This window comes from Vidua chalybeata, chromosome 6 (genome assembly GCF_026979565.1).
Source record: "Vidua chalybeata isolate OUT-0048 chromosome 6, bVidCha1 merged haplotype, whole genome shotgun sequence".
NCBI lineage: Eukaryota > Metazoa > Chordata > Aves > Passeriformes > Viduidae > Vidua > Vidua chalybeata.
In genome coordinates, this window is record NC_071535.1 from 40,578,263 (window position 1) to 40,650,036 (window position 71,774).

The 71,774-nt window shown below is 45.4% G+C and overlaps 1 protein-coding gene across 4 annotated transcripts; it reads right to left on the reverse strand.

Moving 5' to 3' along the window:
- Window positions 1-7,176: 7,176 nt before the first annotated feature.
- CD82 (CD82 molecule) lies at window positions 7,177-46,404 on the reverse strand. 4 transcript variants are annotated; one of them, XM_053946746.1, is made up of 9 exons: window positions 46,362-46,404; window positions 26,635-26,716; window positions 21,430-21,502; window positions 17,995-18,119; window positions 16,773-16,847; window positions 12,065-12,172; window positions 10,201-10,392; window positions 9,811-9,894; window positions 7,177-9,309 (listed from the first exon to the last, which is right to left on the reverse strand). In XM_053946746.1, exons 2-9 carry the CDS (start codon window positions 26,695-26,697, stop codon window positions 9,232-9,234), a joined length of 798 nt encoding a protein of 265 aa, XP_053802721.1. In that variant the 5' UTR covers window positions 26,698-26,716; window positions 46,362-46,404; the 3' UTR covers window positions 7,177-9,231. The 4 variants fall into 4 exon arrangements, with proteins under 4 accessions (XP_053802721.1, XP_053802720.1, XP_053802718.1 ...); XM_053946745.1 differs by lacking the exon at window positions 46,362-46,404 and adding an exon at window positions 46,072-46,112; XM_053946743.1 differs by lacking the exon at window positions 46,362-46,404 and adding an exon at window positions 45,787-45,870.
- Between the last annotated feature and the right edge of the window lie 25,370 nt (window positions 46,405-71,774).

Below are 71,774 nucleotides of genomic sequence, written 5' to 3' on the forward strand. Positions count from 1 at the left end.
AATAGAACTGGGGTAATGGCTTTAAAATTAATGAGGGCAGATTCAGATCACATACAAGGAAGAAATGTTTTTACAATTCTAGTGTTGAAACACTGGAACAGGTTGGCCAGCGGGGTGGTAGATATACCTTTACTAGAAACATTCAAGGCCAGGTTGGATGGGGCTCTGAGCAACTTGATCTTTTTGAAGATGTCCCTGCTCATTGAAGGGGGTTGGAGGTAGTGGACCACCAATCTAAACTACTCTATGATGATTCTATCTCCTCCTAACCCCCTAACCAGACTATCAAGACATTTTCTGCTTCTGTTACCAACCCATCTGCTATAAACCAGTGAGCTTTACAGTTTTAATAAACTTTAATTTGTCCTTGCAAGGATCCTAACCATAGTCTTCCACTGTCAGTGAGGCAGGCTTTTTTTTTATTGATAGAATCTGACAGCAGCTGTAAGCACTACAAGGCTTCCAGTATACTGAATTATGCCATACTCTCAACCTTCTGATGCTCAGCTTTTATCCTTACAGGAAACATCTCTGCATATTATAAAACAATTACATGGCCTCTGCAGTCCTCTTCCTGCAAACAACTGTTAGCAAAGCTCTTATAAGGTCCTGCTGTCAGTAACAGAAGGATATGACAGAAGTTCTCTTAGTCTGGGAGAAAAAAGGGTTGAGCATGAAACAGTTGCTCAGGAGATTCCATCATTATGTCAGAAGCTAGCACACTAATCTTTCCCACCAAGCTGATTTCAGGGTAGAGACAAGGAGACTGCTTTCTCCTCTGCATCTGCTTTACCCTCCCCTTTGCTACCATAGCACCGGAGTCCTCAGCATGGCTTGTGAGGAATTCAAGAGGAGAGGAGAAGATCTCATTACCATTTTGCTGCCTATTAAAGAGTGAGACAATCGAGCAGCGGTAAAAAGTAAAAGCTGTATGCAATTATGAGAATCGCCAGACATCTCATTTCATGTCAGGCAAGACTATTGCCTAATAGGAAGACAATATAATCCTGCTGTTGCCTTGCTCAGATGAGAGAGACTTGAGCTAATTAGCTTCCACTATAGCCAGGCATGAAATTGCCAACTTTATTTTATGATAGCCATCTGAACTGTCATGTGCTCTCTGCATCTTCTCATCATATAAAAGCTCATGTAACCAGCTTCACTACTGTAACAAAGTGCAAGCTCCTCACTAATGACCACAGGGATACTGAGGGAAATCTAAGAGAAAACAAGGGAAGGTTCCCAAATTCCAGACATACCTCTGTTCTGGAGCCTTGGTCCCTGGAAGAACATCTTCCCACTTCTGCTCACAGCTCACCAGTGTGAGGAGATTCCTTACAGCCAAGAGCCTGGACCCCACAGCATTCTGGAGCCAAACCTTCTCATCAAGTTTTGGTATTCATTAGCCAAAGCAGGAACTGCTGGGGACTCCAGCAAGAGCCAGCAAGCGTGAGAACCAATGTTCAATCTCGGTGTTACAGGAGGCAGGAGGTTGTTTTCATAACATCTGTGATGAGAGTGTATAAAGCAATAGACAGACTGCCAATACTTGGAACTACTCAAAAGGCAACTCTGGCAACCTCACAGATTGTTTTATAAACAATTGGTTTCAAACTGATCCTGAAGTTAATGGGAAAGGCAACAGAGTCACTTAAGGATAAAGGTGCTGTGGTTTCTGCATTCCCTGCTGACTACTTCCACAACAGCAGCCCTACACTGCAGTGCTCACACTCAGGCGCAGAGGTTCTGTTCATCCATCTCTCACTGCTGGCAAGAACTAGCATGGCAAACTTCACTGTCAAGTGGTTTTGACACCTGACAGCAGGTGAAATACAGCCTGTCTTGTAAGTCCCAGTCTCCTGAGAAAAACTCTTTCAGAGAAATTATCTTCCTACATCCCCCCCATGGCTGCTTGCAACTCATCCTGCTACCCTTCATGGCCAGACCACAGCTTGGCATTTGCTCAGCAAACCAACCTACCTGGCCATGCTGGCTGGCTCCTCAGGGCAGGACGCTGCTCTGTCAATGTCTTATCAGGCCAAACCCCACACCACCACTCTCTGTCCCAGACACCTCCCTCCCATGTGCCAAGGCCTCCTCCTTAGGCAGTTCCTTCCTATGAGTACACCTCACCTTCCAGAGGCTCCCACACTGCCCCAGCCCACCTTCCACACCACCTCACTTCTACAGGTTCATACTGACCTGGTACTCGTGCATTTCCACATAAAAACCAAGCAAGAACAAAGCCCTTCAAAAACACCCACCAAACCACACACAACAGTAGTAGTGGCTGCATCATTTCAGTTTCTCCATCATCTCCCCCCAGCCTCACAGCACACAAGGAGACATTAGCTCCCACCAAGCACCAATGTGACACCAGTGACACACCTGCTGCCATGTAGGCGCTGAAGTCAAATCCTGTGCAAAATTGTACTCAGTTCCCAGGTGACTGGGAATGCACTGGTCTTGAGGAAAGGCATCCACTGCTTTCTCCAGGCAGCTTCCCTTATACACCACATGGAGCCCACCTCACTTCTGCTCTGCCCTACTTTATTCTGCAGCTCTGAAGAATTGCCCACAGCAGTCTAGAAAAGCCTCTCCAAAATACAAATTGCTCAGGTGTCAGGGTCTTTGCCCAAGTAAAAAGTGGCAGGATGAGAGGAAACAGCCTCAAGTGGCACCAGAGAGTGGGGAAGAAGGGAGATTAGATTGAATACTAGAAAAAATTCTTCACTGAAAGGGTTGGCAAACATTCCTCAGTCTATCCCACCTCAGAAGACCAATACACCCTGGTTTTAGGTCACAAGTTGGAATATAGCTTTATAATCCTATTTTGTTCAATCCCAAGTCTTTTACATAATTTTTGCTATGAGGTAACCACTGAGAAAGCAGAAGAAATCCCTCAATCAGAAGTTATTCAACTATTTTCAGTCTGTTTATGCAGAAGGAAAAAAAAAAAAAAACCAAAACCACACTTTGTTTTATAGGAACTTACATCCTCTAGGGAAAAAAATGGTTTTGCCAAAAAAAAAAAAAATCCCAATCAGTGCTTACCAGAGTTAATTACAACATCATATTAAAAGAACAACTTCTTTTTGAATACTTGAGAGTATTATGAAAAAAACCTCTGCCAAAATTAAAGGTCTGCACTGTACTGGGTTATTGTTCCAGGCTGTCTGCAGACATCACTGCATGAGTTATACTATTCTGACATCATTTTGCAAGTTCAGTGCACAAAGCACATGCCTATAGTATAACATGACAGGACCTCACATTTCCACCCTAGTAAACCCCAAATAGTTTCCAGAAGTGCTATGCAGAAAATACCCAGGAAACATTCTGGGTAAGCCATTCAGATGATCACATGCTCTGGGATTCTTGCTGTCTCTGAAGAACTTCCATATGTCCAGTATATAACTCTAAGGAGGGCAAAAAGAAGGAAAAACTTAGTCTGGTGCACAATGCTCTGATCTCCTATACTGTCACAGCTGTTACTGTGGAGCTGGTTACCTGAGGGCGGCAGACAGATTCCAGAAGAACTGCAGACTGACAGCCTCCAGAAAAATTGTTTGGGCAAGAAGAGACAAGATGGAGAAGATTTAAGCTTATGAACCTTATGAACAGTAGCTAACGCTGCCCAGAGACACATGATGGAAAAGGTCTGGCATTCTGGTGACACAGTGAGGATCTGGGGTCCTGTATGGGAGGCCTAGGTCTGATGTCAGTATAGTTCCTAACCTGGTGAACACTCAAAGAATGAAGAGCAATATCAGGATAATCCCTGAGCTGCTGCCATTGTTCAAAGAAACATTGTGAAGGAATGGGAATTACTAACATCTGGACCCTATAGGTGGGAAGGAAAATGCTCTCTTGCTTCCTTTTGTAGTTACAGAAGTAGGTTTCCATACTTTCTGCTAAACTCTCCATTGTTGAGGGCAGAGGAATTACTCCATGATGCCATTCATCAGTGAGAGAATTATAGGAAAGAAGATACCAGAGAGACATTTAATTGAAGTGTATGAAAATGCCATACACTAAAGCAGGATTTTCCCTCTCAGATTCCATACCTCACAGAGCATTTATGTACTACTTAGAGCATTACCCTTCTCTTAAGACCCTATTTTAAATGGAAGTAATATTTTTGCCCAGAGAGCTGAGAGTAATTTTTCTCCTGGTACACAGCATCCAATATTCCCCTAATCCCTCCCCACAAAAGCCAAAGAGCACACAAACCCCAGTCAATTGCATTACTAGGAGCTTGGAGGAGAGAAACCAGACAATTTATACCTCTGAGAAGAAAGAATTCATGGCCAGGGCTACAGAATTTACTTAGGAGAAGGTAATTTCCCATGTTTGGCAGAGAAGATTCCCGCCACAAGGCAAAAAAATTGCATGAACTCTGCCAGCACACACCTGCTAGAAATTGTTTATAATGGCTAAAGCACACCTAGTAGCTTTACTAGCAACATTTTACTAATAGCTTTGGTTCACTAATTGCTTATTTTTTGCTAAGGGCCTTTTGTCAGTTTACAAGTGTTTGAAGACTTCCATGCTAGTAGATTTTTACACTGACAAGCTTTTAGTATCAACCTGGTTTAAGATGTCATTCAGAAATCCTGGCTGCTAACTGAGGTTTATATATAATAAAAGGCCAAGGCTAGAGCAGGGTCTCAGAGGCTAATGGGGTAGAGCCAGCCCATGAATAATTGAGGGTATGTTCTCCATTTATGGCATTGAATGGTAGCATTTGTGGGAATCCCAGGGTGCTTTGGCTTTTCAGCAGTGAGCCCCTGTGGCTGCCCATTCCTCACTTTCCTCAACAGTGTCACAGAGTCTGACACCACCACTTGCAGTCTGTCCTTTGGCAGTCAGAAACCAAGCTTTTCTGAAGTCCACCACATTCAGCCTAAATCCTGAACAAAGCTGGCAGGGACCAGCCACACTACCACACATGGGAGAAATACAAGGAAAAGAACAGCTGCTACATGTTAAATTTGAGTATGTTCCATACAGAAAACAAGATGCATTGTGACCTACAGACTTACCCTTAGCCACTCTAACTAATGCAATTCCTCTTCCCACTCCAGAAAAAAAAAAAAAAAAACACACCTCATGGAAAGAATTATAGCAGCTCGTGAGTGCTTCATGATCACACAGAACAAACATCACCAGTTCATTACTAGGGGCCTAGCTTCAGGCCACAGGGTGGTCACAACTCTGCTCTTGCAATATTAATTATTGGCCTGGGACAGCTACAGAGCAGCTTATTGGCTGTGCACAAAGTGCTTCCATGTGCTGAGCTTCTGCAGAGGCTGGTGCTGTGGACTTTGCTAGACAAACACTGCAGCTCCCAAGAAGTCTGAGTGCTAGGCTGATTTCTAGTTCCAGCAGCAAACCTTCACCTCTGGAGAGGAGCTGGGAGCCTGGCCCAAGGAGCAGCAGCAGATTTCTTAATCTCTGAAGGTCTGAGGACTTTCTTCCTGGAATCTTTTTTAGATCAAATTTATAAGCATTCAATGCCCTCTCCTTCCCCGTAGACTGACAACTCAAAGGAACTGAGTTGTAAGGAAACAGGAAAAAATGGGGACAAGAAGCATCATGGGAATTTCCTCATGCTGAACTTCCAGAGCTAGGCAGAGCAGAAACACAAGGAAACACTACTCTCACAGTAGTGGAAGACATGCAACAAAATATCCAACTGTGTGCTTCTCCAAGAAATGGAAGGGAAAATTACCCCTAAAAATGCCAAGCATATAGCACAAATAATTTACGAGGAGAATACATCTATAATTACAAGTTAATTTAGCTACCCTGCTGCCAGGAGTAACTGGGAGCAGAAGGAAATGATCAGCATCATCTTCTCATTCCCCTGGGACCAGCCCGGGCTGAATTTTCTTGGTGGAACACCTCCCTCCAGTGGCCAAAGGCAAGTGGTTTCCACAGAGGTCGGGTAGCTGGGGACAAGTAATTGTCCTCGAGTGCCCTACTTTCTCCTTCCAGCTCCACAACAGGTTGAATGGAAACCAGCAGCGCCCTTCCCCACCTAGGAGCCATCTGGTCAGGGTTGGCAGTTTTGCCAGGAAGTGTAGCCCTCTAAATCGTGGAGCCCTGGGAAAGCATTACCACCTGATTAAAGCAGGGTGCTCTGGGAAACCAACCAGAAAGGGGAGACTCCGTATGACCAAGAACCAAGCACTCCTCAAGCACAGCCCGGGAAAGCCTAAAGGAACAAGCTGTACTAACAGGTAGGACAGATCACTGCACCCTACTGTGGCTTCAGGATCCATTTAAGCCCCTCTTGCTCTGCACTCATCTGGTCAGGGCTCCTGAAATCTTGACTTAGACCAGTTGGCACCAGTGTTTGCTGGAAGCACCCCAGTACCTTCTCTGCGAACTTCACTCTGTTTCTTCAAACATGTACAAGGACTTGGGTCATGCTTGGTACTTCCTAAAGCAACAGCTGTAAAATTCATTAGCACACTACCTTCAGTCCTTCTAAGCCATTTCACATGTCCAGATGCATCAATATGGTGCAGGATCAAAAGGAATTTTGAGATCTAGCTTATATCCACTTTCTCTTAGCTGAGAAAAGCAAGAGGATTTATATAGCTGGTCTATCTACTGCTGAAGAGCTTTTCAGTCAAGGCCAGCATGTGGTGACATAAACTATGAAAAACGGCCATCTAGCTTTCTTCCTTCTCACAGTGGCAGGGCAGGGGCTGAGGAATCCTACTGAAAGTGAGTAGGAAAAAATGATATAGTTAAGCTTGCAAGAGCTGTATGCACTGTGGGCATAGCAGCAAGCTTCATCAGAATTAGTCCCCAAGGCTTATGACTTCAAACTGTGCAGACTGTGCAGATCTGAAGCAACACCTTCAAATATTTAGCTTAGGAGATAGCAGGTAATTCAAGGAACCATCACTCAGTCAGCTCACCCTAAGACAAATATACTTCATAAAACAAGACAAAGTTTACTTTAAAATACAGCCCAGGAAAACTGTCACCTCCCCCTGCTGGGCAGGATCTTTACAGTCCTTTACACTGATCTCACACATGCACATCAGACCTTTTGATACTTTGAACAAGCAAGATGTCAGTGATCTGCATGTAAGGCAGAAAGGGGTGGAGAGGAAGCAAGGGGAAAACACTTCCATACACAAGTCACAGGCAGAGATATATATTTTTTAGCAAAGTCTTTATTACAGAAATATTCACCCTCTAGACTTTTATATCTGTACATGCATTTCTTCCAGTAGGAAGATGTTGCTAAAAACAGACAAAAACAAAAAAGGAAATCCAGAATGGGCTCTTTTTTACTTGCTGCTCAGCACTGGCATCTGTAATTGAACAAGAATCTTACAAATAAGAACACATTAGAGAACAGACTTTGTGTTACAAAAGCTAGCAAGCTTTACTGCTAAGAGTGCCTTCTGCTATAGAAAAGATCAGCTTGAAGGATCTGTGCAGGAAGGGGCAGATACCTCAAAATTGCAAAGCCTTATCAGACCTCCATAAAAACCAGTTGCCAGTCATTCTCCCCAGTCATTGCTCTGTCCAAAGATGAGGACAGAGCAGGGACCCACTGCTGGGGCCCTGATCCCCTGCACCAGCCTTTCTTCCCAGAAGGAACGCCAAGTAGGTTTTACCAAGTAGGGTTATTACTACCTGCCCTACCCCTGACAGGAGACAGTCCTGGAACCACCTCTGTAGGGCAAAGGCTCACTCACCAAGTACCTTGTAACAGGTCCCTGGCAAGGACCATCCACTTATCTTCCATCCAGCTTCCTGATGTCACGGTCATTGTACCATGTGTAACAGCAGGAAATCTGCTGTGCCCAAGACACCTCTAAAAGTGAGGATTTGTACCCAGCTTTCTTATGTAAGCTGTTGGGGCAGTGCTTCTTGTGCATTTCCTACCTTCATCTGGTCTACACCACTCCTTGCTGCTGACCACTGGCTCAATAGAATAAACAGCCCAGCCATTAGCACAGAAACCTGCAGCCTGCACAACTGCAGAACCTGCTACTTATCTGCTGCAGTGCTGGCACTTGAGGCAGAACTCAGGATGCAGCCATGGCTCCAGACCACAGTGGAATAAGAAGAATGGACAACTGAAATAAAAACAACTTATCTTTGCATCCCAGCTACAGAACCTATACTGGGCACTGATACCAGTGATATTCCCAATACACAGCATCAGCAATCCAGTCAGATCCCTCCATATCCATATCTAAATCCACAGCTAACAAATTTTATGTTCATAAAGGAGCAGGGGAAGAAACAAATTAATTGTAATCTCTATAAAGTTGGCAACCCAAGAATGCAAACAGCAGAGACAGCCTGGGGCTGAGTCCACAGTATGCAGCAGTCTCTGAAGTAACCTCCAAGCTGACAGAAGCCAGCAAAGCAGAGTTAGCGGAAGAGGAAGACATAAAGAGGCAAATGGGAGAAACATGTAAGTGTCAAATCCAAAACCCAAGGGATCCATTCCAGAAGTAGCTGAGCACCACCACCACAATCTGCCAGGTCACACTAGGAATAAATAGGTAGGCTTGGCTCCCTCCCGGTGGCTTCTCATCATGCTCAAAGGGAAGAGCTCCACTGAAGGCAAGGCATAGCTGACTCCAGAAACAGGAGAAGCAGGTATGACAGCAGCACTCTGTGTTTCAGATGAGAACCTAGGCTGGAAGATGTATAGTAGGAGCAGAATCAGGTTAACTGCAAGGGATGAGAAGGCCTATAAAGCATGACTAGTTACCACCACAAGTCAGTGAAGCAAGTGAAGCTACCAAAGCACTGGAATCTCAACAGAATTCCTGGCTCATGGGACTTCAGAAGGGAGGTGAAAAGATGTGCAGAAGAGCAAGGGAGAGAAAAGTTATTGTATGTTAGGTCCAGTGGGTTGTAGAATGAAAATACAAATAGTACTGCTTAACATGGAGCAGGCAGCAAAAGCATTGTCCCCTCAGGTTAATCAGTGTCTCATGTGGCATGAGACAGTTTAAGTTCTGCTTCTTGAAGTAGAAATAATCCAGAGGCAGGATGCAGGTGGCCCAAGGGCCCTATTGCCAGACGATCAGGCTTTGTTGCAGCTCTAACAGTTCTTAGCAGAGTGGTATCAGAAATGGGATGTCACAGGAATAATGGTCAATGGTTGGACAGTCTGGGTATGAGGCAGGAATGTTCTGTTTACTCCTTTCTCTGTGGTGCCGTAGCTCTGCAGTCAGCCACTCAAGACTTGGGCACTTTGGTGTAGTCTTCACTGTGTATGTTCTTGCAAAGCGAAATGGACAGTATCATCCCCAGCAGCTGGAATAAGTATGAAGAATGGGAACAAAATCAGCAACCAGACAGATAAGGTGGAAAGAACGGGTGATACAGGGGAGCAGAATACAGTGAACATCTGTTAATGACACCATACAGGTGAAAAGAGTTAGTCTGCAATGCAAGGCACATGCAATAACTGAAGTGACAAAAAACTGGGCTTCATAAAGATGTGACTTCATCTGGAAACTATGTTATGGGCTTTTTAAAGCAACAAATGGGATTTCACTAAAATGGGATTTTGCTTGCCTCAGTATTCTGGTTACAGAATTGCCAGAAGTCAGATACAGCAGGCAGAACCACAAGTAGACAAGGCTTTGTTTGATTCTTAATCCAATCAACAAAAGCCACAGTTCAGGCAGACACAACCAAGAGTTAGAACTGCACTGCCATTAAACCAGGTGTCTATTAATTGAGAAAACAGCTTTGCCTTTTAAAAAGACTCCATGATGAGACATAATAGGTTCACGTCAGGAAATGACTTACCTCTATAACAGCAACACCAGTGCAAACCCCAAGAATGATACCAAGGTTGTCCTTCAGCCACTCCTCTACACCATCCATGCATCCCTATAGAGAAAACACAGCCACAAAGAAAAGAAGCATGGATCTAAATATCTCAAAACTGAAAATCCGTAACATATAATCCATAACATATTTTTGTACACAGGAATTATCCCAATTACATGCTACAACATGTTTTATGGAAACTTTTGCAAAAAAGGGCAGGATCCCTGTCACCCTGTCCCCCCTTGCCCCACGTTCCACAGGTACTTCAAGCAATAAGGATGTGAAAGAAGTGTTCTAAATTTTCAGGGGAACAAAGACAAGGCAGCCTCAGTGGAAGCTTCACAGGGCCCAGACATACCCACTCACCTGCTCATGAACAGGCCAGTCAGCAGAAGTTGCAGTGCCATTGAGAGGGTCTTCCAGATTACAGAAACCTCTTCCTTCCACTAAGTCCTTGGATCTATTGGAGCAGGAGCATGGATACTCAGTATTGCTTTTGTTTCTAATAATCTCATTATTTTCCCATTCCTTTGCTCCAGTCCAGCCACAGCAGGCAATCTAATTAAAAATGGGAGAGAGATGATTACAGTCTTACACTTTGCACTGGCAAGATAACTGCACATGAATATAAGCAGGTAGAAGCACTCAGGAGCTCTCAGTGCAACAACAGTCAGGCCACACAGTTTGCATGGATTAGCTGCACTAAACACCACCTTATTGGTTACTTATGTATAGAGCTGTCCAGAACACATTATTACCTACTAAAGAGCCACTCTACTAGCAGAAGAGTTCAAGGGCCCCGGGTCTCAGCTGTGGCCCCGGGGCAGCGGCAGCCACCACACGGTGGCGTCCCCATGCCGCCAAGCCCCAGCACACCACTGCGCACCAGTGTCCACCTGGGTGCAGTACGGACCAGCTGGAACATGGGATAGGGAAAATTTTCCATCCAAAGAAACATTTACATTCCTACAGAGCCAATTGATAAAACCGTATTTGCTGAAGGGAAAAGCACATCGGGAAGTCTAGCAAGGAGTAAGGTCCTAAGCATGGATTCCAGTGTTTGCTCAGTGGTACAGAGCAGAAAGGCTGTCTATGTCAAGGTAGAAGTTTAGGGAAAATCCTTCTCTGCTTGGAAAGGAAAAGTAATGTTTCTGCTGTAATAAACATAAGATACAAACAGCTGAACATCCACATCAGGACAAGCATTTGGTGTCCAAAAGAGTGCTGTGAAGACACAGCCTCCAGATGGAACTACACCTCCCTCACAAGAGGTTTGGACTTTTAACTCCAGAGACTCCTTTACAGAACCCCACCCTCTTTCAAATGCTGACTCCAGTATGTGAGACAAAGTAGACTCTTAACGCTCGCTCGACTTCCCCATCTCCGCAAAATCTTTTTCTTCTGCTCCTACATAAAAGAAGGGCTTCAAGCAGTAGCCTCTCTCCACAGTAGAATCAGGCTTCTCTTGAGTTCACTACCAAGGAGTTGCAACTACAGTGAAAAAATATACATACACCATTCTCTGAGGAGGAAAAATACTGCAGGACAATGTTTTGCAGACCAAAGAACAGATAGAAGACAAATGCTGGTACTTGTACTTACTACACATCAGTACCATGCTGGGTGTGTATTTAACTACAACAGCCAGCCAGCTCTCAAGCTTGTGGTTTGGCAGTAAACAGTTGTCAGGACTCCAGTGTGCTTGAAAACCCTCTATCTGCTCAAGTGCTGACCCTGATGCTAAAACAGAAACCATGGGCAGTTGGATGGCTCCCAAGCACGCTGATACTTGCAGAAGAACCATCACAATAAGCAAGCAACATGCACCAAGTAGTAAGGCAGGTGGTACAGCTGACTTGCCTGGCAATAAACTAGGGACTTCTTGCTACAAAACCATGTGCAAAATGTTTTTCACACGTTAGTATTCAGTAGGCCAAACAGAAAGAGAAGTGTTGGAGTGCCATTTGATAGGCTGGATACATTAGGCCACACAGCCAACACTAGCTAGCTCTAACACCCAGCATGCAGGAATTGTTCAGCATCTGACACAGAAGCAGCAAGCAAGACCATTTTCTAGTCTGCAGGCACCAAACCTCACAGGCCACTTTGAGGTTTGTAGATCAGCCAGATCAATGTGCAATAGTTGTTTCTCTGTCCTCAGCCTAGCTTTAAAGGTCAGCCTGCACTGACAAATAGCATCATCTACCCCTTGTTGTCCCCCAGGACTCACCTGTGTCTGCACATAGTCCCACGCATCTTGCAAGTTCCTCTTATCTTCATCCGAAGGATCGTAATTCTCAATCAGATCTACAACTATATCGGACAACTCAACTTTCAACTGGTGAGAAAAAAAGAGGCAAGAAAGTTAGATTTATCAATTCTTGTAGCCTTTACTTTGGTGTTTCAGATACATATATAAAGCTACAGTCACTCATAAAAGCTGACTGCAAATAGTTAACAAGTACAGATAAGGCTGTTGCTGCTGCAACAGCCAAAGCACCAGCAAGTCCTTGCCCGGTTTGTAGGGGAAAGCCAACAAACCAGATGAGCAGTAAGGAAACAGATCAGGTATGGTTATCCTGCTAAGACACAGGCTGAACAACTGTCTGCCCCAGACAAGACAGATATGCAAGGTAAGTGCAAGCTGAAGGACAACACTGCCTGAAGGACTCACAGGTCATGCGTTTCTAACTTCATACTGCAGGCGAGACCCTGGTCCAGGATCTCTGCCACTGCAGTTCATCTCCACTGCTCAGGGAAGGTGTAAGCCACTCTGCTCATGAATGCAGATGGGTTTTCTGATACACAACTGATGGAAACTTGCCTTTTTCACAAGGTGTTGATCTACCTCTCCCCAAACTCCCACAAGTGCTATTTCTGTATTAAGACAGGAAGTATTACAACTACCTAAACTGCTCATTAACAGTCTTATCACAAAGTTCAGGTGTATCAAACCATCCCTTCATCACCATTCCTTTTCCAGAGATATTTACAACACCCTTCAGTTTGATGAGAGAGGCAAGCTACCACCTGGCAGACTCTTTCACTTTCTTCCTCCCACCTCCTTCCAAAGCTCTTCTTAACCAGCCTATACATGAGGACTGCTAAGGACAGACCCAGATGCACAAGAGGTTGGAGAAAAGTGCCATTAGACTGCCTGAGGGATAGGATAGAGTTACATCAGCCTAAGCACCAGGATGTTCCTATCCCACATATGATGTTTTTGACTGTGGTGCTACAGCATATTTCAAATCAGTGGAAATGGGTTTTCTCTTCTACTATCAAGCATTTTCAATGACCATGGCAAATACCAGGACACTCAGCAAGAGGAAGCACTGCCTACTGTTGAGAGAAGCTTCTCTACATCAGCAACTCTTTTTCCTAGGAAAACTGCAGCTCAGCTATGTCAGGCCAGATGGATGGGAGCAGCATGAGCTTTCTTCTCATGATGTCTATCTCTTCCCCTTTTAATTACTTCACTTCCCCTTTTCCTTCACTTCAAATCAAGGCAACCTGACCTGGTTCTCACTAATGAGATTGGCCTTGGCTGCTGCCATAAGCCTTATCAGTTACTGAACCTCTGAGCTCCCACACTGACCCCTCCTGCACACTGCTGCTCCACATGCGGAGGGAGACAAGGAGAGCTGGGTTTGTTTTCCTACCCTGGGCCCATCTAGCCCCTTAGCTATTGGGTCAGATGGAGCCTAGTGCCACTTCTGCAAGAATCCCAGGACCCCACCACACTTGAACTTGATGTCCCCAACCACAGGTACATAGGGAAGCTGTAGGTCTGCTTTTACTCTTACAAAAGAACAGGAAAGAAGTCTTGCAAACAGCTCTTGTTTCAAATTAAAGAAAAAAAAAAAATCAGGCATTCCTAGGTGTTTTAGCAAGCAATCTGAGAGAGGGGGAATATTATGCAAACAATGACAGTTCTGGAGCCACACAGGCAGCTTGCTTGGGGGTTTAACCCATAGAGAAGGCCAAAGGGAAAACACAGGCATCTGCAGCTGTTCACCCTTAAGCACCTGGCAGAGGAAAACCGAAAGAGCAACAAGCTAGAAAGGCACCTGGAACACGCAGTCTTTCAACATCCTAACCATCTCCACCCATTTAAAGTTATCAGGACTTAGCACTGTGTGAGACATGAATGCTTCAGGAAATGGCTACCCTTGCTTTCAGGGCTTCTTGCCACTTCCCAGCTCTAGCAAGCCCAGTTTCAGAAGGCACAATCCCACCACCTCAAAAGCAGGGCACTTAGATCCTAGGCACCAAAGCCACAGCTCACTGCCAGAAAGCAGCAAGGCTATCAGTCTCCTACCACATGGGCTACTGAAGAGGGAGATGGGGAAAACTGAATGCCAGAGGCAAGACCAGGTCTTTGATCACACAATGGATTGTGCAGGCTTCTTCCACTATCAGACACTGTCAGTCATCTATCCTGTCCCTGTCAAATGCAAGCTAGATCCTTCCCTCAGCACTTATTAGCATCTAGCCTGCACACAAAAGCAGGCTCAAAAAACAGGAGGGAGCTCTCCTCTGCCTTGTCACTTCAGATTCTGAAACTCATGCATACTCCATAGCCCCAGACAAGTTGCTGCATGCAATCACACAGGCCTGTTTGCTGCAAACAATAGCTAGCAAGTAGGGCTATTCCCAAAACACCACCATTCTCCTTTACTCAAGGCACTTAGAGCCAAGCTGCACAGGGCTGTGTGAACTAGGCCAAGAGAGAACTTGTCCAGGCTCTCACACGCTTAGGGGCTTGTGATCCACTAGATGTAGGTAAGTAGCAACATTCAGTTCACAAAGCAAAATATAATTTGCAGCATTTGTGATGTTACTATGTGTTGTCCATAAAAAAACCCCACCCCACAGTTTCAGTCACCAACAAATGTTGGGAAACAAATCTTGCATCAACATCCTCCCAGAAGTACTGGGCAATTCCAGTCTGAAGGGGCATTCCTCTAACAATGCCCATGGGAGAGGCAAAGCAGTAGCCTTCCTATCAGAGGCTCAGCCTTTTACAGTTACACTAACTCTATTTCAGTATACTTTCATTTGTCGGGGGGGGGGGAGGGGGGGGAAGATTTTGACACCAAAAAGGAACAGATATGCCAACAATAACTTCAACTGAATCCATAGAAATAAATACTTCAGTTACAAGTGAAGGAGTGAGTATCACCTTGCTACATTCTGGATCCAAAATATTTTCCTTCTCTCTTGTTGCTCCTTTTTTTATATCTATTCAAGTTCCTGAAGTCAGAAAGAAATAAACACAAAGAACACAATAGATATCTAGGGACTGCCTGTTGAGCAGTTTCAGTGTGCCTCACTGCGCTCCAAGCTGTCCTGGGATGACGTACAGCCAGCAAAGCAGAGCGACTTGCACAGCAGCACTGAAGCACAGCCCCAAACCACTGTGCTGGAGGTTTCAGCCAAGACCTTCCTCAAACAGTTTTTCTTAGTGCTCTAGGCAGGTACTTTGGAGGATCCCTGAAAAGAGAATGGCTCTAGAAGAGCTTTTCCATTAATTTTATTCATTAGAGATTGAACTGGAGCATGTGTTCAAAGCCCAGCTTCCCTGACCATTCTCCCAGATCTCTAAAAGTGATGATGTCAGTCATGCCAGCTCCAACAAAAACCAGCAAAACAACCCCCAGCACTTTTAAACCCTCCCTGGTCTGATGAGGTTGAAATGAAGAGCTACAGCTTAAAGGCCAGAGTTTGCTAGAGGAGATTGGCAGCTGGAGGAGAAATGCTAACAGAGGTAAAGAATTTCCTGGTTTGAAGTCACATTTCCCCATTGCAGGGGAATGCCCATCCCCACACCTCCATATCTGCATTAGTCAGAGCTGTTTGTTGAGAATTATCTTTACACACCAGTTTTAGTCACTGTTTTAGTTTCTCCTTTAGCTTCTGCCAGCCCAAGAGCAAGCTACAGTCACACCACATTTGGCAAGGACCCCAGACACCACAGTGCAAAGCTTACATCAGTTATGCTGGTAGCAGGCACCCTTCCCCTGCCCCAGACTTCTCCACCAGGCCCCATTCATAACTTCCTCAACTGCTCTGCTTTCTGTAACCATCTAGTTAAAGAGTTGGCTTTGGAGAGGCAAGCACAGCCATATGAGTTACCCACAACTTGTACCAGAAGCCAGCCAGAACCCCACAGCTATAACTTGTTTCCACTGCATAAATGTGGCTCCCATTTTAGCTCTTAAGTAGCTGAAGGCCTGATCAGGCACTGCCTTGGTCAGGGAACCTATACCCATGATGGACTGTTGCAATGCACTTAGGTAGCTCAAAAACAGGTAGCGCCCTTTTACACTAGGAAGCATACTGGAGCTCTAGAACACACACTGTGAAACTTCCTGACAAAGGGATCCACTTCAAAACATTAAACCACTTGGCTTTAAACTCCAGCTGTAGAACAGGAATCATCAGATATTTGGGTTTGCTCCTGGGGAAAGAGGACAGCTCTTCCAAGAAGAGTTCTACCCACAGATGCAGAAAGGACAGAACAAGATGGCACAAGGAGGAAGACCAGTCAAAAAAGCGCTCAGGTTGGTAATTCCTCAAGGCACCAGGGATGGCAACATGGTAGTAACCACTGCTACTACATGCCCAAATAGCTGTCTACAGCAGGATCAAGAGAAGGTGTGGTCTAAAGCATTTTAGGACTTCTTTTTTTTTTTCACTGTTCCCACTAGCCAAAAATAAAGCCTGCATACCAAATAAAGCTTCATAATCCTTGAGAAAGCAGCACTATGGAGGCAGATATAGAAAAATCAAACAGCAAAGCTATTGAGCTGGGGTAGAGGAAAGAGAATCCTGTTATGCCTGCTAACAGGATAGCCCAGTTTGGAAGAATTTCTAGGTATCACCCTTCTCCCAAGCCAAGACCAAGGAAAAGATGCACAGTAACAAAGACTTACCTTTTCTTTCTGGAAGTAGATGACCAGTGCAGCAGCAATCTGAGCTAAGAGGATTATCATCAGGCAGGTGAAGTACTGGAAACAAAAAACAATAGGTGATCACTGTCAGTCTTTAGAAAGGTCTGCATATAGCAGTTAATAAAATTTCATATACAAAAGAATTCACAACATGAGCTAACATCTTTTTGCCCGCAGACAAACTCTGCTACCAACAATGCTTTCCCAGGAAAAGGCTGGGACCAATGTCAGACCAGTGCACTTCAGCACTTCTCCCATTAGGCCAACAGAAAGCCCTCAGGAAGGAAAGGGTTCACACGCCCTCTCTGCTTGTGTCATCTCAACTGGGACTCTCTCTCCCACATCCAACTCCATTCACAGACCATTCTGGCCTCAATCAATCAGCTGGACTCTGCCTACCTCAAGCCACAACAGAAAACAGAGTCAATTTCACAAACCTAATTTTTAATGTGTTTTTTTTTATTTTAATCAATTACCCTTTTAAAACATGCTATTTGATTTGTTTGAGGACCTAAATTTAAGATTCACCAGCAAACTGCTGAGGTTACCTTTAAATGGTGGCAGCTGCTATTGCTAGACAAGGAGATGCTGCTAATACCAGGATACACAGTGTGTACCGTACTTTGTTTCCAATACATATGTGCTCTGAATAAGATAGAGTCATGTAGCAGGCTGAGGTGTATGAAGCTGTTATCCTCTCATCTATCATGGATAGAAAGCTTCCTATAGATGAACTGCTTGAAGAGAGGTCCTGACATACAGGACATTCTTAGTTGGGTCTCTCTCAACTCTTGCACTTTCCATAGATGTGACATAACGGGACACTGTCACTCTTCCTCTTTTTTTTCACTGCCCTTGGAACTTGCTCTTCCACCACTGTAGAGCACAGAACCAACTGAGAAGTCAGGGTGAGGGGGACAGAGTACACTTCTCAACTGGTACTCCTCAACCCACTGTGTGCAGAAAGTGTCAGTGATATCCTCTCTCATTCACAGTTCTGAGTTCACTGTCAGTAATGTCTGAGGAGTTCTGCTGCAGTCTGCTGACTGCTGAAGAATTTAATGTGTGCAAATGAAGAACTAGATCTATGTTGACCTAGCAGAAATAACATCCCCAGGAGACCGAAGCCCCATCTACAATCCAACAGATATTTTGCAGGAGATGTATTAAAGGTTGGCTCTAAAACAGGCATGAATACTCTCACCAGACCCAAGAGACATCGGATTTCATTGACAGCTCCAAGACAGCCCAGGAACCCCATCAGCATGGTAAGTGCCCCAACACCGATGAGGATGTATGCACCAGTCTTCAGGGAAGGAGATGACATCTCTGTAGGAGCCAGGAGAGGGAACAACATTAGCTACTGACAAAAAATGTCTGCCATCACCAGTTATAGAACTGTCTCCATATCTACTATGATTGTCTTTGTCTGCTCCAAATGGACTGCATAGGTGTGTGCCTAACACAGTGACAGATAGATGCTTCTGGTTGTCTTTTGATGAAAGTAGACTTAAAAGCCATCCTGCAGGTCTCCAGAGTCTGGAAGACTCAAGGTCACTCCAAACAAATGAATTTTGTTTGGAGAAAGTTATCTCCTTACTGGAATTTTACTCCCTCATGAATGTACTTCAAGTAACAGTAATATAAAAGATGATCTACTCTATAACTACTGTCTATTTACTTCAATTCCCTTTGCTGTCTTCAGGGAAGCTTTCTTCCAAGTCCTAAACCCCCTTTTCGGATAGCCTTTTTACTTTGAAGCACTATTTCTTCTTGTAGCCATTCCGTTTTCACTTATCCACTTGCAGTCAACACTGGGACAAACTAACTCTGTGGAGTGAAACACGCAACAAGCTACAGCTAGTGTTGAGCACAGATGATGTGACAGGTTACTTAGCAAATCTGGGTTGAATGGCTTGTGGCCAGGCTCTTACCACAGGCTGTTGCAGCACCTGGGCACGACACCCTGCAAACAGATGCTATTCCAGGATTAAAACACATATAATACCCAAATTAGCTACTTTTACAAATCCTCCTAGATATCCCTTGCTATTGTTTCTAATGTCTGCACTTTTGAATGCTCAACAGTTTTTCAACCAAGTTTAGGTCAGATTATTTCAGACATGCTGTGATGTCAGCCCCCTCCCCTCAGTATTTAGTACTGCAAGCAACAGAAGAAAAACTCTTACATTTGAGTTGGTCAGCTGACAAGTTCTTGCATTACAGCACAAAAGTTGAAGAGATACTCTGTCTAGAAACAATAGAACTAGAAACCTCATTTATCACTAAGAGACATTCCTATAGCTGCAAGCTACAGAGTGTAGGGGAATTCTGGATGTCCAGTAATTAATGAAAATAACATTTTTAGAGCTCAGCATTTAGTTTCCTGAACTAAGGAAGTCTCAGGAGGCAAACTTCCTCTGAGCTCTTCCTGAAATATGTTAAAGGAGAATAATCAAGCCCAGACTGATACTCTACTCCCTAATATATACTTCCCCCTGCTTCTGATACTTGGCATAAGCCACCAGCTTCCAAACTTTTTTTCCCTAAAACATGCTGAACAGAAGAAAGTTCAGTTATCAAGAAGTGAAACAGATCCATTTGCCACACAGGTCACTTCAGCCAGCTCTCCCTGGCTGGACATATGCCACAAACCCCAGGATCCTGCTTCCTCACCAGTCCTGTGACTCTTGCGGTGCAGGTTACATGCTGATACTGCAAAGCATTTACTGAAGCAGCAGCCTTACAGGAGTGGCTTTCACAAATCTACCCTATTCCCTCCCTCAAAATCAGCTATGCTATCATGCAAGTCAGTGTTCAAGTGCCCAGGTTGCAGCACCTCCACTGTGCTAGAAAGCACTTGCTTCATTAAGTTCCCATTAGGAGAAGGTACTTCCAACTCAAAAGCCCCTTGGAGAATTGATAGTGTCAGGGGACAAGAGCCACACTTGCAGTTCTCATCTGCAATAGTCTTGTCTTGCAGGAGAAGGCTCTGAGGGCATTCAACTGCAGCTTGTTTGCCATCACTCCATGTTTTTCCCTGCACTGGGCAGGCAGCCAAGCAAGTACAACAGGCTCCTTTGGCAGCAGCTGGGTGCCCTCCCTGATGCCTAGGTTACTAAAGCAGAGGGAAAGAGGGACAAGGCATGGGAAAGGAAGTGAGGGGGCAGGGAGAGAGCTGATACTGGAAATCTCCAGGAAGGAAACTAAATTCTTAAATGCTCTGTTAGCAGAGATTCCAAATACTTGGGAAGAAACAGAGACAAGTTCAGAGACTTCTCCCTCCACAAGTGGCTGTAAAACCCATCAACCTGAGGGAATCAGCTGCTGACCCACTGGTACTAAGCACACCTCAGACTGTGAGGGGTACTGCAAACAGCCAGGCCATGATAGGCTCAATTTAGGCTGCATGTACTGCTTCTACTCAAGCCACCACTTTATTAACCAACACCCCTTGCTGTGCTTCTTGACCTTCTAGTACTGCCGTAGCAAGCCAGATGCCACAGCACAAAAGCAGAGTAAGGAGCAGCATCTGCATGTGTGGTATTAGCAGGGGTGTCTTCTCCATCTAGCACTTTTCAAACCAGGTCAGAGTGCTCAGCAGGACTTGGGAGATAAAGCCCTTTGCAGAATCAGTGTAGCTGAGAACAGGGCTTATGAATGCCTTTAGTGTTCATTCCCCACATGCAGGCAGCCCTCCTGTACTGTCTGAGGCTGGTGTCCAACTCAGCAATTCTGAAGGTAGTGAAAACAAGTAACCAGAGCCACGAAGCAGAAAAGTTTGAAATGTTTCTAGGAAAGAGCTCAAAGGACATAGAGACTGTGAAAGATAGAGCTGAGATACTCATTTATTGAAAGTCCACTTACAGTCCTCTGAAGCCCAGACTCTGCTAAGCCAGCTCAGTTTTGGTTTTTGCAGAAAGCAGACCCTCTGTTAAGACTCAAGTCAAAGTTTGTGGCTGACTTTATGGAAAGAAAGTTAAGCCCCTTGCACAAAACAGAACACTTCTGATGCCCAGGGTAAGTCTCATCAAGCATAATCAAGAGGATGTTTTAGTAGTCAAAGCACTTCACACACCCTCCCTCCTGCCCCCACCAAATCTGCATCCTCTACTTGCTTAGCAACAAACATACCATCTCCATTCAATGTACATGAAGCATCAATAAAACCAGGTACTTACTTTCTTTGGCATTTAAAACATTTAAATTGAAATAGATCATTACAGAAGGAAAGCAGCGAAGGACTCACACAGCAAAACTGCATTAAGGCATTGGGGGCATTTGCACATTATGGTAATAAGGAAATCATTGTGAAAACACAGAGCATGCAGTGAAAACAGGATGAAATACTAGCCCCTGTGTTTAAGACAAAATATTTGAATTGTTGGTTGAAGAGGCAGTAGTCTCACTCAGTCTGACCCTGGTGTTTCAATCAACAAGACTAAGGAATGCTATGTCTCCAGGGCTGCTCCTTTTCACTGTGTCCCTGATAACAATCCCATCTTGCTAAACACCATGTTACTGCTCAGGCTACAGACCATGCACAAAAGTATTGCTATTCCTAGACAACACCACAGTCAAACACAGCCCCAGAACAGAGCCAATTTAGAAAAAGAAGGAAGATGAAACACAGTCTTACGTAGAACTGCAATGAAACTCGTTTTGTCGGCCAGAATCCATATTCCAAATCCCAGGATCACAGCACCCAGAATCTGAAACATACATGGTTTTGTGTAAGTTATAAGCTTAGATAAATAAGAGGAAGCAGTCACTATTATTCATACTTCCAGTTTAAAAACAATCATTCCTTTGCTGTTCCCACCCATCTCCCCTATGGTACTCCTCCCAGGGTAAACAGGATTAGCACAACTCTAGGAAGAATGCCTCAGCCAACTGCACAGGAGCCCCAAGATCTGCTTGGCAGTTTTTCACACAGTATTTTAATAGTACATAATGTTGTATAGGAGGACCATTCAAAACAGTCTGAGGAAGAGACACCCTGCTGCTAGAACATTGTTGTCAGAAGAGAAAGGTATGTGCATTGCTTCTGTGAAGAACCAAGGAAAGACAAACACATGATTTAAAATATTTTTTTTAATAGAGAAACCCAAGAGGCTTGGCCCCTACTTTCTGGCAGAATACCTGAGCCTCAGCAGAGCTATGAAACATTAGCCGTGGCCTCTGCCTTGCTCACCACACACTCTTATGTAGGGCAAGGATTAGTAGAGCAGTATGTCCCTGTGGGGACTCAGCTGAATACAGACCTGAATTCAGTAGCCAATAAATGCATACATTTTCCCATCTCACTTTGAAAGGTGTGGGGAAGCATGCTCTGTTTTAGCCTTTGTGTATCAGCAAGTCTTCAGGTTTGATAAGAAGCTGAAACTTGTGCTGTTCAGCCAACTAGGACTGGAAAACACTTGTGCAAAGGTCCAAAATAGGCTTTGAAGAAACAAGGAGTGGACAAGAATTATAAGTGAACTGCAAGCAGCTGTTCTCACATCAGCAGGATTTCAAGATAGGATGAAGTGAAATAAACTAACAGGACTAGAGAGATGGCAATTCTGTGCTTCATTACATAATGTTTTAATACTTGGAGGACATGGAAAATGCCAATCCACCACCCAAAGCAAGCTGGCAGAGAGGGTTGTATGGACAGGCATTGGCTCCACACTTTGAAAGTTTACACTCGGCTTCAGCTGCTCATACAAAGAAGCTTTTCTGAACAAAAATAAAGCTACAGTCTGAAATAAGCTGCTTGCAAGCTTTCCTGTCTTGGCAGAAGGTGCATCATGTAGTTAGCTCTGGGGAAAGCATTAGAAAGAAATCAAGCAAGTTCCCACCTATGAAGCATACTGACTCAGCTACAGAAAGCATGTAGCTGTTGTATCCCAGAAAAAAGGAATTCCCCTTTGCCTTATGTCCCAACATGCTGCCCACAATGCTCAGTCTGCTGATCAAGCTAGGAAGGCCCCTTGAACATGCAACAGCTGGGACACCTAAAAAATTCCTCTCAAACTTGGTAGAATCAAGACCTGTTGAATTGACAGTTTAAGGCAGTCTCACATTTCAACTATAGTTTTAATAAACATTTGTTTTAACAAAGATGTTAACCCGGCTGTATGTGACATCCCTTTTGGTTCACTGACCCTGATATGTCACCTAAGTTTTGCTGTTGCTGACAAAATACAGAAGGGCTGCTAAGCAGAGTTCCTGGGAAGTAATTTGTTATGAGGTGCTCAGACTATCCAAGGCTTGTTTTCACTCTGATCTTTGCTCCAGTCCACAACTTGTGCATTTGCCAGGAGCTGCTATGGAAAACACTACAAGGGGAAGGCAGGGAGACAATAACTACAGGCAGGGAGAAAACACTGTCCCATTAACAAGAGTGTATTTACTTCCTAGCAGGATAATATCTCTGCTTAGCATCTTCAGGAGTTTGCATTGCATAGCAAGGCTGCTTCTGCCACTGGCTTGACTTCAGACCCTCCATAGAAGAAATCACATCTGCTTTCCATGGAGTTTAATTCCTCTGTTCCACTGCTGTAAACTCCTGAAGTGGGGAACAGATGTCTCCCCTCCTCCCTAAGGGGTGGAGGTTTCACCCCCAGTTTCAGCAAAATGTCCTTCTACACCAAGCCAGAAGAATGCAGATCTCTCACTACAGGGTCAGCAGTTTCCCACAGAGAGGTAGTCAAGAGGGGTTTGGAAAAACTAAGATGTGATGAAGCTGACTCATCTTGTTGGAAGAGCAGCTGGGGGTTCCCAGCTTTCTTTCCCCAGCACTGCTTTCCTTCACGCTCAGATTGTGTGATGTAACACTGAACCTGGCACAGGGGTCAACAGAAAGGCTCTAAAACTCCAGGCTTTGCTTTAGGTAGCAGCCTTCTGCTGCATTTACTGAAGGATTAGAAGTAGGACAGACAATTCTATATTCCAAACAAATAGTTTCCAGAGACTGTTAAACTTGTCTTGCAGAGCTGTCTTCCCTTTAAGGAGAAGCATGTGCTGCAGCACGTGCCTGCTAGCCAGGAAGGCAGACGTGTTAAATTCTGATTAGAAAACTAAGATTATACTCCAAGCTTATCTGGTATCTTTTCTAACAAGCAGTCCAAGTAACCTTCTTCCCTTCAACCAAAGCAGGTCAAACCCCTCCTTGAAGTAAAGCTCCAAGACTGCAAAATACCACTAAGTCCCTGAACTACTTCAGCTGTAGCAAGCAACCTTCTCACAGATCTCGAGCTGTAGAGAAAAGCTATTTCAATGACTAATTTCTAAAAGGAGTCACCAGCATGCCTCTAATGGCTTCAGCCATTTGCAAGGCTGAAGAACACACTTTAGCCAGCAAGGGCTGGCCTGCATGGGGTGCAATCACATAGGCTCAGCTCAAGGTCCAGAGCAGACATAGGGCTCTGTCAGCAGCATTGATGCTCACCTTTGCTCAAGCACTCTCCTCACAGCAGCTTCAGGAAATCAGCACAAGGCATTCAAAACCTGTCTGTGCTGACAGCTCACAGTAACTCAATACAAGCAGTTTCTCTGCTAGATTAATATAGCTCTACCACACTGTATAAGCTCAAGAATCACCAACTCAGACCTTGAACAACAACTCACTCTCCCCAATTCAGACCTTGAATAACAATAACGGAAAAACATCTCTGGTCACCTACTTCCTATGAGACAGAGAGAGTAATCTATGCCACCTTCCTCAACATCTGGCACGTGCAAAAAGTCAAGACAGAAGCACACTCAAAATCTTCACTCCAGAGGAGTATCAAGCTCAGCTAGAACACAGTGGCTTTGGATACCTCACTTTGACAGAGCAGTCCAAGGAGAAGACAATGCCTGTGCTGCACAGCAGGGTTAAAGAGCTCATTTAAAGCAGCTTCTCCCTTTAGTCAGCACAGACCTTCTCAATACATCCTACCCTAAAGTTCTTACTCTCCAAGTCCAGCTCAGTGAATCAGACCAGCCTTCCACAAGAGGAAGGGGGCTGGATGCTACACCAGAGGAGTTGACTCGGAGCAGGGTGTGCACAAGACAAAGAACAGCTACATCCAATCACTTGCCACCCAGACAGGAGTACTCAAACTGGAGTTCTCCAGGACCCAGAGAGGGATTCAGCGCCTGCCATCCTCACAATCTTGCAAAATATAGGAAAGTGCAGCGTGGATGTGGGTCAGCCCAACAAAGCAGTTCAACTCTGCCTCCCGAGAGCATAACTCTCCCCACAGGCTGCCTGCAACCATGCCTGGCTCAGCAGAGCAGGGAGAGAAAGGCAACGTGGAATAAAGATGCCACAATGACCACAGACAGCATACAGCAAAAACAGTGACAAGTGTTTTAAGGTACAGCAGTATTTCAGGAAGTCATCTTCCTCCTTTTCTATATGCTAGGCTGGCTTTCTTGACGAGAGCTTTCTCTACACAAAGATTAGCTAATGAACTCAGACTGAGGTTTGAGCATTAAGGAAAACAAGACAGTGGCCATATACTGGATTTCAGCAGACTCAAACACTGTCTTAACAAATACAGGTCAGCTTCCCAGGGTAGACTGGTTGGTATATGCCGCTTAAAATTTAGCACTTCTTCAAGAGAGGAGAGAGACTGGATGCTGGTATCTGCAGAGGAGTCCTGCACTAGTAGGAGGACAGGCCTGGACTCAGATTTTTCCTATCTTTAAAGTGAACTAAATCGGACTCAGAAAGACCTAGTGGCACTTGAAATACCTCTCCTCTCCTTCCCAAGAACCTTCCCCATGGATTGTCTGTGCACCCCTGACTTCAGACCATTACACTGCAGTTACCTACTCTTAGGATGGAAGGAAACACAGAGAGCAAAAAGTGAGCACAGTAAGCCAAGGAAAACCAGATCCAGATGTGCCTCAAGTTCATCCTGTGTGCTACCAGCACAGTGCAGCCATGCAGGAAGCAGGAGTGAAACTGTGTGCAGGGACAGAGACCAGAAAGCAGTGCTCTCCTTATCATGATTCACTTCCCTCCCTTCTCTCCCAGCCTGACCCCTCCTTTTCCTTACACACTGCACAAAGGATACCGATATGAGATAGGCTATTTTCTTGCTGACATGTGGAAAGCCAAAACCTTGCACTTCCCCACCACACCATTCCACTGCAAGAAGGCATCACCAGCAGTACCATCGCTGCCCACAGGACACAAAACATCTAGGCATCAGAAAGATGCATGCAAGAATGTATGTGGCCCTCCCAGACCCTATCTGTTCGAAAAGGAGTTAGTCTTTTGCTAAGCCTCACGCTTGAAAATAACTGCACCCAGTGGGCTGTTTTATTTCCCCAGACAAGCCTGTCCCAGTCCCCCCCACCTCCCCAACTCCATTTCAAACAGGAGACTTGGACTAATTCATCTTGTCACAAATCAAAACCAGCCGTTGGGACTCAAACAAAATTAGAGTTGCTCTTTGAAGCCTGGCTGGCCTATTTAGGAGGGCACTGCCATTACTTGGCAGGTTTTGTAGCTCTGCTGCTCAGGGACAGCTCAGCTGCTGCTCCAGATGTGTCAGAGAAAGTAGTTACAACTACTGTCCTTCCAGAAAGAACCCGTAACTCCTGCTTTCCCTTCCCAATGCAGGAATGGAGCTGTATGCACTGGAGGCAGCAGGTGGCAACTGGGAGTGGAGCTGCTTGGCATACTTGAGACAAACACAGCAGCTTTGACATCCCCCAAATTCAGGAGTCCCCTCCTTCCTTCCAAAACTGTGCCCATTTTATTTAATGAACATATTAGGCTAACATCCAGAAAAAAAAAAATCTTCTAGCTAACTTTGGTCTAGGCCTTCCTTTTTACTCCACAGATGCTCAAAATACTTACAAGGAACAGGAGATTGAAAAGGAAGAGGAAGTACTTGGTGACTTTTAGGCAGCCAGACCCCATCTTCTTTCACTTACGGGACCTAAGGGGAAAGCAGAGAGACAAGGAGTTATGTTACACACAGGTCCTCTGGGCAGCTTCAGAGCAACACCCTTACCCTGTGCACAGCTCTGGGTCATCTGGTGGACCTCAGAGCACATGCACAGACAGCACAGAATACCAGAGTTGCCTTTTCAGGACAGTAAAACAGGACACCAGCACCACACTACAGTCACTGCTGCCAAGATCTTCGGGAGAGTGACACAGAGCTATCGGCAGTTACAGAAGAAATTTAATCACAAATACACTGCTAATTTCATCACTATTTATATGGACTTTGCAATAGTAGCATCAATCAAAACACCAACCCTAGCTACTACTCCTGGTGGTAAAAAGTGATGCAAGCTACTTCAATTCCCTGACAGCAGTAAAAGAATGTAGCAGAAAAAGAATGTAGCTTCTGGAGCAACACAGATTATTAAAGGCAACAGAGATTATTAAGGGGATGGAGCACCTCTCTTATAAGGACAGGCTGTGAGAGTAAAATCTCTTCAGCCTAGAGAAGAGATGACTGAGAGGGGACCTCATCAGTGTCTGTCAGTATCTGAAGAGAAGGTGTTAGAGGATGAACCAGGCTCTGCTCGGTGGTGCCAAGCAACAGGACAAGAGGCAACAGGCAGAAACTGATGCACAGGAAGTTCCACCTGAACATGAGGAAGAACAATTTTGCTGTGCATGCGACCACACACCAGAACAGATTGCCCAGAGAGGGTATGGAGTCTCCATCACTGGAGATATTCAAGAACCATCTGGATGCAGTCCTGTGTCATGTGCTCTTGGATGACCCTGCTTGAACAGGGAGGTTGGACCAGATGACCACAGTGGTCCCTTCCAACCATTCTGTGGCTCTGTCTGCTTCTCCTTCCCAGCCCAGATTCAGTTGCTTCCTATATAAACAACAGAGAACTTTTAAGTTCCTTAAAATTTGCTCTATCAAGTTCCTTGCTCCAAACATACCATGCCAGTTTAAGAATCACCAGCCAGAGGAAAAGCAATAATAGGCTGGGGTCACCAGCCTGGCCTGGGAAGAAACAGCCCTAAGAGAGAGCAAGGTCAGCAAGGTTCTCTGCTGTCAGCCTCGCTGTACCAAGGATCACCAGAGCCCAGTCCGTTCTTTTGTTTCAATCAAAGGCTTTCGCTTAATCCTATTAAATATTTAGGTTAACTCTGGAGCTAAACTGGTATGTGGGCCTTGTTATAACTGGGTAGCCTTCCCAACAGGCAATGGTCACCCTCAAACTATCAGGAGAGACCACAAGACTGAACTCTGAGGCTCAAGCTGCTGCTCTAACTTCAAGGAATGCCATGGCTAGAGACTGTGCTAAGCTCATCACTGCACAGCACCTAGCAAGATGTTATTGAGATGAGAAGCAGCAGAGATATGAAATGTCAGCCAGCTGTGCTACAGGCTGGTCTCAAATCTCGTCTGTATAGCAGTCATTGCACCTAAGGAGCTCTTACTGCTCAGCCAGGTTAGCAACATCCCAGTCAGTTTTTCTTCAGTTAACTCCTCAGGTCAGAGGCCATAAAGACAGCTGCACTCAAAAGTAGGTCCTTCAAACAAGCCATGGAAAAGTCCTGTAATAGTTTCTAGTCCATATGTACACCAAATATCAAACACACAGTATTCCTATTTTCAAGGTTCTTCAGTGCAGTCATCACCATGAGTTGGTTCTGTTCCAGCACAGATGCACTATACAACAGCTGCATCACTACCAACCTAGGAAAAGTGAATGAAGGCTCTCTGTTAGCAGAATTCCTCCTTTCCTCTGCAGGAGAAATGTTCTCTCAGGCCACTAGTCCTGGAAAGTACCAACACCTAAGGCTGCACTTGGAGAGGATAACTAAGATGTGAATTTTCCCATCCAGCTGGCTTGCTTCCTGGCTTCACCATGAACACATCTCCTCTTAATAGGATCACAAATCGGAGCCTGGCAGTCTAACCAGAACTCAAAGGCAGCCAGATCCCTAGGTGATGATGGATTTCTCTTGTGGGAGTTACAAATGTTTTTCTCTCCTGTAACCTAGCCAAGAAGTAAGCTAAGGTAACAACTTCCTGCACAATGCACTGGACTTCTTACCTTAAGACATTTGATCCCAGGTGCAATTCCCCTAAATTTCAAACGGGAGGGGCAAGTCTCAGAACTCGCTAACTTGCTTCCTAGCACTAAAAGCCACATGCTGCCTATTTAAACTGCCCACATTGTTTTGATTTGTCAGGAAAACAGATTTGCAAAGCTGTTAAGATCTTTATAAAAGTTATTTCAGCTAATTAAGCAGCAAAGCAAGTTTACTGGGGAAGAAGATATGCCTGAGGTAACAAGAGTAAAATACTGCTTTCAGGGCTCTTCTACTCCTATCTATTTGTTAAAGGCATACCATCTTCAATGTTTATTCCAAATACAACCCCAAAACAAACATCAAACCCCAACTGTGCATTACAGCATTACGCACCATTCTCTTCTTGCCACAGGGCAATGTATCTCTTTCATAGCTCCTACCCATAAAGTAATTCAAAGTACAGTTTTCATGTCAGATGAGAAAAAGGGTCTTAAGGTTTTGCTTTGAGCTTTTAAGATACTTTAGAGCTCCACTGAAATATTACAGATTTTTCAGTTTTCCATTCTTTGCAAATTAACTTACTTTTGTCCACTACATCAATGAAACTCCTCAAAACTCCATCTTCTGAAATTGCAGAGTCATAAAACCAGCAACACTATCACACAGTAGAAGCAGAAGCTCAAGAAAATTTCAGATAGGTCAGGTTTGGAAGCAGATGAGCTAGGAGTTAGCACAACCAGGCATATCCAAATGCCACTCGGCAGCAAAAAGAAAACTTAAGTACCATAGCTAGTGCTGCAGTAAAAAGCTGAAGTTTGCCTTCTGAAGTTGGTCAAATTTTGAGCCTTAATGTCTTGCAGCAATGCATGCAAGGTTAAATACATGAAGTATGCAACTTTCAAATTCCACTGACTGTCCACAATTACTTGTTTTTTTCCTGTCCCTCTCTACTCCTACTGTTTTGACCATTTAATTTTCATCCTCAAGCAGCAACACCCACTTTTTTCAACAATCTTGTACACATCCAGATTTTCCCTGTTGTTCTCCAGATTGATGCCAGCTCTGTAGAGGATTTCACAAGACACCATCAGCTTGCAGAATGGCATTTCTTCCAGCCTCTCATTCTCCATTTTGTAAAGATATGCAGGATTATTTATGCAGCGTGTTGCTTTGAGGTACTACTGCCATAAAAACTTGGTTGCCGACACAGTCTGGTCAGCTGCTGTGAAGTTGATCCAGGGTATTTCTTAGACCAAGGTTCAGACCACGGACCTGAAGGGAGAACTAATACCAGGAAGGCATCAATTGATCCAGAACTCAGGGGTCTCCTAGCAGGAAGGAATGGAACAAGTCTTCACAGGCTAGACTGGCATCAGGGGATGATTTCCTGTCCCCTCCATGACCTCCAGGTCTCAGACCCATCATTCTCCCAGCAACAACAATGACAACAAGACCTGTATGTGGAGCAGGAACATAAAATCCAGGACATGTGTGCCTGATGAGATGCAGATAGAGGCCTGCTTTTTTAGCAATGGCAGAGGAGTCCCATCACAGCTCAGAGATTAACTTATTTTTGTCACAGGAGCCTGTGAAACTCCCTGTCCCCCTCCTGTAAAAGGTGACCCCAGAGAAGGACAGGTGATATAGGGAGAGTTGAGTACCTCTGCCTCCTGATCCCACCATTGGCCACAGAGGCAGGAAGGGGAAAATTCATGTACAGACATTATAACCACAACCGTCAAGGGACAGAGAGGCTAAGTTAATTTTTAATTGCAATTCTGCTCTATCCAATTAGATCCTGTACTGCCTCACCCAGAAAGCACTGCACGCTTGGTGCTCAGTGAAGTTTATGATATTTGGCCCAGCCTAGTTCTGTACATGCCTGGGCCACACAGCTCTGCTGGGAAGGGCTCAGCCCTCCTCTGCAGCACCACCCTCACGCTCACTCTGCAGGTTTCTCCCTGATGAGCTCCGGCAGCTGAAACACCTCAGCTGCCAAGTTACTGTACAGCACAAATAAGGGGCTCATTTATGAGTGCAATGAAAGAAAAGAACCACAAAACAAACCAGAGCAGAACAGCTGTGGAAATCACTGTCTCAGTAGATTTACAAAAAGTGCAAAGATCATGCAAACCCTTAAGGACAGCACACATGAACTCTGACAGCTCTGACAGTCAGTTCCAATACTCCAGCTCAGGTAAAGAGTGTTCACATCTTACTGTACCTAGATAGCCTGAGGATGCTGTCCCCTCTTCTCCACATCCTATTGCTTAAGGACAGGAAATGATTGGTTACAAAGAAGCTGCAGGTTGTTTCTGTGTACTCTGACAAGTCACTCCCCACCAGCACCCCTCAGGCTCTAACACCAGGGGACATAAAACAAAGGTAGACCCTACAGGACACACTACTACCAACTTCTATCAGGCTAGGATGAGGTCAAGCCAGTAGCAGATTTGGCTTTGACAAGTTGCTATTTCCATTGCCCCCACAAACACCTTGAATGCCCTTTAAGGTTGGCATGATGGCTCAGATCTGCTATTCCCCCTGTCTGCTCAAGGTGAAACTTCCAGTTTGACAGATGCAGAGATGCAGCAGTCAGCACTATGAACTAAGGTTCTGCACCTGATCCTCTTTCACATCTTGCATCTGATGTGGAAGGAGGGGGATTTTTGGGTGAAAGTCCAGCTGATCCACTGAAGCAACCTCCAAAGCAGCCTCAGCTGATCTCAAGCATTGCAGGTGCTTCTTGACACAACAAGCAAGCAACAACCTTCCTCACTTAGGTTAAGTCTTACACATTGCAACAGGTTATTTCCCTCAAGATATTACAAGGCTGGACACTTAAAACACCTAAAGCTGTCCCTGATCCAGTCTCACCTGTCTTTTCTTTTTCACACACAACACTGGCCAAAGTTAGCTGGATTCATTTGCAGACAGATTGACCAAGAAATCCTGGAGATGGAACTCCCACTGATGTACTCAGGTTGCACAACTTGATCCCTCTGCCCAAAGCAACTAGCAGGTGTCCCTAGGAAGGGATCATGCATGCTGCTGGTTTATCTGATGTTTAAAAAAAGATGTTTATCTGCACAGTAATTTGCTTGAGGCTGAGGCCATTTTGAAGGCCAGTGCAGTTACTCTTTAAAGTATGATGCCAATCCAGAAGCAGATTAGACGAGTAGCAGGATTGAGACCCAGAAAAGCCAGCACACTAGAGTTGCTCATTAAATGGCCACTTCCCAGCTCCAAAGCAGACATCCCCATGCAGGAGAGACTGGGGAAGGGGCAGCTGACAAAGCCCTGGGGCTGAGGAGGAAACAGGTTATTCTTTGCAGGATTCTGAACCCTCGCACCTGAAAGTCCAGCTGCTTCTCTATCCATGCACATGCAGAACAGACATTTGGCAATCAAAGTTTCCTGATCATGACTGATGAGACAGGACAGGTTCACACAACAGTACCAGTTAATGAACAATGACAGAGTTACTAATTCTCCTGTTAACCAGGTACATCACTGCCCTCAGGGCAGGGACTGTAAGTTACAGCCCCATTAACATACAAAGAATATCCTAAGGAGTTCATCTTGTTGACGTTAATATACAAAGGCCTTGGACTTTCAGTACACCTGGGAAGTACATCTTGTCTCTGGCAAGCAAATAACCACAGAGCTGATGAATGACCCAAGCCTGAATTCACTGAACTTTCCTTTAAGCTTCACTGAGATAATACCAGCTGTGTAATGACCTTGAAAACATAAACAAGATTATGTTTGTCGTGGAGATTTTCCAAATAGCATCTCTTCACAAGTTATAATGGAAGGATTGAGGGAGAAGCTGGATCTTAAAAATTAAGGTACATATATTACATATTATATATGTACATATATATATATGTGTGTGTGTGTGTGTATCTCAGTGATACAGATACAGGTTCTTTTTGAAGGAAAGTGTCAGTACGAGGTAGAAAAGTATTTCTTCATATTACAAATTTTGAAAACAGAACAAACCAGACCCTCTCTTATTCCATCTACTACTAGAGAGTTTCTTCTTAAGTAGAAGTAATTGTTTTCAATTGTAGAGGAGATGGTCTGAGGGCTAAGCACAGAGGGGCCAGCACAGCTACATCAGCCTGCAAACTGCAGCATCACACTTAATCATCTGCAAACTTTGAACTACCACCACAGACATGTACAGTGAGACCCTAATAGACATCTGCAGGACAGAGACTCAAACGTGCATGCTGTCCCTCCGCAATTGCTACTTCTGGGGCAAAAGGAGCAGACTAGAGCAAGGCAACAGTTGGCTGCAAGTACTGCAGAAATACCACTGGAAAGAACAGATTTCTCAGGAATAGTTTCTGAGGGAACTTATCAGCTCACAGTGCAAAGGTAGACTTGCTCCTGGTACACCTGGTAAGACATGCAGCTTTTCTGTCTGACTTCTATAGTTCATATACTGAATTATCTGACTAGAAACTACATTCCCCAGCAAGACCCTGGGTTAGAAAGCACCGGTAGGATTTCCTATGATGGCACAGATTTTTCAATATATTTTATCACAGCAAGCATGTGTTGTGCATTTCGTAAAAAGGAAATGTGTATTATAGAAATGTACCTCTGATGCTCGATGGGAAGTGATCAGATATTTATAAACCACTATCATATCGTTAAAAAGAAACCAACCCCACAGTTCAGTATCAAAGAGCAGCAGAGGTTTTAGAAGCGATTGTTTTTATCTCTGTTTACAAGCAGTGTAACACGTTTTGAGAACAAATAGCCTTCACACTTCAGTTTGAAAGCCAACATTTTAAGTAGGTCTTCAGTCCCTACAACTGACAAATTGAGAAAGTTCTTTGCTATTTTCAGTCTACACACTCATGCTTGCACAGCATAAAAGTATTTGCAGGACATCTCTGATTTAAGCAAAACTTTCCATACATCAAGACCGGAGATAGAACTCTGCCAAAAAAGGGAGGAAAAAACCAATCCCAAACCCAACAAACTGTCCCAGAAGTAATTTGAGTCTCCTCTCCTCCTACAAAAAAAAAAAAAAAAAAAACAACCAAAAAAACCCCAAAAAAAACCCCAAAAAAACAAAACCAAAAAAACCCCAAAACAACAAAAAAGTAGAAGAAATTAATCAACTTACCAAAAATAGAAGACAGAATAAATAGCCACAGAAAAAGTACAGTTTAGTGGACTTTCTCTTTTTAATTATCACGTATTAGAATGTTAGTTTGCAACAAGCTCTGCAGGTCAGGTCCAGAAAGAGGTCTCCACACTGACTAAAGCCAGCACACAATGCAGTAAAAATGCAGAGTTTTCACAAAACTGGTTGGGCAACTCTGTCACTTGACTACATTGGCTCTTTAATCGCTTCAACAACAAGACCAGCTCAGCTTTGTTTTCTGCACTTGGAGCTGCCAGGCTGCAAACCTAACCTCTGAAATTGATGTGCCCACCAGCTCCCACTGCCATCTGTCAGCAGCACCAGTGTGTCAAAAACAGTCCCCCCTGCTCTGGCCTGCCCCACATCTCCCCACAGAGGAGCCAAACCTGTGAGCAGGATCTGCACTCCAAACTGTAGAAGGGAGACCAGCACAGAGAAGGAGTATTCTGCTTGTGCTCAGGTAAGCCTCTCCCCAGCACGATTCTGCAGCACAGAGGATGCTTCAAAGTGTTTCCCTGTGCCAGTCATCAGCATGGAAATCCCAGGTGCAATTACATGCACAGGACAGGCTACCCTACCTCCCTTCTCATGCAAGCAACGCCTTGGAGGTCGACAAATCTCCTCCAAGGAGTTGCACAATATCTCTCCCAATGCCACTTGGCTTGGAGACACCTTACTGAGATTCAGCAGCTTTTTCCCCCTGCCAGAGATTGCAAAAGCTACCACAGTCAAGGCAGGAAGAAAGCCTTTTTTTCTATTTTATGAAAAAGCAACAGAGACTGTGAGACTTAGGTAATATAACTGATTTTTATTTTTCCTGCCTCCTCCTCCCATAAAATGCAAGAGGTCAAGGTCAAGGACTTTTTATTGTAAAGTTCCCTTTCCAAACAAACTGGTTTTCAGTTACTTCCATTTTCTCAGATGCTAGGGCAAATAACTAGTGGGTGATTAGATCCAGCACACCCATGACAAACACATTTCTGAGAAGCTGCAGCATCAGCTTGACCTGGGAAATGAGGTTTCCTATTCTCTTGGTTCTTTTCAGAAATTAGCAGAGAAAGTAGTTATACTTCAAGGGCAGGAAATTTTCCACAGCTTAGCAACTTGCACAACACTTAAACAAACAACTTCTCTCTCCACCTCCCCTCTGCTTATTGAGTCTTCAGACCCCACACCTCCAGAGACAGGTGGATGGGACTCAGCAGAGCCTGGGCACCAGCACCCGGCATAGGAAGGAAGCTGAGCTTATCCAGCACCACTGCCAGTAATTGCAGGCTCTCCTGGAGTTCATTTCATAGCTGAAGCCAAACATTTCTAGAAGTTAAAGTACTAGAGATTGCCTATTCAGAAGGGCATAGGGCAATGAGCACTCCCTTGTCCTTCTCAGATCAAACCTCTGGAGGAGCTCAGACACCCTGCCAAACTATCTGACTCACCAGAGCAATGAAGTCCCTTGCAGCTGACAGCCCACTGAAGAATGGAAGTGTCCTCTGCCACCAGGATTCTCCCCAAGACCTCTCCCCCTAGAGTACATCCACATGCTCTCAAGTGGCAGAAAGCAAAAAAACAAACAAACAAACAACAAAAAACCCAAACAAACAAACAAAAAAAACAAAAAAAAACCACCCCAAAAAAAAACAAAAAAAAAACCAAAAAACCTCACAAAAAAAACACAAAAACAAACAAACAAACAAAAAAAAAAAAAAAAAAAACCAAACCCAAGAACAAACCCAAACAAAAACCCAAAAAAACCCCACAAAACCCAAATACCCACCACAAAACAAACCGAAGTGCTCTCTGGCTTGTTATTCCAAATGACTGTCTGTGAAGCTTTGGAATTAAGTAATCTTCCTTGAACAACAGAAGAGACAGGCAAATAGTCTAATCATATCACATGCTTTGTATCAGACTCTTTGCTGATAGCAAGGCACCGATCTAAAGAAGCTGAGGCTTTAACCCTTTAGCCCACAGATTAAGTAGAGCTGGAAGAGTACTGCAAACCCATCATGACTGGAAAGTGAAAAGAAGTCCTACTGGCACAGGAAAGTGCCTCAGGCCACAAGGGCATACATCTTTTGACTTGTTACCAGAAACAGTCCTTTCACTATTTTTAATTTTAGGCAATTTTTGTTTTGCCAAATAGACCTTTTGCTAACATTAGCTACCTGAACCACTCCTGTGCCCCTGCTAGTACATTGGCACTGCTACATGGGATTCCAGAGCAGAAGAGCACAGATCAGCAGCTGTAACAATCACTCCTCTTCAGCATGGTCTGCCCGACCATCACCATGAGCCTCCAATCTGAAGGCCCCCACTGCAGGCTGACAGTACAGGAATCAGAAGTACAGGATTCCTGCTGGATTCTCACACAAAGTACCTCGTGATCTCTCCCAGATTTGCATACCAGGGAAGACAAGGGAGGCAACTCAGCCAAACCATTTGTTACAAGCAGGCAGGGCCAGCTGAGCCTGGGGTCTCCAACCTCAGCGGTACAGAATCACACACACAGCCACAGAACATTACTCCCGGACCCAGCCTCTGCCCCAGAAGGAGCTGTACTTCCACCAGACCATCCCAGGGTCACAGGAGACCTTGTGCCCCGTTGGAGCATGGTAAGCCCTGCTGACATGGGAAGCCTTGTCACAGACAGTCTGAGGATGAACATTTCACAACATCCTGAGTTTCATGCCACAGATGCCACCTGACACCACCAAAGGGTACGAATGAAAAGAGAAAGCTGGAACTATAAAAAGCTCTTGAGGAAGGGATTCTGTCTCAAGCAGCCCCTGTTTCCCAAATGATGACATACAGAGGGTAGGAGGGCAAGAAAAGCCCTAAAGTGCAGGACTTTAAATCACAGATCTTTTGAGTCACTTCCGGCTACTCAAAAACGTTCACCACAACCACATTTTCCCTCTCCAACATCATGGTAAATAATACAAATAGTTTCATATTTGTAACTGGGAGCACCTGGCCACAATAGCCAAAACCCCTTGCTGCCTTGATCACTCTGAGGATACAACTTAGAAGCTATTTCAAACTTTGCTCTAGAACAGTCAGTCCCAACAGGGGCTGCTGTACAGTCTCTCAGATGTACAGCAGCATTGTCTAGCACTTTTTCCTTTCACCTTTAGAGAACAGTCTCCTCATGCCAAGCTCTTCTGACAGGAGACAGAAAATGGAAAAGAAAGCAACATTGTACAGCAGTAAAAAGCAACGTTGTGAGGAGCAAGAATAACACAGCATGAGCTGTTACAGAAGCTGCAGCAAAGCTGCTTTGCTCCCAGTCTAAGCATTTTAGGAAGTGAAATGCCACAATAAGAAATCTCAGCAAGACAAGGCTGGAAAACAAAGGGGTCCTCTAGAAAACACTTAGCCAGCTGGAAGAGACACCCAAAAACTTTTGGTTGCCCTTCTATGAATATGGTCCTGAACTCCAAGGCAGGCTGCAATACACAGAGGTGTTTTGCTAGCCTGATGATTGCTACATTATCATGCAGGTAATCCCAGCAGAGTTAATTGGAGCAATACAAAAACACTGATTAGTGACAGATCTGCCACCTGCAGTCAAGATCACTCCTCCAACACCATCCCAAATAAGTAAATAATCAATCCTTCTAAGCAATACATGTGTAGGTTCTGGACGGAACTGTTTCAAGCCAAGAAGAACAGACATATGGGATAGGTTCCCTAGGAATTTGGCAGTTAAAAAAGACAGCAAGACTTTGAAAAGCTGGGTCTGTTTTGGGAAAAAGAGGGGCCTCCTTGGAGTCTGCAGACCTATGCACAATAGTCTGGAAAACGGGTTCAGCTGAACCTGAACCAAGAGAGGCTGGGTGGCCTTTTCTTTCCTGAAAAGGTCTCCTTTTCTATATTTAGAGCACAAATATTTCAGAAGACTATTTGATGGAGAAATGATAGAAGAATAAGATGGAAAAGAATAGTTATGGGGTATTTACTTTAAAATAAGAGAGAGCCCAAAATAACTAATTTACAAATAATCCGATGAGCCTCAGTGCAGGCATAAATGCTCCCATTTCAGGGGGGAAAAATGCAGGCTGTTCCATCTTTAATCAGTAAATCATGACTGAGGCTAAGACTACTTTATAATAGGATTGCAGACACAATTTCTTCTTGCTTGCCTCTGTCCCACCACATTGTTGTCTCTCCCCCCACAACCCACCTGGTTTTACTTCACATCAGTGCCACAATTTTTAATCAAAGCAAATTCACCAATCGCCTAGAACTACAGCAAAGGGTCTCATGCATGCTACCTGGGCAGGTTATGGTTGTCATACATGGCTCCTTCTGCCCCCAGCACACACATCCACCCCTTGCTAGTGCAGCAGCTTGAAACTCAGCCCAGCAAAGCCTGCTCCTCTTCCCACCCATCACAAGGCACCAGGGCTGAGATCCTGGGCACAGGAATAGCCATCAGACAGCACCACAGTAACACAGCTGCTGACCAGCCTCAGCTCACACATGGCTGCACAGGCTGTTCTTCCTGACAGCAAACACCCTGTGGCAAAGACTGTCTCTCTTCTGGGCAAACAAGGAGCAACTGTTTAGGTTCCCATGGGGCAGCACCAGGTGCACGGCCACCTACTTGTAGACACAGCGGTGGGTCTTGCCAGTGGCTGATAGCTGGGATAGGAAGAAGTTTCCTATCTGCCTGAAGCTACACAAAGAAGGAACCTAGTGTTTTACTACAGGATCAAGTCTAAATCGCTGCCACAACAGCCTTCAAAGCTGCAACATGATGGACTGGTAATGAATGCAGAAACACTCAGGCTCTGAGGCCACTAGCAGGACTGCAGCACCAAATCAAAGAAGCCTTTGAGGTCTTGGACTTGGGAATTAAAGTAGCTTGCCATTCCTTAAAATAGCCCTTCCTTGAAACAGTCTCCTCTGCCAAGGCAGCAGACAGTTTGATGCAGTTTCTGACATTAAAAAATTCCCAAGAAGTTTTGGCAACTGCCTTTTTGTCACCTCAGTTTCATTCCAGGAAGCCCTGAGTCAGAACACCTCCCCCAGAGAGAAAGGGCAAGAGGAAACTCTGACATTTCAGGTCCTCTCACATCAGGCAGGAGAAGCACCAGCAGCTGTGGGCATCACCAACCCCTCAGGAGCAGCCAGAACCACCCTAATTATAGCTGCACTTGCACAAGGTGTTCTCACCCTTGGAGGATCTGGTGCAAAGGAGCTGCTCAGCTCCATGCACAGGGAGCAGCCACCCCTGCAGCAAGACCCACTTGGAGGGAGGGGTTGGGGCTCACTTGCAAGGCTGATCTATCACACAGGGCTCCACTCCCCCACACCACCAGCCTGCAGGAATTCTCTTGTACCTGAAGCCTCTCCCCCCGTTCCTGTGCAGTCTCCTCAGAGAACTGCAGCAGACTCCTCGAGAACCAGGGAAGGGCTGTGCCTTTACCTTTTTTCACACAGCTCACCAGGGCTTCTCCACACAGCTGTGGTCTAGCACTGTTCCACCAGCAGCTGCCGAGCAGAAGTCCTCTCTAATTAAAAGAGCCTCCTTTGGGAATAGGCAGACTTACTGCACAACCCAGAGCGCTCTTTAGCTATTCCATGTGCATAGCTGCAAGCCAGCATTAGAAAGGGACCTGAATGCAAAGAAGAGTCCAGCAGCTTCTTAGACTGTTGGGAAAGTACATTTAGGCAGCTGGAGTTTTATCTGGTCCTCCCTCCCCTGAAAAGACTTCAGAGATGAGCATAATTAGATCTTCTGCTGTCTTTTAAGCCCCAGTTTCTTCAATCATGCAGCACAGATGCTGCAGAATAGTTCCCCTATCTGTTTGGTCAGTGCAAAACACAAGGAAGCAGCAAGGGCAAACAGCTTTGCTAACCTGCAGGTCAGCAGTCTGTCTCCTTAATCTGAGTCCTGGTCTGCTTCTGCATTTTACAGGGAGCCTAGCTCCATGACACAATGAAGGGAGTGAGGGGACCAAGAGACCGAGGAAGCACACTGGGAAGTTGAGGACATTCCAGCAAAGCCACTCAAGACTGACTCATCACCATCAACTTCAATCCATGACAGACACATGACCAATTCCACAGCAGGCAAGAGGACACTTTGTGCCACAGTACTACATGAAAGAAGCCCCAGAACCAGTGCAGCCCTAGAGACAGTGTCCTGTTACCACACCAGCCAGAAAAAGCACCCTTTTATGCAAAGAGTACTCTACAAATTAATTGATCGTAAGCAGAGAGGAGAGGAGCAGAGCAGTTTTCATTGTGATTTTTGAAAGCAGACATAGCTCTGGGGACCAAAGTCCAAAAAACCCTTTGACACTGTCACTACTGAATACATAACTTCTTTTCAATTTCTTTCCACACACATTCCAAGTAATGCTAAGTAAGCCATTTGCATGACCAAACAGAAATCAGAAAAAAATCATATAGGAAGGGAATAAGACTCCCAACATAAATATTTTTTCCTCTATTACTAGAACACCTAGAAACTGAAATGCCACAAAAGGTATAGAAGCTTCCCTGGAAAGGTCTAACTGGACTATATAAGTACACATAATCTATTTAATTTAGACTTTGCAATTGATTTCCAACAAAACTGCTAACCATCTACCACAGGAGACATACCAGGTGTTTAGGATTTGCATATTCTTATATTATGGGGTGATAGTAGCAGCCCTTAAAATCCTAGTCAAATGCCAAGATGTCCTTTCCACATCTGCCCTGCATGCTGTTCCAGAAGCCCTGCACCAATACAGCTCAGGTCGTGGCCCCACAGCAACCCGATGAACAAAACCCCAGAGGCAGCTCACTCAAACCTGTGCCAGTCTGGTGCACCAGCCGAAGCAAAACCAGCATCCTGGAGCAGCTCACTTTTAAAACTAGACAGACAAGATGCTGCATGAAGCCTCTCCTGTAGAGGCAGGAGCTGAGGGCATCACATTCCTGTGTAATCCCTTGAACCCATCCTGGCAAGGGCACAGAAACCTCATGGATCACAGAGGCAGTGACCAAAGCAAGGTGCTGGAGAAGAATATGGTTAGATCCAGTGACTGTAACCCCTTTTCCAGAATAACTCTGGGAAACAGCCTCTTTATACCAACAGGTATAGCTACTTTACAGCATGTTCAGTCCCTGCTGTGCAAACCCCTCTAAAATAATTCTTTTCCTTTCCCAAACTACCTCCTTGGCAATGGGAACAGGAGGGACCAAGTGCAGTTCCCAACTCCAGCTGTGGGAAAATCAGCTCAGCTTAAGGTGTATGGCTGTAGCTCTGACAACTCATCTGTTCTTTTACTTGTGTATGAGAGACTGAAGCAGATTTGTTTTGCCTACAAAGGAACTCTTCATTATATAACTTCAAATCTTCAGGCTGCTGGATATCCTAATGTATACAGCTCGTCCCAGATCAGTATTTCTCCAGTACACATGGCCAAGGGATTATCATCATACTGGAAGAGACCAGCAATCTGCTTACAGCTCAGTAACAATTCTGTAGTAAAGGGTAAAGCACTTTCATGATGCACCTACCTCAAGGCTGTGCTGCAAAGCAACTAAAATCAGCAGCCCAGCAGCATCTTGAACAAATTCCACCAGTACTTCACTTATGTGCAAGGGTCTTCCTCTGGTCCTTCTCAACTCCTGAGCTCCTTAAAGAAAGTCAGGGCACTTACCACACCAGCAACTTTCAGAAATTAAGTACATGCACTGGACTTTGGTTTGACTTGCTTTTAAATGGTGGTGTCCCAGTTCTGAAGCTCCATCAAGGAGACAAAGAACTAAAGCAGTCAGCCAGACAGCCTGTGCTCGCACCTCTTCCCACAGGACAAAGCCTGTCCCCAGCTTAGTCTCCTTCCCTTTCTCCCCTGTATTTACTTTGGATGAGCCACAAACCACCCAGCTTCCCCGGCTCTCTGGTGTTCAAAAAGACACATGCTTGGTTTCAGAATCGGCAGTCTCCAATCCCTGTTCCCATCCCCAGAGGATACTGTTTTATTCCCTTTTTCTTCTCTGATCAGCCAGACAGTCCCTTCCGAAGAGCTGCTCACAGTAACGCCTCTTCCAGAAAATTAGCTAGCTCTGAATCTGACAGTGCACACAAGAAGTGATTTAAGCAATCTCCACTACACAGTTCCTTTGCTTCACTTATTACCCCATCTAGACTGAAGTCAGCCATTAACTGCCTCAGTGTTTCCAGGCCCTGATAGCCCAGAGAGCTTTCAGCAAACAGGCTGTGCCACAGCCAACCAGCCGTCAAGGAACTGCTGGCGCTGACTATGCCTCCTGTATTATTCCTTTTACCATGCCAAGACAGCCTGTAATTTTTAGCCTTTCCTCCATTTCATTCCCTCTAAGAATACAGAAGAGCCAAAAAGACACAGAGGTGGTTAGGTAATGACTGCATCCCATTACACAGTTGCTAAAGGAAAGGTGGCTCACTCAGCCAGCCCTTCGCACGTATGTCATTAATCAGTAGCCTGTAGAAAGTTCCAGTCCCACACTCCTCCAACAGATGCATTAGTGCAAGGACACAGTTTATTTCTTTGCCAATTAAGGCTTACAGGCACATGGTAGTGGGCAGGCTAGTGGGCCCAGCTACCCCTTTGCTGCACAAAAGGACTCTGGATGGCATGATCCGTGTGCAGAGACAAATGAAGGCAGAGAAGGAGAAGAAGGGGATACAGATGTCATACTCCTATTTTAGAGAAGTGAAGTTAAGGCGCTCTAGGGTGAATGCCATAATTATTGGCAGTAATAAGTTAGCTTTGGGGCACATAAGTTTTTCCACAATGGAAACTGAGGAGTAAGTGCAAGAAGGCTGTGACTCCAACCACTCCTTGTTACACAGACGCAGTGGAAATAACTGCTACCTCCTCCAGCCTTCCAAGCTATTCAAACAGAGCCTGAACCCCGACAGAACCCACCCCCTCTAGCACCTCCCACTCACTGGCCAAGAGAAATCAAACCAGGAAAAAGGTGGCTGCCATGCCACAGGCACCATTAAAGTGGAGCAGTAATTACTGCTTCAGATAGCATGGGGCATGATTCAAGTCCCAGCATCCCCATGGCATTCCCATAACAGACCCTATCAACAGTGCCCAAAGGTCTTGGTGGCAATGCCTTTTGCCTGTGCTGTGTGCTTCCTGCTGTAGCAATGCCAGCAGGCACCAAGAACCACAGCTACGGTTTGAAAAGTGCCCTGAGGCCTGTGGTTACTAGAGGTCTCAAAACTCCCACCTGCATCCCTCTGACTTACACATCTACTGGATGAACACCTGCAATCCTGAATAGACCCTTCCTGCCTTACAGCTGTGACACCAGGACACGGAGTAACAGAAGAGTGGTAAAACCTTTCCTTGGTTACAGTCAGATGAGAAATTTCATGTGAAACCCTGCCTTGCACTTCAAAGAGCTTGAAGCAGAGTGGTTTGACTAGCAGGGACAAGAAAACCTCCATGGAGCTGCAGGAAGGCCTAGTTAGAGCATTTCCTGCAGCAGCTTACAGTTGTAGGTCGTACTACACCTGCCTGTCACCTGAGAACTAAAATAGAGACAATAACAGTAATGTAGAGAGTCCAGATGAGCCACATCATTAAAGCTGCTAAATCCTCTTAAGGGAGGAGCTTCCATGCAGCAGGACAGAGATTGCCCACAGGGAGGGCTTTCTGCAGGCACTCAGCTTGTGTCTTGCTCTATTTTTGTCACACGCAGGTAGGAAGCTGAACAAACACTGCGAACACTGAACAAACACTCACCCAGCCCTGCAGCACAGGGATGAGAATGTCATCTCAGTGGTCCCCAGAGCCCTTGACAAGGATGGAGAAACCCAGCCAAAGAGGGGTTTAGGTCCAAAGAGGCTATACCAAGTGAAGATATTCTGGCAGCAAGGTCCTTCTCTGAAAGGGGTGCTAAATGACACAATGTTAGGAGTGAGGAGAGGCTACTCACTTCTCTGAGCCACTCCAAATCCACACAAAGGCTTGCAGAGCACTTGGCAAAAGTTCTTCTCACCTCTGTAGGCTGCCCAGCATGAGCAAGCACCCGTGGATTTTATTTTTTTGTAAAGAAGCACAACTGCAGCTCTAGGAGTTCCTGTTCTGACCAAAGGGCCAAAAACAAATTTAAATTTTAAAATCCACCTCATTGTTGCAAGAAGTTCTGCTATGGAACCCTGTCAAGTCTTCTGATGCCCTTGCAGTGACACTACAGAACAGGTCACTGACTGTACCACCCAGTGCCCTTCTGCCTCATTAACACTTTCTTCCCACTTAGTGTTCATGAAGTATTTAGTAAGAGCTGAGTAATTTGTCATTTTTACAGTTTGTCATATGCTTGCCATCAGCATACAGCAGCACACTACTGAGACCGCTACTCTCACTAGATACCTCCATCTAGATTTTCAGATCAGTGTTTTTACACTTTGACCTTGTGGTCCACCAAAGTTATTCTAACCACAGGCTTCTGCTTGCTGGCTCTCATGCAGCGAGCAAGCTTCACAGCAGCAGGCTCACATCTCAGGCGTTGAAGGGGATTTTTCTTAAGCCCAAGATGTCTGAGAAAGTAAAGGAAAAAAAAAAAAAAAAAAAATGGAGAGGAAGTATCACTGATGGCAGATTTCAAGACAGCACTCTCCAGCTGTTCACCCTTGCTTGCACAGAAGCACACGGGTGTTGTCAGAAGATAACAACCCAGAGGTCTCACAATTGGTGGGATCTGTTACATCCCTGGGAACCTCTACCCTCAACAGCAGCTCAAACACCTCAAACACCTCTTCTCCCCAGCCACTACCTCTGGGAGCACTGCAATAGGATGCTGTCCCTCCCTTGCACAGCTAGTAAGTTTCAAGCTCTCATCTTATACACAATATGCCAGAGCTTGTCCAAGACATAGGAACACTTTATCCTAAACTAGCTTTACAGTTTACTGAATCCAACATTTAGATCCCAGGATGGCTGGGTTTGGGTTTTAGGTTTCTTTTTTTTTTTTTTTTTTTGTGCCAAACACCCCACTTCACATGAAAGCATACACAGCAGAGCTTTAATGCTCTGGGGCAGAATCAGCACGCTTGGGGTGCAACGAGCCGCTATCCCCTTATCAACAGATTTGTTACCAGTCACATTGCAAATGCAATTGGCATTTACAACATCTATCCAGCTGTTGAACTGCAAGCGCCACTCTGAACTGCTCACAGGGATCTTAAAAAGGAAGGGAGAGAAAAGGGACACAGCAGGCTGGGCCAGCACTAGATTTCTCTAGTCGTAATAGGGTAAGATCGCTACGGAAGCATCTAATCCACATCTTGGAAATCAATCAAGACAGAGCCGACTGAAGCCAGCTGTCAGCAGAGGCACTCGGCCAGTATCCCCGCACAGCAGCAACCCGCTGGGCCAGCAGGACCCGCTCCTTCGGGCACCGCGTCCGCTGCACCTGGCCGCGGTCTCAGGTGGCACACCAGCTGAGGGGATCACAGCTCAGCCTCCGACTCCAGCGTGGAGGGGCGCACCGGGGAGCACCCAGCAGCGGGGCCTGGCGCCCCGAGCGGCTCCCCCGGCCCCGCACGCAGCCCCGCCGGGAGGGGCGCCGGGGCTCCCCGGGGCTGCCAGCCCCCGCCGGGGCTGCCGAACCGCAGCGCGGGCTCCCGCCCCGGCCACCAGAAAGCCCCGCAGAAAACCCCCGGGAAGTCCCCGCCGGGCACCCCCGTCCCGCCACGCCGAGACCCCCGGGTCGAGGGGAGCGGCGTGTCCGGGCGCGGTGGAAGGAGTCTCGGCCCGCGCCTCCCCTGCCCGCCCCGCCCCGCTCCCCGGCCCCTCTGGGGCGGGTGGCCGCAGCGCGCCTACCTGCTCCGCTCGGCGCGCTGGGCACGGCTAAGCTCGGCGGAGCGCTCCCCCCTCCGCCGATGTGGCCCCCGGGGCGGAGCCGGCGGCTGCGCTGAGCCGGCCCCAGGGCGGGCTCTGCCCAGCCCCGCCGGGCGCTGCGCAGAGTGGGCGCGTCGCCCGGGCCCCGCCGTGCCCGCGGCCGTGGGCTCCTGCGCCGCCCGGGGCTCCGCGCAGGGCCCGGCACTGCCCACTCCGAGCCCGTGCTGCTCTCTACTCACACCGAGCCTCGAGTTTTCCACTACCCACCTGTGTATGAGGCGTCGGCCGCTGCCTCCTCCTCTCCACCTGAGCCCAAATCACCGCGCTCCGCTCGGGCAGGTGGCCAGGCAGCGCGCTGGGGCCCTTTACCCTGCTCGCCGCACTTGCCGTGAGCGCGTCTCCTCCCGTGAGCCCCCTGTCTGGCCCGTCAAGTAGGTGCAACAAGCGCACACACACAAACACCCCTTAAACCCCTTTAAGGCCACTCGCAGTTTATCTGGTGCTGCGAAACGCACGCTGTGACTCCCTGCCCAGTGAAAGTAAGCCTGATGACCCACCGAAAGATTTTTCCAGTGAATCCTGTAAGCCTCACCCGGGCTGCGCATTGTTTCCCCTCCAAACCCCGTTAAGCTCTTGTTTGCCCCAGTGCCTCCAGCACTGTGAAGATCGTGAGGTGTTTGCATGCTGTGGCTGCTGTTTGCTCTGCTGACGGGTGCCACTGCATTGTTTCCATGGGCTTCTCTGTTTTGTGTAGTGTATCTGCTCTGCCAACAGGCAGCAAGCTCAAACTACCAGCTCTTTGTTCTTGGCACGTGGCATAATTAGCCCAATGGGATCCTGCTTCTCTACTGGCAGAACGCAAATAAAAATAAAAGTCATAAAGCAGTCTAACGGCAACAACGTGATCCTCTGTAAATCCTCATTTCAGAGATGCTGAAACCAAACCCATCAAGCCAATCCTAAAATGAAGGAAGATCAGGAGATCCCTCACCCTTCTGGGAAGCAACATTCTTCACGTTCATGTATTCTGCTGTCCTGACAGGAGAACGACCAGCCAACTCATGCAGCTCAAGGTCCCAGTCCTCATTCCTGGGGGCAGCTAAAAACAGTTTGGCTTTTGTACTGAGACAGGTGTACAATGGCCACCTTACTCTCTCCTAACAAGATGCCTCTTGGTCATCTTTCTGTGTCTGAAGGCTGACTCCTTACTATGCCTCCAGGCTTCAAAGAAAAAATTTTAACCGGTCCTTTTCTGGCCTGTGCTTTATTCATTGCATTTACTTGACTTTCATTCTGGCATTTAGAGCCCCAAGTCCAAACCTTTCCCTACAGCTCCCAACCATTTCCTCTGATAACCAGGATTAAACACATCCTTCTTCCCTTTTTCAGCAGTGGCACTCAGCAGTCTTCCCACTAGCCCGTATTTTATCCTGTGGACATATTTTCTGTCAGGATAAGCATGTGGCCACATAATAGGCAAAGCCAGGCCACAAAACAAGTCGTCCTTCATGCATGGGTAACATGAGGCAGGAGGGGCCATGGCACGAGGCTGCACCTGGAGAGCAGGTGTCACTTGCTGAGTACCACGCACATTGCGTGCAGCACCCTGGGCTCCACATCCTCCTTCGTGCCACCAGCAGGTAGCTGCAGGCTCGTCAGCTGGCATGAGGGCTTGGCTGGGGAGAGGGCATAGAAATGCAGGTGCTGAGGCAGAAGAGGGACATTAAGGTGGAAGTGAAATGACTCGCTCTGCAAAGGGGTTTTTGTGGGTGTGGTCTCACACCCCTATTTCTGCAGCTGCTCACAGCAATACCAGGCTATCCATGGCCTGCAAGCTGTCTAATTTTGCTCAGACTCCTTCCTCATACAAAAAAAAAATTTGTAAGGCCGGTTGTTAGTGTCTAAGACAAGGACAAATTGTGCTTGAAAATTATTTGGGGCAATATCTGAAAACTCATTTACAACCAGTCTTGGGGATTGTGTCTTTCTGGAAATCAGCAGCACTCTAGCATCTCTTTTCAAGTAGAATTAACCTTCATTAAAAACACTTCTAGTCTCAAACAAAATATTGAGTACTTTTTCTTTACCTCTTCTCTCTCTGTAATAATCTTTGTCTTTAATTCAAACATCTACTCGGGCTTTTGCCTGTACTCTGTAAGGCAGAATGCTTACCTATAAAGACACAAGGGTCGGCGGGGCAGGTGAAATAGCATCTGCCTGTTCTTATATTTAGTCTTCCTCATTCTGTGCCAACAGATTATCCAAGCCTACAGGTACTGAGCATGTAGCTTGTTTCTGATTCTTACAAAAATTGTCCTACTTTGAGGAAGGAAGCCTGGGCTCAAAATATTTTCCCTGAGGATTAGTGCAAAGGCTGTTTCTTAAAGAAAATGGGTTTTAAATAAAAAGTGATTACAAGGTGCAGTGCAAATGGATAGTGCCAGCAGCTCTGTGCCTGAATTCATTTGTGTCAGAGGCTTTGAGAACGGGATCCATGTCAGCAAAGGCAGTGTGGGAGTACATATGCATCAGTGACTGCATGCATAACTGGTTATGCTCGAGTGCCACTCGGATATGAACCAGTGAGTCCAGAAAAAGCATTAAGTCTATACCACTGCATTTGCTGAGAGAAGGGAAATAGGTTTTAAAAAAGAGCTTCCAAAGTGCCTGAATTTTATTAGAAAGTCTGACGTGAATTATGCTCTTCAGAAGGCTTGCAACAGGGACTTGGCAGCAGAGGAGAAACAGATCTACTGAGATGTAGCTAAGCCGTGCACAGATGGCAGACTAAAAGCCCAAGTATAAACAGCATCTTTTACAATGTACACATCAGGCTGGATTCTCAGCTAGTGATTAGACAAAAGTGCTTGTAAGAAAACACCCAGGCTGGAGAAACCCACCATTATGTGGCATGTAAGGCCGACAACTGAATACCATTTCAAAGGCAGCCAGAGACCAGCCAATGGGTCATTGAGCCAAGCAATCTGTTTTTGCCTTGGGCCATCTTCATTTCAAACACAACAACCATTCCCTGTCAAATGAATACTTTCTTTTTAGGAGGAATTAATCTCTGTACCAAATCAAGTCATGGCCTATTCTGCGGGTAAACAAGGGAAGTCTGCACAGGAGTCCAAGTCCCTGGGATGTAGCTTCATACAGGTTCTGATTCATTTGTACACAAGGTCTGTTTCCTCAGGCACAGGAGAATACTAATGCTCTGCACAGAGCTTGCTGGCTGTGCTTTTATGGCTGCTTGCAGCCTTGCCCAGGGTTGTGAGAAGCTGCACAGTCCCCACTGCTTTGCAATGTAAAACGCAAATATGGCATGGGTTGCTGCTAATTTTGGGTGGCTCTCTCTTTGGAGAGAGCTACAGCCCCCTCATTCTCTGTTAGTAAACCCATGTCTGGATGTGTAGGGGCCATCCTGGAACATCTGGATGCAAGCAAGAAGCTTTCCACCATTTTATGTATAGGCAGTTCTTCATATCTCCCTGAAGATGGGATGAGAGGTCTCAGGGTTGTTTGGCTGCAGGCTACAGAGTGAAAAGGACCAAACTTATTTTCTTTAGTCTCAGAGGATCTATGAGAATAAAGGTTTGAGTTGCAGCTGGCACAGATTGCTGTCCTGTGCTGTATGCAGTAGAAGGAGGAAATTAGTCTTTGGCATTAGGGAGAACAGAGAAACAGGAAGACGTGGATTTCTAGTGTTTGCATAGATATTTCCCTTTAAAGGTCTTTGAATTGGCCTCACATTAATGTGACTCTAAGAGAGGAAGGATTTCTTTGCTGATAGGGCCAAAACATTGAGTGGTCCAGGTGATATACAGGGATTGTAATTATCTGTACAAGCTGCCTAACTCAAAAAAGTTCTTTCAAAGTTGCTTTGACAAGGAGAAGAGACTTCAAAAATAGAGCAAAGAATTGGTGAGGGGTAGGGGGGAATGTGTTTCTGTTTAAACTACAAGTTAAAAACAAAATGACCAAACATCTTAGAGTTCGTGGTTAGTGTCTGTTTGATAGCACAGTATAAAATAGAAAGAATGCAAAGCACAATCTAAAAAAAAAACTTTTTCAAGTCTAATTTGAAGTATGTTCATGGCACTGTAAGTGGAATCCTCTTTTATTTGCCCCAAGCTGTGATTTAGTATCAGATAAATTATATAGAAAGAATAATGGTTAGAGTGAACAGCCATAAAAGTGCAGTGGTTCCTGAAGCTTGTGGCACAAGAGGGGATTAATTTATATTAGAGAAAGACATGTTTATCGAAAGGTATGTTTTCAGGACTAAAATATTTTTAATATTCTGTGGTTTAGGACTTCAAAGTGCACGGCGGCTTTAGTAAACTGAACTTATTTTCCTGATGACAAGTTGCCCTCCCCTGGCTGAAATGAGAAATGCAGGCAATTGGAGTTTTCCAGAAGTTGGACTTGGATAAGCTAAAAAGTAAACTGGGGCACCATAAAAGTAAAAAGTAAACAGAGGCACCATATAACTAGGAAGCAGATTTGTTCATAGTTGGATTATTTTGGATTCTGGCATGGGTCCCTCACAGCTGACTATTACAGAGGTGACTGCACTCCCAAAGTTGGTATTTTGCGAGAAAATGTTGATCCCCTCAATAAGTGCTGGAAAATCCAACACACAGGGTGTGTCTTCCTAGGCACTAGATTTGGGGCTATTGAACTCTACATTTTTGTGATCTGTTAAGCAGTAGCAAGTGTGGAAGCATGTGCCTCCATACATGTTGGAGAACTATCTAATCCTTGAGATGGGAAATTTGCTGGAACAAATCATCAAGATTTACCATCCTGTGCTTTCCATATTTTTTCCCCTTTAAAAAATATCCTCATAGAAGCAAATCTCAAAAGGTCTGTGAGCAGGTCACAGATGTCTCTGGATTGAAAAAAGTCCATGACTGTTGCCATGGGCTTGCTCATTTGAGGCAGATAAGACAGAAAATGACCAGAAGGGTTTCAGAAATGCATCCCACTCACTAAGGATGTCTTGCTAGTTTTGCTGAGCTCATGGGCATGCCTGGGCTAACAATATCCACGAAGTGAGACTTTGGGAAACTAGGTGAATCTAGGACTTAACCCAATTTTACAATCCTTCTTGTGCCTTTTGCAGTCATCTTTGGCAACCAGATTTTAATTTCAAAGAGGTAGCATTCAGGCTCAGTCCTTTTAAACACATGTAGATATGGATGAATATCTGAAGAATTTGACTGTATTCCTGAGGCTTCTATAGTAGACACCAAAATTTTTTCCTTCCTCTTACACACCAGTATCCTACTTTCTCAGGTGTGCTCTCTTTCCTTGGAGAAACAAGGTGTTTTGTTTGTGTCTTTTGCAGGCATGCTGATTTTGGCTGGGGTAGAGGTAATTTCCTTCACAGTGACTGGTATAGGGCTGTGTTTTGGATTTGTGCTGAGCACAGGGTTGATAACACAGAGATGTTTTTGTTATTGTTGAGCAGAGCTCACACAGAGCCAAGGCCTTTTCTGTTTTCCATGCTGCCATGGTGGTGAGGAAGCTGGGGGTGCATGGGAGGTTGGGAGGAGACACAGCCAGGACAGGCGACCCCAAGTGACCAAAGGGATATTCCAGACCATATGGCATCATGCTCAGTATATAAACTGTAGGGGGAAAGGAAGAGGAGGGGACATTTAGAGTGATGTCATTTGTCTTCCCTAGTAATCATTTCATGTGAGGAGGCCCTGCTGTCCTGGAGGTAGCTGAACACCTGCCTGCCTATGGGAAGAACTTAATTAATTCCTTGTTTTGATTTGTTTGTGTGCCTGGCTTTGTTTTTGTGGGTTTTTTGGGGGGGTTTTGTTGTTGTTTTTTTATAGGTTTTTTTTCTTTGTTTGGTTGCTTTTTTGTTTTGTGTGTGTTTTGTTTTGTTTTGTTTTGTTTTGTTTTGTTTTGTTTAATTATACTGTCTTTATCTAAATCCCTGAGTTTTCCAGCTTTTACCTTTCCAATTCTCCTCCCGATCCCGTTGGTGGGGAGTGAGCAAGCAGCTGTGCAGGGCTTCATTGCTTGCTGGGGTTACTTTGAATATCAACCTCCTGTTCCGAGAGCAACAAGAATGTCCACTGCTCTTCCAGGAACCAAGTACAATCTTGTTTCTAAAAGCAGATTGCTGGAGCACAATAAGTTTCACCTATAAACTTCTTTTGATCTAATATTTACAGACTGAAGTGATATTCTGGATTTTATGTGCAGGTTTGCACTGTGAGGTTACAAAATGCCAAAGCACTATGAGATTAGTACCCTCCCACAAGATTTGAGCTGTTTTGCTTAATATCTTTCCATAACAGTATTTCTGAGGCTGGGCTGCCTGGCTAAGTGTATGCATTTTTCTACATGGTAGGAAGAAGGAGCCAGAGTACTGATAAGATTGCTTTCCTCCTAAGTTCATAGCATGAATGCAGAGTTGAATGCATCTGCCCTTGTCTTTCAAAATATGAAGAAGAGAATTGGCGCTAGAAAAACGTGGGCATGTCTGGGCAGATCTCATAGATCATTCATTTCTGGCACCCATGTTGACCTGGACCAGCTTCATCTGATACAAGACTGAATAAATGTTTTTAAAAACTCATCTATATCTTTAAATTTCTTTTAACTTTCTTTTACATTGGATTGAGAGGAACAATCATTGCTGATCCCTATTGATCTGAGAGAGGTGTGTTCCAGGAAAGATGATGCTCTTGCCTAGGCAGTATTATTTCCACACCCCACAGCTCCAGAGATTGGTGAGAAGTCATCCTTTTGAGTCCAATTAATGTAAACACCTCAGAAAACCCGAGGAAGGAGAACCCAGTTCAAGGTCTGCCGAAATAAATGAGAGCATTTGGGAGCTGGTATTGGCAGACTGGGTATTTTCCCAGGGAATTGTGTGCAGCACTGGCACAATTTACCTGAAGGAGCAAGGCAAGTGCAACAAACAATCCTATGACACTAATACCTCTTACATAAGCTCAGATCCACAAAAGTATTTAGAGACTTAATTCCCTTCAATTTCATTTATTAAGGCATCCAAGTTCCTTCTTGCTATGTTAAGCCATTTCAAATCACGCATTGGAAAGAATCTCTTTTCAGCCTTTGCCTCTCTCTCTTTTCTCACACAGATGCATGTTTCAATGTCCACATGGCCAGTGAAGTGCCCAAATGCATCCCTGCATCACCTACCCAGACACATAAAGCTGCAGCAAACCACACAGAGGAGTTAAATCCTTGAGGGCTGCTGGCATCTTGCAATTAGTCATGAGTCTTTCTTCCACTTGGTGTCTCCCTTTAGTCTCAAATCTGGGGCTGGATCTCCAGTAGTGCTCTCCTGGGGACAAATATTTGTTATTTGCCCCATATAAAGCACCCCAGAGTTTCAGTGGTGCACGACTCCCCCGTGATTAGCAACACAGAGAACTCACAAAATGTGAGGCTCCCCTCGCAGGTGTATAGCTCTGCTATATGCTTCCCATCAGTTTTAAATGTGTTTAGGAAATTCAAATATTTATTTTTGGTTACTGTTTGTCTTTGAGAAAGAAACTGTTTAATTTGGTCTAATTTCTGATACAAAGAGCTAGGACTGGTTTGACTCACCCTTTAATAAATGCTAGAGAAGTTCACAGGTATGCAAGAGAAATGTAAAGTGTAACTTCACTGAATTAAGTAGTATTTATTAAAGGGATGGTTTCAAAATAGCACTGAATAAGAGCACACTCTTTGCCCTTGTGCAGAAACAGAAAAGGCAAGGGGTTCTTCTAAATTTTCTTCATATGGCAGTGGAAAAAAATCAGGGAGAGGGGAGGTGATTTAAGCCTTTCTGTACTGGAGCCCTTTTTCTTTCTTTTTTTTTTTTTTTTTTTTTTTTTTTTTTTTTTTTTTTTTTTTTATGGTATATAAGAATTACTTGGTAGGGAAACCTGTAAGTTTGTATTCCTTTTCAATTTACATATAGTGGGAGCCAGTTTTTTAGTGACTAAAGCTACACTGGAAGTTTCTGCTTTAAAGACTTCAGATATTTGCAGCTACATGGAAAGCACTGTGGCTCATGGCATATATGTGCTAATGTGCTTGATTCACTCCTGTTTCTGGGCCTTTTCTGTTCTGCCAGTACCTCTGAGATTAAATCTCTGAGAGAAAGTTGTCCAAATCTAAAGTGTTTGGCAGTCCCCTCAAATAAAAGCTCCTTTCTCCAAAAACTGCTTGGTGTCTTGCTTAATTCTGATCTGGAGACCTAGAGACTAGACTCTCAGCTAGTATAAATGAGGGAAGTATACCACATAACAGCAGCTGAGGATCTGGAAAATAGTATCGACCAATAATGTCTTACTTCATGTGGGTTCTATCCAAATAATTCACTAGCCCTCCTGTGGGAGAACAAAGCACTGTATATTTCTTTTTACGAGCTGTTTTGCACATAAATGCTCTTTGCAGGCCTAGTACATCTTCACTGAAACCAGTGAGAGCAAGTTGGCAAAATCTGTGTGCAGCTTATTTTTAAATCCTTTTAAAATCACAGAGGAATGTTCATCAGATTGCAGATCCCCGATGCAAAATAACTGCAAATTGTGCCAGTATTTTCTTAGAGCAGATCTGAGATAATGTGTCATCCTTTTGCTGTGCTTGTGTGGGATGAGCGGGGTACCCTGGACTTTCACAGCTGTGAGATACCGAGTTTGGATGAGGATGGACATGCACATGCCATCTAGCGGCTGCTTGTCCCGACCGCTTGGACAATCTTATCACAAACTATTAACAGGATCCCCCATTTGTCTCTGGAAAGTGAAAAAATAGACATCACAGAGCTTTATCTGAAAATCTTGACTGGTCCATCTCTTCCCTATAGCACCGAGCTGAAGATTTCTTTATCAGCTTTTATCTGGTTAGCTGGATTTTCAGCAACCAGTGTTTCTAATAGTCAATCAGGGGTTTGTCCACTGTCCGTTCCTCTGACACGAGAAGAGGGGCTTCTGTCACTTGCTGTGGGTCGAGGTTTCCCTCTCCAGAAGATTTTGCCCTCTTCCAGTTGCAGGACTTAGCCTGCCATGCCCCATTTCACTCCTACACTTTTGAGCTGTCTCAGCAGCTCCACTTAATCCCTGGTGCAGGGGTGCCACAGGGGTGGTAGCACTGCAGAGGAGGCTCTGGAGCAGCTATAAACAACTCTTTAATTCTAGTCTTCATGCCAAAAACTGACTAAGGCTGCTATGAAAGGGGTGTTAGATGTGGGAAAGCAATTTTCAACCCTCAGGATCCTGCTTGCCACCAGCAGAGTTTCCCGAGCAAGAAGAGGCAGAGAAACATATTCCACACTCTCTCTAGACACCCTCCACTGAGCAATCCCATACATCAGGCCAATATCAAATGCAACCACAGAGGAGGCTTTCCCTTATCTTTCAGGACAATTACGAAGCTATACATCACTTGAACAGTATGGGAACACTGGGAGATTGTGGTCTCGAGTAAAATGGGAAAATCTTTTCATGGTTAGCACTAACAATGAAATTTGTAGCCCACCTCCATCTGGGCTAAGCCATGGGTGATCATTCTTGGAGATGAGCTTCTCTCAATGTCAAAGGGCAAATAAATAACTAACTATGTGTGAATGTGCGTTTCAAGGAAAAAACGTGGTTTTTTTCCTTCTCCCTTCCCGCCTCTCATTTTGCCTTGGAGAAATTACGGGTTTCCTCAGGTCCTCAGAGAGGTTGAAAACAGTCCAAAATGTGCTTCAGGAAAGTGATTGCTCAAAGTGAATCAGTTTGCAGTGTCTGCTCACCATCTGTGTGCCTTTAGGAGATTGTCACACTTTCGGCTGGCTTCATCCATCTCTCTAATTCCTTGGTTACAGTCAAAACAGTTTTAAAAGGGTTTGGTTCCCACAGTGGGAAAGTAGCTTGGACGCTGCCTGCTAGCATCACTTCACCCAGGAGCAGCTGACGCCTTTTGGAAAAATTTGAAAAGCAAATTTCGCTTCTGAGTCAGTTCTGCTGACGTAGCTTCTACTCTGAATTACTCTGCTCTTCTCTGTTTCTATACTTGTAAGGGAGCTTGTGTGAGAAGAGGATCCTGCTTTCCTGGAAGGATGCACTGCCTTCGGTGAAGTCATGAGCATCTGTGGCATTGGTTCACCCACTCTGAACCATCTGAATTGGTTGATTTTCAGGCAGAAGGAGTCTGATATGATGAGCCATGGCTTTCTGGTCTGACATGTTTTGAATTATTATTCCTCTGTTACATTTTTCATAGAAATGCCCCAAGCCACTGACAGACTTGGTTTAGCAATAAAGAAATAATCGTCTCCACAGCAGTTAATGGGATGCCAACAAAGATGCTATGTGGCTGAGTCATCTTCATGTTGCAATAGTGCTGCCCAGCTAGCCACCCTACAAGATTTTGCAGGCCCAGAGTTTTCAGCTGGGGTAATTAATCTCTTGCAGTCTCCCTCAATAAGCTTCAGTAACTAGAGGGGTGAAAAAAATGCCCTTTTCATTGCAGAAGACAACTGATGGTCTCACCACCCAAAGTGCTGACTGTTCCGATATGTATCTTCATTAAATTTGGCAGTCAGTAAGGAGGTTTGGGAAAAAACTGTCCTTCCATTGTCTGAGAGCTCAACAAATGATCCCATAGCACCCACTGATCTGTTCCTAAGCTCAGACTGTTGGCCCATGGCTGGATTTCTGGTGCACATCATGGCAGCTACAGAGGAGTTTGATACCTGAAAAATCATGGGGGATCAGGGCAGGATTAAAGAGAGGAAGCAGGAGACCAGAGATCAGTTTACTATGAATGAATGATTACACCTTACTATTTGCCTGCTCTCTAGAGGGATAATTGCACCCACCCTGCTGATGAGCAGCACCAGTTCTCTGCTGCTTCCATGTCATGAGCAAGAACAGTTGTGGCCACAGCTTTTCTTGCCTGTTCTTATCTTGCCATCTCTTGCTGCAATGTGAAAACTGTTTGACTTTGCTCTGTTGGGCCATCTATCTGTGCTAAATCCCTCCCCAGAGAGCAGAGCTTCAGTTGTCTCACTTTAAGTTCAGTGAGGGTCTCTGCATCCTGCTCAAGAGTGAATTGTCCAGTTTAATTGGGGGTCTTCTCGCTCACCTTTTCTGTAGCATTATTTGTAGACTGGCTTTTAAGAGATGACATAAAAAGGCAGCTACCAAGCTGTGTCCAGATCTCAAACCCTTATGTCACCTATTGGTAGCTGGGGCCACTGCCCAGAGTTGTACACAACTGGAAGGACAGGCAGCGTGGAGTAGCCTGTGGTTGAACAACAGCACCATGCTCCAGACAGGTTGGGTCCTTCCTAAGCAGCAGCAGTAGGTACCTGGCCCTTTCCACCCTAAGGGTGACTGCGTGACTAGGAGAAGGGAAGGGGACACTTCCTGCTGGCCCCAGGGGATAGCCTGATTCATCCTGGCAGTGCAGAGGTCCAAGTGGACATTTATAGCACAACTCCCCATAAGGGATTTATGGCTTGGCTCTGGCATGGTGGCAAGCTGCGAAATACTATAAGCGTGGTATAAATTGGTTAGAGGAGAGGCACAAAGACAGAGCTCCAAAAGCAGCACACAGGAGGTCTTGCTGACTTATGTGTGTGGCAAAATGATAGCTGAGGAGGCTGCTACCAAAAATGTGGGTATCACATGTGTTGCTGTAGTAGATGCAGCATCATGCAAACATTTAAGAGTTACAGCTCTTAAAATGGTATTCTGTAAGCACAGGGTTTTTTCCCCTGTAAAAGAGGCCATCTCTTTTTGCAGTACCAGAAGAAATAAGTGCACTTCCACTCCCATTTCACTTTGCCCTGATGCACACTAAGATAAAACTAGAAGAGAGTGGAGAGGGAAGCAGTAAAGAGGAAAAATGTGTTTGCACTTCCAGCATGCAGAGTTTGAACATTGCAGTTTTGCTTAGACTTCAAAGCACACTGTGCACCCTAGGTGAAGGCCAGACACCTTTGGTGTGTTTGTCAGTGTTGGGCTGAGGAGGAAGCATCAGTGTGTGGCATTAGCCAACTATATTCCTTTCTAAATTCCCTCTGCTGGCCTGAGGATTAGTGTGCCACAGCAACATGATCCCAAAGCCTAGCAGGGCTCATATGTGCTTCTTGGCTTTCCAGCACCTCATTTCAATGCATACTGAGTGGCTATGGTGATGGAGGGGAAGGCTCTGGTTATGACCCCGTTGAGAGCAGAGTGTTACCAGAGGTCATCACTGCTGATGGCTCTTGCGTGTGCGAGAGAAGCCACTTGGGTTTCATCCAAACCTTAGACTCAACAACACTGAACCCATCACCACATCTGCTTGAACAGCTGCACAGCCCCTCACTGGCAGGCTCGGTGGAGAGAATAGTGCTGAAATATGGTGCAAGGACTGATGACACAGAGTCTTTTGTGGAGATAAAGGGAGGCTGGTCCCTTTCATCACTGCTTAAGCAATTGTTTCCGATGTCTTTGCCTTGCTTTTCTTCTGGTCAGGATGGAAATTAGAGGCTCTAGTGGCTGCAGGACAACCTTTGCCAGAAGGTACAGCTACCTGGATGGGGGTGGACGGTTCTCACTCCCAGTTCCCTGGAAGGCAGCCTCACACTGGGGCATCTCCATCTGTCTTGCCCATTCTAGAAAAGCCTGGTGTGCAGGGACTCCCCTGCTCCTGTTGTTTGGCAAGTCCTGTGAAAAGAAAGACCCTTCAAAAGAGTTTCTGCTTCTGGCTGAAGAAGTAAATGCTTCACAAACCAGTGACACTTATTCCCATCTGAACCCCACAGTGGTCTTGTTCCTAAGCAGATGCCCAGCTCTGCTGTTCCCCTCCACACAGTATGGCAGCCACGAGCGTGGCTGCCGAACATCAAAGTTAATTAGCATCCAAAAGCAAATAAATCAATCAATACATTCCCAGCCTCCTTAGAAAATCTCATTATTGGGAACCGACCCAAGCAGCAACTCCCAGGAAGAACTACAGAAGAGGAGATCCACCAAAGCTGTAATTTTTAAGGTTGTACCACTTGGAGAATAATTACAACCAGCAAAACAATGTTCACATCTCACATTAATATAAAGTAATGACTTTATGCCTGTAGCCAGCTAACCACAGAACTGAGAAGAGACTGTCAACTCTTCAGCCCTGCCATAATACAAAGCATCTTGGAAATGCTAACAGCCACTGCACGCCAGCCCCTTGTCATCCCTCCTTCTTAAAGACACAGACTGAGGGCTGCTTCAGCCTCCAAATGCTGCTTGTACAGGAGATGTCGTCACCCATGAGTTTCCTTTCAGTCTAAACTAAAAATGAAAACTAATATGCTTACAATTTTCAGTGAAGCAGAATTTAAAGACAATTTCAGACATTTATAAAAGTTTTTATTTCAGAAAAATACTGCTTCTGGTTTTAGAAATGAGTCAAATTTCCAAATACCATTTTGTCTTCCTTCATTTCTACATTATATTTGCTATCCTTTTTACACTACTTCCAAGTATGTGTCCAGCATGTGTTTATGGTGAAGTGCAATGAAATAGTGGAAGCAAGAAGAACATAAAAATAAATGAAATTAAAAAACAAATCAAATCAAAGAGTATTTCTGAAACTCCAGTACAATTACTATTATAGCTGGAAAAAATCTAATATGAAGTATTTTTCTGTGGAAATGAAAATCAGAAATCAGGGAGTGTGAAATCATCTCCCTTTAGACTGAGATAAAAAGTGAATAAAATGTGGCTAGAGTGTTCTGGACATCATGATCTAAAGAGGACGCCTTTGTTGCTGGTAGCATATACTGAAGAGATTGTTACCAGATTATCTGTCATCAGACTTCTGTAAGTTTAGACTCAGTCCCTGCTTTTGGTAGTGGAGGAGGTTCATGTTGCCATCTTTATATGTCAGATTAATTAGCTGTCTTAAACAAAGTATTCAGGAGGTCACACTATTTCATCAGAAAATTCTTCTGCTGTGACTTGGTTTGACACTCTCAGGAGATGTTTCATGGGTGGTGCAGTCCACTTATGCTTCAACACCCAGGTTCTCATGCAGGATTTTGGAAGATTCCCCTGTGGTCTCCTCATCTTCATCTATTGTGTTTTTAGAGATCAGGAGGACTAGTAACACAGTTGCTTAGTGGTCCTTAATGCTTAAATGAAATAAATAATAAAAGAAAGAAAAAGTCAAAGGGATGTGAGGGCAGAGATCATGCCAAAATCCATTAAGTCACCAGAGCTGGCAAGGGTTCATGAAAGATTAGAGAACCACCACTGTGGTTTTAATAAACTGGAGTAAATCTAGTGACAATATTCTTTCAACAGCCTGGTTGCATAGTTTTGCAAATGATGTTCTGCAAAACAGCCAGATCAGCAGTGACAGAGTCATAGTTTTAATTTCCACTGACTAGACACCTGCTTTACCTCCAGGAAAGTATGAGCTGGAAGGTCTTTGTGTGCCTCCTGCCATCTATTAGCCCAAGCTCTGGCCTGGCAGCATCAGCCCCAGCCAGCATCCTGAACTGCACAAACAGGAGTGTCCCACTTGGCAGCCACGGAGGACATTCCTTGGCTCATCTGCAGAGCTTAACACCAGAGGCATTCATGCTGTACTTGGGCCAGAGACTGCAAGACAAGGCAATTTCTCTGCATCTCCTCAGTCCCTTTGAGCCCTCCAAACAGCCCAAACTTGCCTCATGTCCTAGTGCAAACCTGTCACCACGGGGCACAGGGAGGAAAACAGCTCGCTCCCGTGCTGATCTGCTGGAACCCCCTGAGAAACCAAGGGAATGGATCTGAAGGGGAAAAAGTGGCCTGAGAAATTTTACTTTCACTCTGTGTCACTTTGAAGCCACCCCTGGAGGTCTGTCAGCAGCTGACATATGTAGGATAATCTTTATGCTTCTGCAATCCAGTTTAGGGTTGAAAAGCAAAATATAGAAGGTGTCATCAGCTCCCAGCTGGAGCCTTACCTTCTTCGCTGGGGACAATTACAGCAAAGCAGGGACTCTGGCCCTATTTTGCCAAAACCAGAGGAGTTTCTGGGTGTCCTGTTCCTTCATGGCACTAGGCAATAGGCAGTGAATCTCATTTATCTTCCAAGACTTTCAGAAAGCCTGGCAACTGCACTGACACCATCTCGCTCCAACTGAGAACTAAGGAATTTTGCCGCAAGATCCATTCGAAACCCGCTTGAGTTTCCAAGCCCACTGTTCCCTTGGGGCAGGGGAGGCAGGGAGAGAGTCTTGTGTTGATTAATATTAGAAGAAAGAATGATAGATCATGGCTTGGTGACTCCAGAATCTTTTCTTGTTTCTTTCTTTGATGGGAGGAGGGGTAACTGGAAACAAAAGGCCTAGGAAGGGGGGAATGGAGGGAGGGGTGTGTTTTGAAATCTGCTTCCTTTTGGCCACGCTTGAACTTCCAAGAGCCTGGTTTTGACTGACATCCCTAGGAAATGGGAGAGAAAACTCCATGCTGAGCCGGCTCTCTGCCCAGCAGAGGAAGGAGGAGGCATCTGGCTCCAAGAAGCTGAAATAGATGCCTTTAATATGTCTGTCAGCCAGCATCACAGAGGTGCACTTGAGCTTTTCAGCTGGAGCACTCTTTTGCTGCAGCCTTCCAGGGCCTCTTTGGGGTCCACTTACCTGGTAACTGCATCCACACTCACCTGGATGGCTCCAGGTAGGACAGTGGAAGAAGCCAGACAGAGCCACTGTGCATTCACAGCTAAAAAGGAGGGAATTGAGCCACTGTTGCAAAACCTGTCTTTGCCCTTCCTAGCAATCCTCTGTGCTGGTACAGGAGGGGTGGCAGAGAACTGGGACTGTCATCCAAAGCATTTTAGAGACATCCAGTTCAAGAATGTGGAGAGGAAGTGTGTTAATAAGGGTATCATCCATGCCATGCAGTTGCCCTCCTGCCTGCAACCCCAGGGGGCCAAACACTGGCCCATATGTGAGGCACATGTCAGAACAGTGCATCACAGGAAAAAATGGGAAAACAGCTCTGAAAAGGGAGATATGCTGCTTTCCTTGCATCAAGCTGGGATGGGAAGGTGGGAAGGGGGTTAGGGAGAAATCAGGGTAAGAGCTGTCAGCATTATCTGAAGTTTGAAAACTGTTGGTAAGACTACAGAGATGTTTGCAGGATGGTTGTGCCAAGATGGATGCTCAGAACAACACATGGAAGCATTGTAGTTCTGTCTCCAGAGAAGTTAAGGGGATGTCTCCTGGGTGGGAACTCACAGAAAAACCACTTTATGTTTGTGAGTGGCTCCACAGCATCAAAAACACCTTTTTGCCTTCTAATGCCTCTCACATCCATCCCCCTGGACATATTACAAACTTTGAGTTTGCCCTTATGGCCAAGCCATGTGCTTATTGCCGTTCTCTGAATTAGATCTCTTGAGCTCTTTACCAGCAACTAGGAGCTTCTAAGAGGCTCTTGCCTGTAGTCTCCAGTTTTCCTTGTCTGAGTACAAAAATTTCTTGACAGAGGACTTCTGAGTTTTTCCCACAGCAGAACTTAAAACCTGATGACTTTTGCTACATCTTGAAGCATTTATCTGTTTACATCAGTTTTTGCTAACTAGATGCCTTTTCTGAAAGGAGGAAGAGAGGAGTTCCCATGTTTCCTTTACCACTGAGTTCTCAGTCCGTTAATTGATATTCATCACTAGGTTATAGGAGGTTGGGCAATGGATCTGCCCACCCACATTTGATGATGTGCCCATTTTTGATCATAAGTACTTTCCTAATGCTCACCCTAAGCAATTTGGTCTAGCAAGCCACTAACAGAATGTGGTCAAACCCTCTTAATAAAAAGTGAGGGAAAGCCAAGTGGACCGGATCTCAGATCTGCTAGGGAACAAGGACAGTGTAAATGCTACTGCAATTTGGCAGTTTGGTATCATATTCACCTTACTCAAGCCACAGAGGAGTTTTCTTGGCATTCTCCTGCCATTGTAGTTTGACTGAGCTTGTATTTTATCATGGTAGTCACATGACACCTTGTCATGATCACAAGTCACATCAGAGTGGTTTAAGGAAACCTGTGGTCTCTGTCTGTTGTTTGTAACACAGGCTTTCTTTAGCTTAGGGAAAAATTGGTGCCAAATAAAAGGCATGAAGATGGCTAATGGTACAAGATGCTGATACTGGCAGTCTCCCTTTGTGCAGATGGCCTGCTGAAGTCCATAATGTGTTGGACCAAAGCCTCAGTTTAATGTTATATTTAAAAGCAGTCAGCTGGTGTTTCTGCAGCTGTATTGGACTGACAATTTCTCTGTAAGTTCCTCTTTTCTCCTTGGGCTTGTCTTTTAACGTTGCATCTTCTCCAACACTGCTAAATGCCAGCAAGGAAGATTTGCCCTTGCCAAGAAGGCAAGGGGAGTGCAAGTTCAGCCAGCCTCCAGCCAAGAGCCACAGAGAGCAGAACTGACTCTGCCACGTGCCTGGGGCCATGCATGGGCTTTCTGCAGAGCTTGCCCCTCTGCAGGCAAGAGCCTTCAGCCAGAACCAACCGTGCTACATCCCAGGCCTGTCTCCAGTTCCGCACACTGCCTGTGATGTATAGTGAGCCTAGGGAAACCCACAAGGCTTTAGCTCCCCATGTTTTAGCTGTCCCAGCGCTCTGAAATCCTGCCCTCACTGTTGAGAGACAGTAAGTTGCACGCGTCCAGAGGAGGACTATACAATGATAGATAATACCAATAAAGCCCTGAGCTGTTCTGGGGAGGGAAGGGTGATTTATCCCCAGCTGGATGGCTGGGCTGAGCAGAGCGGAGAGCGGAAATCCTACGGGAGCTGCGGGGCACACATCAAACCGCATGTCACAGTGTCCGCGACACCCGGGGCGCCAGTTCAAAGCTGTCACGTGCTGCGGCTGGAGACTTTAGGTGATGCCAAGCTAATGAGCAAACGAAACAATAAATAACCCCAGTGATCATTACACTCCCCTCCTAGGAGCTTGCCTGCTCCAGCCCTGGTGAGCCAGTGCTTCTCACACCCAATTACTCATGCTGAAGCCCCTCAAACAGAGCCCAGAGCAGGCTCAGCAAACCATTCATCTTTGCAGAGTGGAGTCCTTTCAAGTTTCTCTGCAGCAGCCTCTCTGTTTATTGTTAAGATGAGCACACAGTTTACATGAACTGTTCTTATTTATCTTTGACTTTTACCTTTTAGGTCATTTCTTTGCACGTCCGGCACTTTCCAAGTTTCAACCAAACTTTTATTTATGTCCTAGGATTTGCTGTCTGAAACTCTCCAGCTCCCAGTGATGGAAAGGTGAGCTGAGCTCCTGACCGGGGCTTTTTCTCCAAAAGAAGTGAAGTCCCTGAGGGAAATCGCTCCTCTGGACAGAGATTTAGGAAGCTGCTGAAGGGAGGGGATGGGTGGGTTGTGTGTCAGGAGGAGGTGCTCGGATAAGTGCTAACAGCTGAGTTTTGCGTGACTTTGGGCTGAGGCCGAACATGCAGCCATGCTGGGAGAGAGGATGGATAAGTACATGGTTTAAGCATGATGGAGGCACTTTGGGAATTGTTTGGCTGTAGTGTTTGCTTTGCAGACTGCGTAGATGCCTGAGGAGAGAACAGACCTGTCCCCAGTGGGCTTCACATGTTGACCACTGCTGCATGTAGTTATATTTCTCAAATTCCAGGTCCTCCTTAACAGTTACCACAGCCACTGTTCCTATGCCTGCAATGACCTTCTGTGCCTTGCTACCTGCTCTCTGCCCCCAGCCTCACTCCAAGCTGTGATCAGGGCACAAACTCTGTTGCTTTTCAGATGAGCCCTGTAACAGTGACATAGAGGCAGAGGAGTTCTTCCATGCCTTAGTGATGATGTATCCAAACCATGAAGAGCTAGATTTGGATTCTCCCCAGAGCCAGGTAATGGAAATATCTTTTATAATATCATTGTTTATGGTCAAAGGACATAACTAGGATGGAGTGTCACCAGATATGTCCCTGTTTACAAGAGCCGGAGATCTACCTGCTGTGTGTTCACACAGGAGGACAAGATGCTAACACACAGGCTAAGGAAGAAGCACTGAAAGAAGATAACTCCTTCAGCAAATTAATCACTTGGAAACACAGGGCAAAGTGAGGAATTCATTGGAGCTGTCTCACAGACTCTGAGACCTTGAGGCAAAGAGTCAGACTCAGCATGGCAGAGCTGCCGGTACCATCACCTCTCTAGAGGGCTTGGAAGCAGCAGTGGCTGGAGGGATGGCCATGGGCTCTGTATGGGCCTCCAAGCCTCTGTATCCCTTGTCTGTAGCTGTGGGAGGCTGAGGGCAAACGGGCCTTGTCCCAGCCTCCCAGAGCTGCAGGAGATGGAGCCGCAGACCTGCTGCTGGCTGCCATGAAGCACAGTGGAGGAGGCAGCCCGGGAGGAGCCACTGCAGCCAGTTCAGTCTTTCTGTTTCAAAGGCACATCACCTAAGCAAAAAGTCACACATTTAAATTTCATTCCAGGGATAATTACTTCCATGATGATTAAAGTAGAAATAATTTTTAAAATTTTAAATTCTTTTTCATTGTTTCCTAGCCAGGAAAATAACTCTGAATTTTTTTCTGCTTCTTCCTACTCATGATCTCTGAATTTTCTTTTTCTTGTCACCAGTGTTATCAGTTATGTTAGCCAGTGCCTGTTTTTACCTTGGCTCTTTGGCCCATGAAATAGTTGAAGAGCCTTTGCATCTCACATGTCCAATCATTGCGGAGTGCCAATGCCAGCGGAGTACTGTGAGCACTCCACATGAGTGGTACTAAAGAACTGAGATGTCTTCACAGCACCAAGAATATTTTCTCACTTTCAAGGGCCAGCATGCAGGTGTTTCAATCCAGAGCTATGCCATTACAAAACTGCTCAGGAATATGCATGGGGCAAATTCTGCTCAGTGTTACAGTCTCACTGATCAGAAGAACCACTCAGGTTCTTCACAAGGCAGATGGAGGGGGAGCAGGAGCTGGGCCCACTCAAAAAGGAAGAGTATCCTAATTTCTGGGCCTGATGGTATAAGAATGGCCTTCCAGCCCAAGAAGCTACAGCAAACCTTTGAAGGAAAGGAGAGCAGTAACAGCTTCTATTTTTGAGAGGCTTTGCTGACCTGGAGTTATCAGATATAGCCTGGCTGTGTTCATGTCTTTCTTCCTTTCCGCTAGGGACCAGAAAGGGTTAAAAAACTCCTGTGATACAGGTCTGTGTTCACATTGAATCTACACCCATCATATATATATATATTGGCTTTTGAGGAGGGGGAGTGGTTTGCACAGGTCACTGGCCATAACTCAGACTTTTATTATAATCGTGACCATATGGTTAATGGGACCTAATAAACCACTGTTGACCTGGACACTGTGTGCACAAATCCTTCGCTCTCTTTGCTTTTTTCCTTGCTTGTCTGGGTGCACTATGCCAAGCAGCTGCAATTTAGTGACTCTAAAATGCCAGTTTTAGTGGTCCAGCAACTAGTTGGTTTAGAAGGAATAAAACACTACACTGTAGCCTGATGGAGACAGAGGTCAACTTTTGCCAGGCGACAGGGCAGCTGCTCAGTGCCTCGGACAGACATGAGCAGTGTCTGTGTGAAGGCTGGAACAGGGGACAGGGCAGGGACATCGGACAGGCCTGAACACGAAGCCCTGGGTGTGATCCAGTGATTGCTGTGGAATTAAATCTGTATTTCTCCTGGTGCAAAGAGAGGAACATTTAGCCAAGAATTTCAAAGAAACCTTATGTTCTGGTTTTGGCACAAAAAAAATGCTTCCACTTAATGGAAATTAGAACTGGGGGAAAATAGCAATTAAATCCTATCTCAAGCTTTCCTCTGGGAGCCCATTGAAGGACTGATCTAGGCCATGTCTTCTTCAACTCCTTATATAATGTAGTTTTAGAATTATCTGAATGATGGGCAGGTGACCCCAGCCTTGGAAAGACATTTATTGTTTTATCAGTCATTCTATCATCTCTCCCACTTTTAATAATGCTGCCTTGTCACCCATCTGTCCCTGACTTTCCTGCTCAACCCTCTCCAACCCCACAGGGGGATTGCAAGCCCTCTGCAGGCATGGCTGGACATCTGCTCACCAGTATTGGTTACCTGAGCTGTGCTGCTCCTGGGGTTTTGTTTAAGGCTTGCTTTACAAGACCTCACCATCCAGAAATTTCCCCCAGCTTGGTTTCATTGCATTGCTCTCATGAATGCTGCTGCTGACTGATTTTACAGGTGGGGGCCCAGGACAAGAAGTTCCTTAGCTTTCCTAGAGAGCTGAACATATGTGCCTTGGAGGAAGAAGTGATTTTGAAGCTACAGGTATTGAGGCATGTGGCTGACACATCAGGCTGAGCCAAGGTAGAAGTTTTGGTTCTATCTTTTGATCTTGAGCTGAAACTTAATGTTTCTATTATTTGATTGGTGTTTTTATGATTACAGGCACCTGATAATAATGATATCCAGGCACACTTGTAGGTGAGGTGCTGTTGAAATTAAACTCTCTTTCTTCCCTAAAATGACATGTAAACACCAATATCAGCTCCTTGTATCATGTTTAGAAATGAGGGCTTCTGGTGCTGTATGACCCTTTTTGAGCCATTCAGAACAGACACAGAGGAAACCTCTTCTCTTCTCTTCTCTTCTCTTCTCTTCTCTTCTCTTCTCTTCTCTCTCTTCTCTTCTCTTCTCTTCTCTTCTCTTCTCTTCTCTTCTCTCTTCTCTTCTCTTCTCTTCTCTTCTCTTCTCTTCTCTTCTCTTCTCTTCTCTTCTCTTCTCTTCTCTTCTCTTCTCTCTTCTCTTCTCTTCTTTCTCCCGCTGTTTGGAAAATGTCATATCTTTGCCGCATTATGCACTTAAAGCTCTGTTTCTTCTGGCCACATATGGTTCACATGGCTTGATTTAGGACCTGATCTGAAGGCTGGTGGTCACAGCTGGAGTCATTATGCTGTCTTTGATGGCTTTTGGAGCAGCATGAGTAGATTTTGATACATCTTCAATCATGTTGGGTAGGTATAAACTGTTACTCTTCACAGAGTTCTGTCTCTTCTGAAACTGGAGCTGTTTTTTCCTAACAAGTGGCAGCCTTGGCACTTGGATAGATGTAGGAAGCATCAGAGATAGATGGACATACAGACTGCACAGTGAGCCAGAAACATAAAATAATATGTTTAAAAATATAAAAGCCAATGATCTGCCTGATGGTTTGGCCTTCAACAGGTGAGATATGAGTGATGGAACCTTACCTGTCAAGCATAACCTGATCCCAAAATGGAGCCAGCCCCGGGACATCTCACCCTCCATTCCATCCCACTCTTCACACAAAAAACAGCCTTCCCATGCCTTCCCACAGCAGCCTACTCTTATCACTACCCTGCCCATTGCTGCAACCACACAAATTCTGTCTGGCTAAGAAGCCATGGCTCTGGCTGGAGATCATGGTGGGGGCACTGTTTCTTTTCCAGCAAGTCCCCACAGGTCAGATGCAGTGGCTGATATGAAAAAACAGCCTCTGAGAGGGCAGTACCATATTTTCCCATGTTGGAGACCTTTTGCTCTATTCCACAGCAAAAGCAGCCAAGCACAGGGAAGCAGGCAGAAGCATCCACAGCCCAGAAAGTCTCACTTCAAGAAGAAGTCTTGCTGGGAAGTGTCAGCAAGTGAGGCAAGGGCCAGGCAATGACTGGGCAGCTTTGGCCAGTGCTAGGGGATGAGGGGCAACAAAGGCACCTTTACTGCCATTGCCATACACTGTGTACAGACAGGAAGCATCCAGCTCCACATGCATCTATCCAACAAGCCCTTGCTTGAAAACCAGTCTGAGCAGAGCAAACAGTGGAGCAGCATGTGTGGAGACACAGCAGGATTTCAGCAGCAAAGCACTGTCTGTCTAGCATCACTTTGTCCCAAGGTAGGGTGTCACACCTCGCCCTGCAAACAGAATGAGTGTTACTGCTCTGAAATTATTTCAGCCAGGCCAGAGACTGCCAGTCACACAGGGAAGAGTCTTTCAGGGCAACTCATAACACACAGATGACATGCCAAATGTCTCTGCCTGCAGGAGGGGAAGTGGCAGGGCTCCCCGCGCCCCTCGGGAGGAGCGTGCCCAGAGGAGCAGGAGCCATGTGGTCTTCACTCCGAAAATGCTGGCAATGTTTGCAAAGTCAGACACGTCAGCACAGTTACAGTCAGCAAAGTGAGTGCAAAACTGCCCTTGTTACTTCCCAGATCTGAGGGATACGAGGCAAAAACACACAGATGGTCGGCCACTTTCCATAATGAAACACGTCTTTATTGTCCCGAGGAAGCTGCATTTCACAACCTAAGCAATGAGGCTTGCTTCTTTTTTTATATATTTTATTTTCTCTGCAAACTGTGGGCAGTTTTGCCCCTTCCTTAAATCAAAAATTGTGGACGATAAAGACGTGTTTCATTACTGAGAGCTAGCCAAGCATCTGTGTGCAATGGACTTCATTTTCTTCTGTAGGTTGCTGGCACAAACATTCCCAGACAAAGCCAGGGAGGAAACTGAAGTGAATGCAGGGATCTGAGTACTCCCAAACTTGGGTAGAGTTCAGATTTTGTGGCTACTTCTTTCTGGTAATGCCCAGCAGCTATATCCTGAACTGTAAATGATGTGGTGAAATTTAGGCACAGATTGGCTTTGCCAGACTTGAAATATTTGAGTGCCCGTGCTGCTATAGTTCCCAAAAGAAGCACAAGCTCACAAGAAGTAGATACTGTCCTTCAAGGGATGACTAAATTTGTGCAAGTCAGCCTAGAGGAACCTATCTAGAAAACACATTATGCTAGTGATCCTACGGCCTTTGTTTTGTTTTGCTATGTTTCTGTCCTCACTAGAAGGATGGCAGCCCTTATCTTTGTATGTCTGGATTCAGGACCCTGGCAGGGCTCGTAAGCACTAGTTTGGGAACACCTTCCCATGAGCTGGGCCTGAGCTCCTCCTTACCAGCAAGGAGGGGTTCTGGTGTGATGTTCATTCCCCACAACTGCCATTCATGAGGCTCTTGGAGGCAGCTAGGATCCTGCCTGTCCAGTAGAGACGATGCTGTCCTGTTCTGATTTACACTCCTGACAGAATGCTTAACAAATGCAATACTTTCAAGCATTACCATATTCACCTTGGGACGAATCCATTCAGAGACACAGTACAAAGCATATGGTTGTGATGACAGCTCTGGGACCGGGATCTATTTGTCCCCAGTGCAATGGGGTTATTTCTGCAAGCATATATTTTGTGAGAGTAGTTGGCTTTAATGATGTTTAAACAGCCCCTCTTTCACAGGAAAGACAGAAAGACCAAGAAATAAAAATAGAGGAGGAAGAAAAGGAGAGGGCCCCAAGAAAAAGACAAGTCATTTGTACCACAAGTAAAAGTATGAGGCTCTTGACTAGGCACCTGAATAATTAGAAGCATGTTTTTAGAAGCTTTCTTATCTGCATAATTTGTACTGGCCTGTGGTGGGTTCCCAAAGACAATAAAGTCCAGGAGGGGGGCAGCCAAATGGGATTCTTGAGAGCCATGCTTTTTGCTGTAGGCTTGCTGTGGTAGCCAGGACTGAGCCAGGATATGTGCTTTCCCATGCTGTGGCATGGACATGGGGCTCAGGCTGCTTGCTTGGTGAGGCTGAATTGTTTTGTGTGTGAAGGGACAGTTTTACACTGGAGGTAGATCCCAGGGCTAATTAGCCTGACTTAATTTCTCCTTGCTCATAACCCAGGTCCTGATACTAGTTTACTTGGTCCTGGTTTCAAAATCTGTTTTGCCTTAGAGTTAGGAGCCAGCCAGCACACCAGTGCCAATTCAGACCAACTCATACTGCATGAGAAAAGGGCGATAAGACACATTCCCACACTGGGTCACCACAGCATGACTCCCTCTGCACGAGATCTCTCTCTCTTGGTGCTCAAAATACAACTTTTAATGGAAAATTCAGGCATATTGTTGATTAACCTACACAATTAAAATCAAAGATAATTGAGTCACTAGAAATTAGGTATTAAGCACTTTTACTAGGCTATTGGAAATCTCCCCTAAATATAGCAAATGCTTACAAAATACAGAACATGCATGTTCTAAATCTATATAACTCATCTTCTCTGCTATTTAAATTTCAGCTTTAGCTTCCTAAGTTGGAGGGACAACCAAGGAAATTTACTTGCAAATCCCTTGGCTGTCCTTGCTTAAAGCACATGGCTTTCAGGGAACCTGACCTTCACAGAGTGTTTGGGTTCTTCTCCTTAGGATGTGTTTGAGAAAGAAAAACCCTCTGTGAATTCACTGTCCTGTTAGCAGTTTTGTTAAAAATCCAAGTAATTTCTGGTGGCAGATTTGAAGAGTAGCTGGTGTCTTTTCTGGGTACAATGCAGAGCTGAAACTGCACTAAAATGCTCTGGTTGCCCTTTGGTGGAGCCGAACACAGGAGAGATAAAGAGCCTGGACTCCTGGGTTGGCTTGGCCAGGCTAGTTGGTAGATGTTGGTATTGAGGAATGGAGTAGCAAAAAGCTATAATGCAGCTGACCATTGATCTGCAGCCGGTAACCTCAGTGAAGTGGTTATATCACTTGGGAAGTAATGCAAGAAAAACATGCCCCCATTTTACTTCTGTGCTGCTCTCCCCTGTCCCACCTCTTGCTACATCGTAAGATGTCCATATGGCAGTGCATGGACTGCTGTATGTAGCATATCTGCTACAGCTGTCCACACCTATGCTTCCCTCCCAGGTATCAGGCTTCAGGGTGGGCCAGCACCTGGCCAGCTGGGTGACCAGAGCCCTCCATGGTCTTGCACAGCAGGTGCATAAGGCTCTGCTGTCAGCTCTTCTCTGTTGGTGAGCATGGCAGAAGACTACAGCTGTATATACATACAATGTTACACAAATTCATTAATTGCTGTGTAGCCACCATGGGGCACAGAGTGACATCTTGTGAAGTGCCATTTCTTAAGCTGCAACTCAAAG

What these genes read in the sequence shown, in the direction of transcription:
- CD82 (XM_053946746.1), bottom strand. Translation starts at nt 26,697, where the DNA reads ATGGGGTCTGGCTGCCTAAAAGTCACCAAGTACTTCCTCTTCCTTTTC. An exon ending in TCCGATGTCTCTTGGGTCTG is followed by an intron (nt 16,848 to 17,994) that starts GTGAGAGTATTC and finishes TTTTGTTTCCAG; the next exon opens with TACTTCACCTGCCTGATGAT. An exon ending in CTGGTGTTGCTGTTATAGAG is followed by an intron (nt 9,310 to 9,810) that starts GTAAGTCATTTC and finishes TACTTATTCCAG; the next exon opens with CTGCTGGGGATGATACTGTC.